Source organism: Eptesicus fuscus, chromosome 17 (assembly GCF_027574615.1).
Source record: "Eptesicus fuscus isolate TK198812 chromosome 17, DD_ASM_mEF_20220401, whole genome shotgun sequence".
Lineage (NCBI taxonomy): Eukaryota > Metazoa > Chordata > Mammalia > Chiroptera > Vespertilionidae > Eptesicus > Eptesicus fuscus.
The window spans coordinates 52,662,493-52,734,581 of record NC_072489.1 but is presented as its reverse complement, the minus strand read 5'-3'; the positions used below and the strand labels follow the sequence as shown (position 1 = coordinate 52,734,581).

At 41.2% G+C, this 72,089-nt stretch overlaps 1 protein-coding gene and 1 long non-coding RNA gene across 4 annotated transcripts; both read right to left on the bottom strand.

The window, feature by feature from the left end:
- Positions 1–20,431: 20,431 nt before the first annotated feature.
- TRUB1 (TruB pseudouridine synthase family member 1) lies at positions 20,432–42,333 on the bottom strand. Of its 3 annotated transcripts, XM_054729062.1 has the most exons (9): positions 42,067–42,127; positions 40,774–40,912; positions 38,953–39,051; positions 36,342–36,397; positions 29,917–29,998; positions 25,199–25,271; positions 24,340–24,479; positions 21,502–21,558; positions 20,432–20,750 (listed from the first exon to the last, which is right to left on the bottom strand). In XM_054729062.1, the coding sequence occupies exons 2-9, from the start codon at positions 40,892–40,894 to the stop codon at positions 20,491–20,493; spliced, it is 888 nt and encodes a 295-aa protein (XP_054585037.1). In that variant the 5' UTR covers positions 40,895–40,912; positions 42,067–42,127; the 3' UTR covers positions 20,432–20,490. The 3 variants fall into 3 exon arrangements, with proteins under 3 accessions (XP_054585037.1, XP_008142559.2, XP_054585036.1); XM_008144337.3 differs by lacking the exon at positions 40,774–40,912 and having other exon boundaries at positions 42,067–42,333; XM_054729061.1 differs by lacking the exons at positions 21,502–21,558; positions 40,774–40,912 and having other exon boundaries at positions 42,067–42,333.
- LOC129152039 (uncharacterized) lies at positions 31,316–35,049 on the bottom strand. The gene is made up of 2 exons (XR_008558768.1): positions 34,994–35,049; positions 31,316–31,593 (listed from the first exon to the last, which is right to left on the bottom strand). It is a non-coding gene; the product is annotated as an uncharacterized LOC129152039 (long non-coding RNA).
- Positions 42,334–72,089: the final 29,756 nt, after the last annotated feature.

Below are 72,089 nucleotides of genomic sequence, written 5' to 3'. Positions count from 1 at the left end.
AAACTGCATCTGTTGGTTCAATAATAATAAAATAAAATAACCATAAAAGCCTTCAAGCAGGTATACTGTAAATGTTGCTTGTTGTTAATAAATGTCAGCATTAACTTCACTTTAACTCTCATCCTCCCCTTCCCCAATGCAAAGAACTACCAATGTCTGGGTCCTTCAGGTGGGTGCGGTTTCGCTTTAATAGAGCCAAAAGCACTGGCCCACTAACTTGTTAAATAAAAGAAGCTCCTACATTGAATGGGAAGATTGAGCTCATCATTTGATAAGCCAAGTCCCATATTAATGCTCCTTCAATGAGTCATTGCAGAATTTGTTACAATTTAAAATTTTAATATAAAAATGCTTTGAAAAATGGAGTCTGTTTTACAGTTCTGCATCTTTATTTGATTAGTGGCATGCTTGGTTCCAGCAGATATTCTTAAAAAAAAACACACACACACACACACGTTTTTCAATGTATTCAGTATGCACAGAAATCTTTTATCCATCTCCAATGTGGATAGTTAAGAAATGAGGTCGGAAATAAGCTTATTTCTTTCCCAATGACTAGCCCATTATCTCGATATCAATTATTGCATGATCAATTTCCCCCACGGGTTCACTCTGCTACCTTTATTTTATATTAAAGTACTTTATGCATTTTAGTCTCTGCCTGGGCTTGACATCTACCTCATTGGTCTGCTGGTTTATTCCTGTAGCTAGTTCAGATTTAATTACTGTCCCTTCATAATACATAATATATTTTCATCTTTTGTGTTTTCCGTTACAGAAATTTGATTTAACATTTCCTGGGGTTGGGGATCCTTTGTTGTACAGCAGTGGGAAGGGTTTAGAATGATGGAAATGGATCAAGAGTACATTTTGAACCTCTTACAGCACCACGCTCCTCTTTAACAGAGTGGCTGGTTGGCTTTTTCATCTAAGACAGAGGTGATTTTGCAGAGTGAGCTGTGAGACATCTGAGTGTTCTGCCAATGAACTGCTTGCCTGCTCTTTCTCTCATTCTGTCGTCATTGTAGCTTAAATACATTAAAGCTGAGCCTTACACTTAGATGGGCCAAACATCATTTGGAGGAAATGGGCGACCATCCCAGGTAGGCTCAGAACCTGCCATGGCTCTACATTTCTTTGAAGCTCCTATTACATTCCGCTCCAGGCTGTTTACGCAGAAAGGATCGGACAAGATGTCCCTATAAATTTTATTCCCTAGAAACACACATGAGTGTAAACAGTATCTATTTTCTCTGATGTTGTTTTTCTAAAAATAGGTCATTTAGGCTATTGTTTTTGCTTCCCTCCCTGTCCGTTTTTAATTAAGAGTTCGGTACCTTTTCATGGTTGTTAGTATGCTGCCTAATGTATACTTTTTTACTCTCCATTTTTAGCTCTTTTACTTCATTCAGTGAAAGACAAGTGGCTTCCATATTTCCCCATTTCCAACAGAGAAGAGGAACAGGCAGATAGCACAGCATGATCAGAATAGGCTCTGAAGATACAGAGCCCAGGAGGAAGGAAGGGAGGAAGGGAGAGGAAGGGAGAGGAGGGAGGGAGGAAAGAAAGTACTCACGCCTTCGCTGTTGGACTGGCTGCCAGGAGGGGTGTCACATCCTCCCAGGCTGTCAGAGAGTCTACCCACTGCAGGAGGATGAACCTCCCATCTGCTCTCTCTCCAGCTCCGCGTCTCACCTTGCAAGGAGACGATGACTTCCCAGCGTGCTGCGCTCCAAACTCTGATTCTAAGGAAGAGAAAAGGAGACTTGGCAAAGATGGAAACGTCCCTGGGCCCCTGGAGTCAGAGGCCTCCTCAGGAAACTGTCAGGAAGGACTGAGTGCTTCCTGAATCCCCCAGTGAACCAGTGTCTGAGTAGGAGATGGCGACAGCCCTTCCTCGAAGCCTGGTTCCATGTCTGTGTGTCTGTGGGACCCCCTGAAGGGGGTCAAGCTCCAATGTCAATGAGTGGATGTGGAAAAAGCAGCCCTGTGGAGCCAGAAGAGCTGGCGTAGAGTTTCCCCTTGAGCTGGCAGCTCAGATGTTGCTTCTTACAGGAAGCCCTCTCTGAGTGCTGGGCTGAATAGGGCAGCTCTGAGTTCCCGCAGCCTGGTTTCCTCCACCCCAGTGTGGATCAAGCTTCATCAGGCCTGTCTCTTCTATCCCTCCTCTGTGCTTGGTGGGCACAGCCTATGTCTGTTTCAGCTCAAGAACTTTCAGAGCCTAGGTCTAGCCACCCTATCGTCCATTGCTCAGGCTGAGAGGGGTCTCTTGCTTTCTAATTTGTCCTATGTCCACGGAGCACACACATTTCATTAATGCACTATACTTGGGCATTACTTTCACAAGACAGAAGTGTTCACTGTGTTCTGTAAAATAGTATAAAGGACCCAAACATTAATAGTTTGTTACTGGCATGCAGTCAAAAGATAGAACATATCAGAAAAAAATATGTTAGAAGCTCTTTATAAGAAGAGCCAACTAGATCCACAAGGCAATGAGAGACCAGTAGCCTGATGACAAGACATGAAAACTAATCAATAAAATTTAGTCAATAAAAATATGCTTTCAATCCTGGGTCAGAGAAATGAATAATTTGAACAAAACAAGGTAGTAGCTATTCTAAATATATTTTCTGCAAGAATAAGAAAGGAGCCAGAGACTATTGCAAAGAATTTCAATTGTTGAAAATCTTATGTAAACACACTACTTCCAAAATGACTAGTAAGACAGAAATGAAAGTTTGAGAATCAAAATATAAGATCTGCGAAACCATAATCAAACACATCTCTGAAGAATCTTCAGCATTGCAGGAAGCTGTTTTCTTTCACACATGGCTAAAAATCTCCCTACATTGGGTTTGGGAGCATTTATATGGAGTATGACTTGGGAGTAGCACTGGATATAGCGGCATAAGTGCAATAGTTGACAAAAAAATTTTTTTTAAAGAAAAGAGCAGATTTATTCTACCAGATTCCTGTAGCAATCATATATAATAAAGAGCTAATATGCTAATTAGACCAAACAGCAGAACAAACGTCCAGACGACCTCCCGGACAAGGCCAGGGCTGTGAGGGCCAAGCCCCTTGCACGAATTTTGTGCACTGGGTCTCTAGTCTATATATATAAAAAGCTAGCGACCAGAACGCCATAACAACCGTAAGGACCATAACTGGTTGCTATGATGCCCACTGCAGCCAGCGAACCAGCTGGATAGGGGGGTGGGTGAAGCCAGCTGGCCAACCTCCTGAGGCCCCTCCCTCTAGCCACCCCACCCCTGATCAGCCTCTCCCACCCTGATCGAGGGCAGGGCAGCAGGCCAACCCCCCGCAGCCCTTCTCCCAGCCAGCCCCACCTCAGATTGGCCCACAGCCCCTCCCCCCAGCTGGCCCTCCCCCTGATCGTCCCCCTACCCAATTGGGGGTGGGGTCTGGCTGGCCAACGCCTACAGCCCCTCACCCCAGCCAGCCCCACCTCTATATGCCCCCACCATCTTCATCAGACTGAAGCCCCTCCCCCCAGCCAGCTTCACCCCTGATCAGCCCCCACACATACCAATCGGGGGTGGGGCTGGCTGGCCAACCTCCCCAGGCCCCTCCCGCAGCCGCTGACCCCTGATTGGCCCCCCTCACTCTATTTGGGGGATGGGGCCAGCCAGCCCACTGTCCACAGCCTCTCCCCACAGCTGGCCCCGCCCCCAATCGGCCCCTCCCTCCGATCAGGGGCAAGACCAGTGGCTACCGCCCACAGCCCCTCCCCCTGGCTGGCCCCACCCGATTGGCCCCCTCACACCAATCAGGGGCAGGGTCCTCTGGCCCCTCCCCCCTGGCGGGCCCAGCCCTGATTGGGACCTGATCGGGGCCGGGCCGGCTGGACCCCACCTGTGCACGAATTTGTGCAATGGGCCTCTAGTCTATAATAATAAAAATGTAATATGCAAATCAACTGAATGGCCGAACAGCAGAACAACCATCCAGAGGTCCTTCCAGATGACCTTCTGGACAACCTTATGAAGCCGGGGCTGCGAGGGGCACGGCAGCCGGGACTGCAAAGGCCTACACTTGCACAAATTTCATGCATAGGGCCTCTAGTAAAAACATAAAGGCCACTGCTTTAGCCATATCCAGGCAGGGGTTCAGATTCTGCAGGAAGAGGCTATCCATTTTTGCAGCTTCCGGATCCACAGTCAGCCCTCCCACCTCTTGGGCAGGTGTGCTGAGGCAGTGCTCAATCCACATCCCCACACCTCTCCAGCCCACCTGTGAAAAGGTGTAACTGACATGACTGGCCTCTGTCCCTTTACCCATTGGGTTAGAACACAAAATGTGTGAATCGTGAGATGTGTTCTATTGTGGTCTCAGGAACTCTGCAGAGTTTCTCTAATTTCCTGTTGGAACCATGGAGCTTGGACCTGGGCTGAGCCTACAATGTTCAACAGGCACCTTGGCTTCCAAAAATTGTGCATGGACGCCCAACGCCTTGCTGGAGCTCCTTTGTCTTTGGGTACCAGGTGATTCCAAAGACTCACTCGCTGTGTGACCCAAAGGAACGTTCCTGGCAGCGGAGGAAAGAAAGTCTAGTGAGCTGAAGTCAGCAGTATTTATTTATTTTTTATTCTTTTTTATCCTCACTTGAGGGTATTTCTCCATTGCTTTTAGATAGAGTAGAACGGGGAGTGGGGAAAGAGAGGGAAACATCGATGTGAGAGAGACACATCGATTGGTTGCCTTCCACACATGCCCCAGGATCGAGCCTGCAATTGAGGTGGGTATGTGCCCTCTCTGGGGAATTGAACCCATGACCCTTCAGTACGCGGGCAGACGCTCTAACCACTGAGTCAATCCAGCCAGGGCTGAAATCAGCAGTATTTAAAGAAGTGAGTGTGCTGAGCAGATACTACCTGGCTGTTGGCACTGCTGTACATCACTCTGTTGAAGCCTATCCTAATTCTGCCTTGTTTCACTCAGTTTGAGATTACTGCCTAAATGACAGTCCTCAGCTCCTGGGCTGTTGGTAAGATCAGATGAGATAATGACCCTGAAGCGCTGACACTAAACCTGGCCCAGAGTAAGCACTCAATGAAGAGGTAAGACTAGAATAACAGGATAAATCGAAACAACCTAGCTGAGTGAGAAAAGGAATCTACATGTTATGTAGATTGATAATACCAGTTTACACAATCTGTAAGAACACATACAAATAAATTAATACACACCCAACATATTAGAACAATTACATATGGGGGAGGGGGAGAGGGGAGTGATCAGTGAGGGAAAAGAAATGGGAAATAAATACATTAAACAAAAGCAGAGACTGAATGCCCAGCCGGCGTGGCTCAGTGGTTGAACATCGACCTATGAACCAGGAGGTCACAGTTCGATTCCTGGTCAGGGCACATGTCTGGGTTTTGGGCTCGATCCCCAGTGTGGGGTGTGCAGGAGACATCCAATCATTCCCTCTCATCATTGATGTTTCTATCTCTCTCCCTCTCCCTTCCTCTCTGAAATTAATAAAACTGTATAATCTATATCTATATCTATATCTATATATATATCTATATCTATATCTGTATAGACATAACATAAAAATGTGCCATTAATTGAGGAATTTACTCAACTCTCTGCATCTGAGGTTAAAAATAAAAAGATAATAATAGTTATTATTAATACTCCTACACCTTCGACACCCTTCCCACTGTAAACACACTGGCATATTCTTCAGATGGCTCCCTCTTGCACTGGCCCAGGCAGGGAGCATTTCCCCCCAGCTTTCTGGGTGATTTAACACATCAGGGAACGAGTCTATAAAAAGGCACGGTGCTTTCCTGTGCAGCCATTCCGAGCTTCAGAGCTAAATTGCTGTCGGTTCTACACATGTGATTTCATCTATGAAATTAGGGCAAGGTTGGAAACTGACAGAGGAAAAAAGTGATTTATTATATTGTTACTATCCCTTACAAGCGCAGGGCCGGCTGCCTCCTTTTGTCTATTCGTTTAAGGCAAGATCAAGTTTAACGTGGCCATGATCACATCCCTTCAAAGGCACCCTCTGGTTCAAGGCTGCAGTTGCTAAGCACATTCCTGGGTAATTGTGGTGTCTTGATGGTGCCATCTCTTGCCCTGAGCTCCATCAGTGCTGGTACAGCAGAAAGGAATGGATGGGAAAATGTTTGGATTTCAAAGGTAACAGGAAGAAATCGGAAAACAACTACTAAGCTAAGCCTGTGAGGTTTGGTGGAGACTGGTACGGAACTGCATTTTTCCACTGACCGCTGAAAATGAGCCTGGCTCCCATGGAGCTTTCTTCCCTCCTTCCTTCCTCGAGGTTACCACCATGCTAATGATCAGTTCTCTCGGGAAAGCAAGAAAAATGGATCTTGGGTTTAGGCTTGTTGTTCTACTATCCATTATAGGACTGAAAATGTGTTCTCCCACCGAGTTTTCTGCTTGTCACTTCTAGAAACTGCTGTGCAGACACTAGTTTTATCACTAAGGCAAGCACGGTCTTCGCAGCCCCTGGAATGAACCCTGTCCTGCCATGTCCGAGCGCCAGCCACTGTCTTCTTGGACGAGACGTCTCACCTCCGGGGCTTTATGACAAGACCTGACCCTGTTCCTCTCGCTCTGTCTCCGGCTGACCCTCTCTTTGCTGGCTCTGTCTGTTCAATGTTCTCCTCCCACCTGGCAAATCAGAGAGTTCCTGTGTGCGTGCGTGTGTGTGTATGTGTGTGTGTGAGTGTGTGTGTGTGTGTTGTGTGTGTGTGTGTGTGTGTGTGTGTGTGTGTGTGTGGTGTTGTGTGTGTGTATGTGTGTGTGTGTGTTGTGTGTGTGTGTGTGTGTGTGTGTGGTTAGTCTGTGTACAGACACAGATCAGACTCTGGGAGTGAGTGAGCGCAGAGTTGGGAAACAAAGCAGCACCTATCCCGTGGCTTTGGGCTCAGTCACAGCACTTGCTACCACGTGGGTGATAAGCAACATTCAGGGAGGAGATGAACTCCCTGTGCTCTTCAAAGGCCATGTGAGTTTTTCAGGACGTCTCAGGAACTTAGCTCTCTCAGTGGGTATTTTTAAGGGTTTAGTTCCCAGTCAGTAATCAGCTCACCATCTCTGCTATTGGTAGGTCTCGCTTTTCCTTACTCTCTCCTTACGGACCTCACCCCCTGTGACAGCTTTAACGTTTGCTTCCATGTAAACGCTCCTAATTCTCTCCTCCACAGGCTTTTGTTGGGTCACAATCTTCTATGAGCATCGGTCTAGAAATTAAAAGCGTAGGATCTAGGGCCCAACTGCCTGGGTTCAAATCCTAGCTCTGCACCAATCATGTGGTGTAACCTTAGGCAAACTACTCACTTCATCTGTGCATCAATGTCATCATCTGTAAGACAGGGATATGGTGCCTACCTTAGAGGGCTGCTGTGAGATTAAATGGGGGTAATATAGCACCAGGCATGCAGTAATTGCTCAATAAGTATTTTTAAAATATATTTTTATTGATTTCAGAGAAGAATGGAGAGGGAAAGAGAGAGAAAAAAAACATCAATGATGAGAGAGAATCATTGACCGGCTGCCTCCTGCATGCTCCACACTGGGGATCGAGCCCAGAACCCAGACATGTGCCCTGACCAGGAATTGAACTGTGACCTCCTGGTTCATAGGTCGACGCTCAACCACTGAGCCTCACTGGCTGGGCTGTTCAATAAGTATTATTGCTGTTCTGCTCTTTAGCCTAGAGTAATGCACATACCCAACAAACCTTGCAAATAATTCCAAGTGGTTTTTGAATCCACTCTTTTTGAGATTTCCAACAAACTCAAGTTCTCCAGGTGCAATGACCACTTCTGTTTCCATCAGACTAGTTCCCTATCAGCACTGACCAGTCTTCCCTGGAAATACTTTATCCTTGGATTCCCAGGATTCCACTCTCCAGGGCTTTCCTCCTACCGCGTTGATCTGCCAGCTATGCAGAGGACAGACTCATGCAGAGAGAGAAGGGAACCCAAGTGGTGACATTTCACATAAGCAAAACTAAACTAGGAGACGGACGTTGGTACGACTGTTTGGATTTCATAGGGAAACCTTTTGCAGAAACAATCTGCTCTTACCACGTGTGTATTGATGGTGATATTAAAGTGACTTGGGGGCAGGGGAGTGGATAAAGCATTTTCTGATCTGGAAAGTTCTAGGGAATGAACCATAGATTCTGGTTATGCTGTATTTCAGGAACCCGAAAAACACAGACTCGGGTGAAGAGGAATATGTTCCGGTACACAGCTGGTACTTAGCCAGGTTATAGTTACCAAGCTTTGAAAACTGAAATATTAGAGGAATAAGACGACCTCTGTCACCTCACCAAGGTGGCCTGTGGCAGGTTAATAAAGCAAACAGATGAAACAGACACCACCACGATCACAACAAAGACGGTAGGGGCAACCTTCCCAGTTAGGGCAACAGTGGCAATCTGGCTTGTCCTGGGTGGTCCTAGTGTATACCTGCTGTAGATCAGTTAATGTCTCTTCATTCTTTTAGCATTTCCCTTTTATTCTCAAAAGCATCTGGATCCAGGTGATAAATTACATAGTCACCCTATTAATCCTCCCCCCTTAAACTTTTTTTTAAACATCTTTTTTTATTGCTTTCAGAGAGGAAGGGAGAGGGAGAGGGATAGAAACATCAATAATGAGAGACAATCATGGATTGCCTGCCTCCTACCCCACACTGGGGATCGAGCCCACAACCTGGGCATGTGCCCTGACTGAGAATCGAACCATGACCGCCTGGTTCATAGGTCGACGCTCTACCACTGAGCCACGCTGGCTGGGCCCTAAACTGTTTTACATCATATGACTGCCTTATGTGGATGAGACTTCCATTTTTTTCACTTGAGCATTGTCCTGACAAATGAATTACATTAGACTCTTTGCTTTGCTATAGGAAGCCACACTAGACATCACAAACAAGTCTTCATTTTTGGCAAGCTTTCTGAGCATAACACAAACTAAACTAAGTTCATTCACCCAGACATTGCCATCACGAACTGTGGTGACAGGACCCAACTGCCTTTCCATGGGGAAAGAGTAGCTCGTCAAAAAACAATAAATTTCACAGTAAAAGTGTTCAACATGTAAAGTCTGGGACTGCACTTACTGAATGTAAGTCAAAACCAGCCAACGAGATTTCAAAAACGCCAACGAAAATCCAGGCTGGCTTTGTATTGTAGACGGGATCTCTCCCTCTGTCTTTTATTTCATCTGCATCAGCTCCCAAAAAGGAAAAGAAAATACATTAGAATAATAATAAGCAGTTATAACTATATTTTCAGCCTAGCAATTTCAGCCCAATTTTCAGCAGTAATGTTGCATTAGAATCAAATATTTCCTAGATGGTTTAAAAACACAATGAAAATCTGGGACTTTGGGAACTCATGTGAATACAGTTTTAACTTCTTGCTTTCAAGGAAAAAATGAGGTTTAACATAAAAAAATTAAAGCAATGTCCCCAAAGGTTCTTTAAGGAAAAAAAAATAAAAAAAAAAAAAAAAGAAAACTCAACTTGCTGTACACATTAAATAATTCAAATCAATGATCCTTTTAAGCCCTTAGCAATGCATGAACCAATTGGGGGAAAGCAATCTAATACTTTATGCATTTAGGGGGTTGCATTAGAAAGACTTTTAGTCTGCTTCTGCTTTTATAAATGCAAATGTATGCAGAGCAGACAGACTGGGATCTGTACAATTTAGCAGTGATCAAAACTTGTAATTTTTAAAAATGGGACAGATGTCCAGACTAGTTATATTAAGATGCTTCTTACTGAAGAAGAAACCAAACAAACAATCCCATTCCACCTCCTCCTTAAAGAGGAAACAAATAAACAATGCAACCACAAATTAGAATAAGTTGTACATCATCTTGTTTCTTTCATATATTCTTCACGCTGACAGGCAGCTCGGGATAGTGGAATAAATAGTTCTAGCATGCATCACCGCTACAAATCCAAAACACAGAAATGAGAGGAAATGTTTCCCCATCAAGGACCAGCTGCAGGTTAAAGGTTAACTTGGAGATGAGCTAAATCTCTGGTTCTGTGTACTATGTTCTCCTTGAACTACAGACGGGAGAGCAGCTGGACAATCTGCTTTAAACAGCCAATACATATATGCTCAATGAATGGCATCTTTATTCACTCAGACTTGAGTGCCCACTTCCTTCCCATACTTGGCACAGCATCGCTCCCAAGGTTTATCTGATGATGTGGAATGCCCAGAATGTGCAAGGCACTGGGGAAATAAAGATGAAAACATAGAAGTTGCTCTCAAAGAGCCCACCGTCTTGTGGGGAAGACACATAAATAGATGATGAAGATGGGGTGCTAAGTATGGCCATGAACATATGGAGGAGGTGCATGGCAACTGAGGGGAGGGTGGATTCATTCTGACCAGGCCATCCAAAAAGATTTCATTCCTATAAACTTCAAGTCTTGAAAAACTGCTGGGTGGACAAGGGAGAAAAGCCACCTTCTGAGCAACGGTTAAGTAAGTACAAAGGCACAGACAAGGCAACGGGGAGAGAGGGAGCAGTGAGATTGCATGCATTCAATCAGGTCTTCGTTGGAGAATGCCTATGTGCCAGGCAAGTCCCCATCACACTTTATCTAGAGGCTAAGAATTTAAACAGAGGAATGTCACCATCAGCTGTGTTTCAGAAGAGCCACTCGGGGGTCAAGGTGGAGGATGATGACACCGGGAAGGGACCGGAGGTACGGAAGCCTAGTATGGTGACTGCGATAACCCAGGTAAGAGGTGATAAGGGCCTGAGCTGAGACAGAGTCCCTGAGCTGGAGAAAGGATGTCTGGTCATGAGATAGACTCATCCAAGCTTATCCACCATTCAGCCTCTGCTTCATTTTCAGACAGCTCCATCCTTATATGGAGCTATTTTTCAGCCTAGCTGTATACTCTGGAGAAATCCTGGGTCTGTATTCTTGCTTGATTGCCAACAGTGATATTCAGATAAAATATTTATATTCCTCAAACAAGCAAGCAGACAAACAAAAAAGCAGGTAGAACATACATTCCAAATGCTCCCTAAATCTCCTGCCCTCGACATTCACCTGCAAGAAGAGAAGATAATGGAGAGAAGGTGGTTTTTTTTTTTTTAAATCTTATCTTTTTAAAACTTGAGCTTCATAGATGTTTGCTAGGTTTTGAAATCTTTCACTTTTCTTTATAAATTAACCCCTCTTCTAGTGGCCTATGGGTTTAAAGATTTTATTACATTCTTACCTACAGTTTTATTTTTATTTTTTTTAAAATATATTTTATTGATTTTTTACAGAGAGGAAGGGAGAGGGCTAGAGAATTAGAAACATTAATCAGCTGCCTCCTGCACATGCCCTATTGGGGATGTGCCCGCAACCAAGGTACATGCCCTTGACTGGATTCAAACCTGGGACCTTTCAGTCCATAGGCCGATGCTCTATCACTGAGCCAAACCAGTTAGGGCCTTACGTACAGTTTTAGAAAAAGAGTCCTTTAGCCCAGTCCAATCGACATCGCCAGAGCAAGATGGTGAACAGAGGCATGTATCCCTACTATCATGGGCCCTGGTCTGGTGTATGGCAGTAATCGGGGAAGCCAGGATTAATACACTCACGAGCTTTGCTCAGGAAAATGTAATTTACATTCTTTATGGTAAACGTTTCCAAACATACATAAAAGGGAAAAGGAAAATGAACTCACATAGGATCTCTTTTCAGATTCGACATGATCAACCTTTTGCCACACTTGCTTCATCTATCCTTTTTTTTTTTCATTCTCTCCCCCTCCCTTTCTTTTTTCCCCATTCTTCCCTCCCTCCCTTTGTTTTCTTCCTTCCTCTCCTTTCCTTGCTGCTGTAGTACTACTAAGCAAATCTCTTACATCATGTTGTTCTAGCCCTACATTTCATAGTATCTCTAAAAAAAAATGGTATGTTCTTTTATAAGCACAATACCATGATCACACCTGACCAAATGAATAACAATTCTCTGACATCATCTAATACCGGGTTCCCAGGGAAGTTTTAGAAATTCTAAGGCTTGGGACTTCTATGGCTTCTCTAGGGAAAGGCTATGCCACAGAAAACCTTAACCAACTATCGGGAAACTTTTCTTTATACTCAGCTTAAATTTTCACCCGATTACTACTTAGTGTACCCCCCATGCATTATGCTAATTAATTAATCTCCTTTTTAAATAGTTACACGTTTCAGATATTTGTGTACATTTACCTTGTTTTTCCCCCAGTCTTTGCTTGGCTGAGTTGTGTGCGTTTAATTCTTTCAAGCTTTCCTTATTAATCAATGCCATCAGCCCCTTAATCATTTTGGAGCTTTTCTTTGAACGTCGTCCAGCTGGTTTCCATAAACCCAGTCATGAGTAGCCAGAAGCAGATGCCGTATTCCAAGAGTGGTCTCCCCATTTCTTCTCTGAATGCTCAATCCCAAACCACGAGAGCCTTCTTTTCTGTCATATTATAACAGAAACAAATGTCTTGTTTTCTGCTTTTATTTCCAGTTATTTTTTGGCATTACAGCAAGTGTTTCATTCCTCCCGCTAAACATCTGTGCTTCCGATCATTTTCTCCAGATGCCATAGACATAGCCTTTGGAGTCAGAGACCCAGCTCTGCCACTCTGGCTATGTGACTCTTGGCAAGTTACCTAGTACTCAAAGCCACTTCAAGTTCTTCACCAAAATAAGATGCAGACCCATCCTTCATACTTCACAGGATAGTTGGCTGGTCAAGTGAGATGATGGAAGTAAAAGGGTTTTACTAACTTCAATGGTATGTACTAGTATGTCTGTGTCTACTAAATATACTGTAGTACACTTAATATACAAAAGGTGAGCATCTACATTCCCTAAAGATTTTTTTTTTTTAATTGGCATCAAAAGCCTGTTGCACCACTTAATTATCTTTGCTGCCAGGTTACTCTTTGTTTCAGCTCAAATCTTCCTACCAAAATAATGTCTTACGAAGCATTTTTTAAACGTATACTTTGAGTCCATAAACCATGAGAATTTTGGGTTTTTTAAAAAATGTTTCAGTATCCTGTTATTTCAGAATATTTGTTTACATTAAATAAACATTAATATCTCAAGAAAAATGATTTTAAATATGATGTTACATGCAATAAACACTAATTATTCAAGAAAAATGATCTTACATATATTACATGCAATAAACATTAATATTTCAAGAATAAAAGGATTTTAAGCATAATATTACCAAAACTGTACTAACATAGTATGATATCACAAAAGTTGTAGAAAATATTAAAAATCTGCAAATAACAGGATTACTCCTATTATATTCTAGTATATTCCCCTCCTCTGGCTCTGTTTTTGTTCATCAGTTTATGTTGTTCATTATATTCCACAAATGAGATCATATGATATTTATCTTTCTCCGACTGGGTTATTTCGCCTAGCATAATGCTTTTAAAGTCTATTTTGTCGGATATGAGTATTGTTACTCCAGCTTCTTTTTCCTTCCCATTTGCATGGAAAATTTTTTTCCATCCCTTCACTTTCATCCTGTGTGTGTCTTTTGTTTTGAGGTGGGTCTCTTGTAGGCAGAATATAGTTGGGTCATGTTTTTGTATCCATTCAGCTACCCTACACCTTTTGATTGGAGCATTTAATCCATTTACATTTAGGGTTATTATTGAGAGGTACTTATTTACAGCCATTTTAATTCTGTATGGCTAGGTTTCTCTCTGTTTCTTCTTCTCAGCAATCCCTTTAGCGTTTCTGGCTTGGTGGTGATGAACTCCTTTAGCCTTCTTTTTTTTTTGTCTGGGAAGCTCTTTATTTGACTGTCTATTTTGAATGATAGCCTTGCTGGATATAGTAATCTTGGTCTCAGATCCTTGCTTTCCATTACCTTGAGTACTTCATGCCATTCTCTTCTGACCTGTAGAGTTTCTGATGAGAAATGAGGTGTCAGCCTTATGGGAACTCCTTTGTAGGTAAGTTTTCTTTTCTCTTGCTGCATTTAAGGTTCTGTCTTTAATTTTTGGCATTTTAATTTTGATGTGTCTGGGTGTGGGTCTGTTTGGGTTCTTCTTGTTTGGGGTTCTCTTTGCCTGGTGAACTTGTGTGACTTTTTCCTTTACCAGGTTAGGGAAGTTTCTACCATTATTTCTTCAAACACCTTCTCTATTCTTTTCTCCCTTTCTGCCTCTTCTGGCACACCAACTATTCTAATATTGTTACGTTTCACATTGTCCCACAGCTCCCTTAAAGCTGTCCTCGTGTTTTTTAATTGCTTTTTCTTTTTGGTTCTCTAATTGAGTAATATTTTCAACTCTGTCTTCTAATTCACTGATTCGATACTCAGCTTCCCCTAATCTGCTGTGTATTCTTTCCAATGTGTTCTTTGTGTTATGTCATTCTTTATCTCAGACTGTTCTTTTTTCAAAGCTACTATATCTTTTTTCATACTGTTGAGCATTTTTAACATCATTACTCTGAACTCTGTTTCAGATACATTTCTTATCTCTGCTTCATTTATCTCTTCTTTTGGAGAATTCGCTAGTTCTTTCATTTGGGGGTTGTTTCCTTATTTTGGTTGTCTGTTTGGTTTTGTGACTATGTTTTAGGTAGATCCTCTATACCTCTCAATCACTAGTGCAGGACAGTGTTAAAGGCTGTTTCTAACTAATTGGATCCGGCAAAGACTCAAAGCTCCATAGATTGCCTCTGTTTACAGACTAAAAGGATTCCAACTCGATTTCCCCCAGGCAATCATCCTCAGGTGTGGTAAGTTTTTTCAACAGGGTGGGGCAGTTGCTTCTGTCTGGAGGCTAATTGTTACTTTTAATCTCTTAAGTGGCCTCAGGGCAAGGTATTATCCAATAGGGTGTGTCAACTGTCTTTCCCCCAGGCAGGGCAGATGTCTATGTGGGAAAGATGTCCTCCACTGTGTGAGGGAATAACTCAGCCTAGGAAACTTGGGGTGTCTGCCCTCTGAGCTCTATCCCCCGAGTCCCCAGTCCTGGGTTCTGCTCTCACAGCTCCAGTCCACTTCACCCTCCCGCTGCCAGAGCACAAGGGGGGGGGGGGTGGCTCCATAGGGAATTTTTGTGCATTGGCCCTTTAAGAGGGTGCCCAAACTTTCAGCTGCCACTCCCTGACAGACAGCACCCCACTGCTTTTCACAACTAGATGTTATGTGGGTACTCTCCTCAGTTTGGTGCTCTCTGCTGGGGAACCCAGCTTTGGGATTAGATCCCAGAGTTTTCAGTGGCACCCCCTCTTCCCCCACCCCCCCCACAGCTGAGATATCTCTCTGGGACTTCAGTTGCTGTCTGTGGATGCTGGGTTAGCCCTTTTGTGCCTCCGCCCCTCCTACCAGTCTCTATGCTGTCTCCATCTTTAGTCCTAGGGTATCAGAGTTCTCTCATGTGAGTTTTCCATTGATTATTCAGGAAGCCTTTCCGTATTTAAGTTGTAATTCCAGCTTGTTCCTGGGAGCATGTCCGTGTGCATCCTCCTCCTCTGCCACATTTTTACTCTCCCTAACCATGAGAATTTTAGATTCATTTTTCTCTTACATATAGATCAGCTATGTGGCATTTGCTTCTGTTCACTATTTGCTAAGTTCTAAGAATCATGCTCAATACTTTACCTGAATGATCTAATTTAGACATTATAATTTTATAAAGTAGTCACTATTAATACCACCACTTTACAAATGAGAAAACTGGGGGTTAGGGTAGTAAATTAACTGACCTAATGTTAACAGCTGATGATCAGAACTTGGAAAAGCTACAACTCCAGAGCCCATGCTTTCAACCACGGATATGATTTAACATTTCAAGTAATAGTTGGGCACCCATAACTATAGATTAAATTCAACAAACCTACTATATCTTAGACTCTTTGGAGAGATGTGAAATAGCACAATCCTTTCTTGGAGGCTCACAGTCCGGTCATGGAGGAACTCAAGGCTGTAAAAAACACATTAGAATACTCATCATGGTTGTCATTATCATAGGCAATTACACCAACTACCCAATGCTCAAGAAAATGCTATTCATACCAAAATTCAAATTTACTCCCCTTAAAAAAAAAACTATTGGGTGGCTATAGCTAATCATTTTTTCCTCCAATTTCCTGGCCCTGAACTATCTAATAAATCACTGAATACCATCAATTTTCCTTTAAACAGTCCATTCAAATGTCCAGTATGTGGCAATAACGCTAGTTTGGAATTTTTTATGACCTCAATCCGATTATTGCCCCAGACTCAGTTCTAACTGGGCTCCCTGCCCTGTATTTCTGCCTCTTCAGTTCTTGCCACACGACTGCCAAATTAATCTCCTAAAAGTAGAGCTTCCATGTGAAGCGTTAGTTAATTCTGGCTTTCAAGGTGCCAAACGATGGGGCGCGAGGCTGCCTTTGTAACCATATGCTGACATGAATGTTCTTCTCCATCCTGACCATTCTCCTCTTTCCTGAATATGCCTTGTATACTGCCATCTTTGCCATCTCTCCTCCGGAACGTCTTTCTTCTCTTAAGTCTTTGAATAGTATCTACTGTTCAAGGCACTCCTCCTCAATGCAGCCATCCTATGTTCTCCCTCCTCTGTTCTTAGGAACTCAACAGAAGTTTGCAGAAATTAGTTACTGTTCCATTAAACAGCACTAGCATTTGGGACAATACCACTCACTGACACTTAGGGAGTCTCTTGCACCACTCCTTAACTTTTTTATAGGTACATTTCTTGAATTCTCATCTGAAGTATGTGAAAGCTTCTTTAAGGCTAGACGATGTCTTCAAGACTTTTGTCTGCTATACATTGTTTCTCATGCAAAGGTGCTCATGAATCTTTGACAACTGACACATTTAAATATGGAATAAAATCGCTTCATTATCACCTTTAGAACATATAGCCAATTGTGTGAGCCAAAAGATTATTGATGACGTAAGATATCTAGCCTCTAAGTTACTCATGCATTAACTTGGAGTTGGGAAAAGTTACTTTCTATGCCCTAATTTTCTCACCTTAGTTGACTTATTTTAAAATAATTAAGTCAACTAATGTCAAAGCACCTTGACTATAGGATTGCTAGTTTATTAAATGTTTTGCCATTACTTAATGGATCAACAGATTATTTTCTAAGGATATAAAATTAGTTGTAATATTATGGTGTCTCATTGTATATAGAGTTGCACTTCTAGCAAAATCAGTGGATAAAATAACCTCAACATCCTGGCAACTATAAATGCTGGGGAAAAATACTAAAGCATTAAGTTTATGCTTGCACTTAGGATGGAAGCTTCAAGAGAATGTCACTAACACCCTAGGAGCGAGAAAAAAATGGAAAACTTCTTGAGCCCATGAGACATGAGGTTGCAAGGAAAAATAAACTCAGAGGAAATATGAATTGTTTCAGTTCTAAATAGCATGGAAGGAAGAGGCAGGCATCCTAAAAGCAGGTAAGATGAAAACAACCATGATTGTAATTAATTCGTAAAGGCCCCAAATGACAGTTTAGAAATTCTGGGAGTCCTAGACACAAAGGAAATCACTTCTTAGTTTCTAGGCCTAGAAATATGTAAGAAACATGTATTTAACAATTTGATTAAAATAAAAACTAAAGTTGGTACTTAAATAATTGACTCTTGGGAGAAAACTAATTTGTTTTCAGACGAGTCTTAAAATGTTAAAATCATCTTGATCAGTTTTAGCTGCTTATAAGAGGTATGAATACTATTTTAAAGTTTAAATAAATTTTAACTATTTATACTCATAAATATGACAACTATAAAATCTGAAGAATTATAAAGCAAAAATTAAAACATGGAAATAAAATTTAAAAACAACACACAGGCCATGAAAATACTTCTACCAAGTATTACCTGCATAAATGACTCATACAAATGTATAAAGAAACTATAAGACATTTATTTATAAAAATGAACAAGGTACACGAAAAGTCACATAAAAGCAAATTAGAGCAATTTTAAACTCTCTCTTATACTTACTAAATTAGCAGCAACAACATATCAAATCCCCACCCAAAAAGCTGTAAACTTTTAGTGAACTGATAATAATGAAAGGGCGACACTAAAATGTTACATCTCTTTGGGAAAGCAATAAGGCAAACATATTAAGAATTATAAAATTGTTCATATTATTCCACTTAATAATCCCACTCCCAGGAATTTATCCTAATAAAATTGAAAATAACTTAAGTGTTCAGTAATAGAAAATAGTTTAAATAAACTGAATATGAAGTCTTGTTTAAAATAATAATGATCAAAACTAATTACATATCCGATAAAATGAAGCAAAAAAACCCAGCCAATTAAAAAGTGATAGGTATTTTAAGATTGTAATTATGCAAACAAAGGGGAAAATACTAATACAAAATTAAAGTTCTGAAGTCACTGCACCAGGAGGGTGAGGATTATGGGGAATTTTCCCATTTGGCACAATTTTCTTCAATGTTTTCAATATAAAAGAAAAAGATCATTACTATTTTAAAGTCACTTGTCTATTCAAATAATCTCTACTCTTCTCCATTAGTAAATCATACATGTCAATTTTTAAGTTGAGATGTAGAACAGAAATGCCGCTGTAAATGTCCTCTATAGGGACCTTATGCCTCTATTGGGACTTCACTGCAGTGCGTGAACACATACCCTAACCTGTACCATTCCAACAGATGAACAGCCACTGTCACTTCCGGCTAACAATCTGCAGGACACTAGATAGGAATAAATAAAACTGTAAACTTTGAATTTACAACTGTGTGTGTTTGGCATTTTAGGTTAATACCTAGAGATATCAAACTCTTTTCCTTATAATGTTCTGTGTCATACTAAGAATTACTTTTAATATTTTCATTTAAAATATGTGGCTAATGTGATGAAAATGCTCTCCTGAAGCATATACATTTTTACATTGAGTTTCTAACAGGTTAGCCATAAAGAAAGTCATGTTAGTTTTCATATTGAAAATTTTCAAGTTAGAGGTTGCAAGTAGGCAACCATCTTAAGAGAAATGCAATCCATAAAAATCAAGATACTCTTATGTTATGAAAATTTTTAATGATTCCTCCTTTTGAAACTATATTTATTGAATAAATGAAGCAGGACTTAAACATTTCTAATTTCTACAGACTGGCTGCATAATATATTGTTTTTCCATAACAAAAATATGAAACTCTCATTACACAGGAAATCTGCTATTTTGTAATGTGACTAGGCTTTCAAAATTGTTAACAAGGGAGAGAAAATTTTCAGTAGGCTACTTGTCTTTTTAAAAAATATATATTTTCATTGATTTCAGAGAGGAAGGGAGAGAGAGATAGAAACATCAATGATGACAGAGAATCATTGATTGGCTGCATCCTGCATGCCCTGCACCGGGGATTGAGCCTGCAACCTGGACTCGTGTCCTGGCGGGGAATTGAACCATGACCTTCTGGTTCATAGACTGATGCTCAACCACTGAGCAACACTGGCCAGGCATCAATAGGCTATTTGAATGAAAATGTTTGAGAATAACTTTTTAAATATTTAGAGCAAAAGAGATTAGCTGGAAATGCATGGGGACTATCTCAAAGGCTATATCATCTGAAAGCAAATTAAAAAACAATGCCCTTCAAAAGGTGTAAATAAATACTAAAGAATAAAAACATTTTTAATGGAAGATACATTCTTTACCTTACTTTAAAAAAACTGTTATTTAGTAACATAGTACAGGGTGGTAAACTGTTAAAAATATCAGAAAAAGATCTCATAGCTCCCAAAATATAAGCCATTGGGCTATCCTGTGTACTAACGGTAGAGGCAAATTTAAACATTTAGTCCTGTATTGACATCCCTTAAGTGGTAGCAGCAATAATTTGGTATAATTATAAACATTTATTTTAAAAGTTTATTAATGTCCAAGACCTAAACAAACATGGCTATTACCAAATAAATGCATCCTTATCAAAGAAATGTTCTTAATAATGGCAAACTCTCCAAAACATAAAAATAGAGTTAAATAACAGCCTTTTCAAACATAGTGAAAGAATTTCAATACAACAGAGCCATCAGAGCCAAAATAAAGTCAAAGTAACATTAATTGACATTAACTTTTGTGATGACAAAGAAACATGTAGCTCATATGTCGTTTTTCTCTGATTAGAAAATGTGTTCAGCTTTTTCACAGGAGAAGACTTTGAAGCAAGTTCAAAGTCAGAAAGCTGATTTTCCTGAATCCAATCTAACCACATAATAATATTCCAGAAGAACATTCCACGGTACGGCAAAGCACTGAACAACTGCAAGGCAGATAAAAGTGTACCTTCTCGAAACTGTAAATGATGGACATTTTTCTTTCATGCCAAAAAAAAAAGGGGGGGGGGGGGGGAGACTTGTCCTTTGCCCGTAGCTTGTCATTGTGTACAGGGGATTCAAATGTCAACCAGGAAATGATGACCCACGCCAATTTTAACACGTCTTAATTTCTCCGTCTTCTCCCTTCGTCTCATTCAGAGTTATATATTCACAGCTCAACCCGTGTTCCTGAGACTCCTCGGGCTTTGGTTTTTTAAGCGCCAGGTCTGCTGGGAGAAGAGATGAGCAATGCTCCAGAGACTGTGCGATGTCATCAATGGTCCATCTGTCTTCGGGAAGGGCGTGCTCTTCCAGCGTGAAGGGCCCCTGTTTGGTCCGGGTCAGCTCCAGCACGTTGGCGCAGGAAGAGAGCTCTGCAGCAACAGCAGGGGAAAGGAAACCCGCAGGATAAATCCCTCACCTATCGCAGGCTGTACTTTCAAGTGAGAGAAGAACTCGACTCACACCTCTCAAAATCACTCCAAATGTAAAGTTGCAATAATCCGACATGAGAACCAAGAACGCTGGGATTCAGAAACAATTCAATAGCAAAATACTATTTAATAACTCCCCTTACAAACGGCTTTCAAGTCCACAAGGAACTTACACACGCTTTTCTCATTTGACCCCCGAGGCATCCCCATGAGCTAACTATTATTCTCACTTGGCAGAAGAAGTGATATGACCTGTCCAGTGTCACAACTGCCAGCAAACACTGGAGCCAGAACCGCAACTTCCTGGCTCTTTGTAAGACCGTGGCTTCCAGTTTTCAAAACACTTGACTTGTACCAATGACAATAACTTCTGGAAGGATACATCTTTTTTTCCTACCCTACTTTGGGTTCAAATATTTTGTACTTGAAAAAAATGCTGGTCCTTCCATTCATCATTCCCATCGTCATTTTCTGTCCCTCTCTCTCCTTTCTCTCGTTACAAATGTTTCGCTGCAGCTGCCGACGCTGATAATCATGTGCCATAAACCCCGAATGCTTCCGAAGCTGGAGGCAGCAAGAGCGCAGTTCGTAAGGCCAGCACTCAAAGATATGACAAATAGGAAATTCCCTCTTCTCATCAAAAAAGGAATATGACTCTCTAGATGATAACTCAGAATACATTTATGCTTACCTTTGCCAATGTCACTGACCAAGCTTCTGATATAAAAACCGCCGCCACACTCAACATCTGGAATGTTAACAGTGACATGGTAAATTGCTAACCTCCTATGAAACCTACTTTACATAGAAAAGATGCCTCTAAACAAATGTAAAAATGCACTATGCAAACAATCGGGTGATAAAATATTTATGTGCTAAAACATAAATTATTCATCCAGCGGCGTATGTGTTTGTGAGATTGAAAAGTCAGAGCGTGGAGAAACCAAACAGCAGAAACTCATGAACACATTTTAAATTAACTGGCAAGTCATACCACCTTAATACTTCAGCCTTGTTCATGTAATAGGTTTTAAGTAGAAATCTCATCTTTGCAAACATGAGCTGAGGATTTAAAAAAAAATATTTTCAGATTTCCATGTCTTGTTCATCTAATAGGTTTGAAATGGTTAGACATCTCAGCTTTGCTATCATCAGCTGCAGATTTTAAAAATAGTGTCAGATTTGTACTCTCAACAATTACAACAAACAAACAAAAATCCTTTTTTGGGACTACGTTTGGGGTAATATACTACACGGAGAGCTCAGCATTCTTAAGTGTTTTCTTGGAAATATTCCTAAAGAAATCATAAAATAACTAAAATTACACAATGTTCTAAAACTAAATGCATATTTAAACATCTTCTTAACACGGCATAACACAAGTTTATTGGTTAAGAGCAGGGCTCTGGATTATCTTTATTCACCCTTAAAACATGCTATATTCCAGCTGCTTCTAGTCATATCATACAAATAAAGCCATTTAAGGGAATTAATCAGAACTTATTACCTGGGGAGTTTAATTCTTTACTTTTTCCCATTAGCTCAAGGGTGGGGGCCAGAGCTGAGATAAAAAATGAGCACTAGATCAAATGTAAATGGGTCAACATTCATGCACTATTTTTGGCTTTGGTGCAAAGACAACGCTTTTGGCCTATCACAACCTCCAGTGGACAAACTGAAGCATTTACAGCGGCAATGCCATCGGAAAAATCGGAGTTTTTCTTACTTTCATGGATAGTACCTCCTGTGCCAACCAGCTGCTGCATTTTCATGGAATGGAACAAAATATCTATGAGCGTGTTTTTCTCATTATTTGTCAAACATTTTAAAATCAGGAAACTAAAGAAAAGAAGTGACTTCTTTTTTTTTCAATTGTACAAAAACCACACTCTGCCAGATAACACGTTAAAGCAACTAAGTTCAGGAAAAACGGTTTGGGGAAATTAAAGGAATCCTATTTGGTATGTGCCATGAAATTAAGAGTAGGCTCGATTCAAGGAAGCCTAAGAATCCAAAACTACAGCCTTTGTATGTTCAGGGCTTTAGCGACTACTTTCTGCAACTAGGAGATCATAAAATTTCCAAACAAGCAAAACAAACTTTTTGGTTTTTAAATTTATTAGATAAATTTAAATTGATATCCTGAATTAAAATGTACCCTGTGTCCAATAATGCATTTCTGCCTCATGCATTATTTCCATGATCTTTAACAGTTACTTGCAGGTAACAAAGAAGGTGAAACAAATTACAACACTCCTAGATATCTTGTCCTAAAACTAAAAATGCTTTAAGAGGACAAATTAGTATGGATTTTATACTGAAGGTCAACTATCAGATACTAGCCAAAATGGGGGAATAAGTATCCATAAAATCAATTTTAAAACATTAAATTTTGAAAATATATACTCACCTACTCTTCTCCATAGAGATCTAAGGTATGTTACTTATAACTTTATAGACAGACTAGAGGCCTGGTGCACGAAATTCATGCACGAAATTCATGCCCAGCCTGCAACCTCTCCAATCTGGGATCCCTTGATGTCCGACTGCCCGTTTAGGCCCGATCCCACTGGGCAGTCGGACATCCCTCTAACAATCCAGGACTGCTGGCTCCCAAGTGCTCGCCTGCCTGCCTTCCTGATTGCCCCTAACCGCTTCTGCCTGCCAGCCTGATCACCCCCTAACTACTCCCCTGCCAGCCTGATTGATGCCTAACTGCTCCCCTGCCAGCCCCATTGCCCCTAACTGCCCTCCCCTGCTGGCCTGATCACTCCTAACTGCCCTCCCCTGCCAACCTGGTCCCTCCAACTGCCCTCCCCTGCAGGCCTGGTCCCCCCATACTGCCCTCCCCTGCCGACCCAGTCACCCCTAACTGCCCTCCCCTGCCAGCCTCGTCACCCCCAACTGCTCTCCCCTGCAGGCCTGGGTCCCCCCCAACTGCCCTTCCCTGCAGGCCCAGTCACCCCCAACTTCCCTCCCCTGCAGGCCCGGTCGCCCCCAACTGCCCTCCTCTACCAGCCTGGTCACCCCTAACTGCCCTCCCCTGCAGGCTTTATCGCCTCCAACTGCCCTCCCTTACAGGCCTGGTCCCTCGCAACTGCCCTTCCCTGCTGGCCTGATCTCCCACAACTGCCCTCCCTTGCAGGCCTGGTCCCCCCCAACTGCCCTCCCCTGCTGGCCATCTTGTGGTAGCCATCTTGTGTCCACATGGGGGCAGGATCTTTGACCACATGGGGGCAGCGATATTGTGTATTGGAGTGATGGTCAATTTGCATATTATTCTTTTATTAGATAGGATAATATAATACAATATATAAAAAAGTCTACTTAGAAAGGTATTTCTGAACCTCCAGCTGTAGGTTTCCTCATTAAATGTGTTATCAAAGTGTATTAACAAATCCTAACCTTCCATAAATTTGAATTTTAAAACTCCCCAATATCCTAGGGTTCCATTATATCACACAAAAGTAGCCAAATACAAAATAAAGGTACACGTACATACAAATGATTTTGAATTTCTCTGTCTTACCTAATGTGAAAAATGGTGGCTGGAATTTTTGAAGGGAGATACTGTATACAGTAACTGGCCTGGCAGGTTTTGCTTCTACTACTTCCCCTCGCTTCATCAAAGTGGAAAGTCTCTGTCCATCTTTCTTTAATGCAGAATAGCTTACAAAGAAGAATTAAGAAAAGAATGACAATGTAATTCCAGATTACAGCATGGAGAGGATGGCTAGCGGCCCTTTAAACTGAAAGTCCTTCTAAGAAAAATGAACTGGTTATTTCTTCTAATCTACTCCACAAGGGGAATAAAGCTCCTAAATATCTCTGAGACAAACAGGACTCAGTCTGGCGCCCAATTAGCAATCTTGTCAATTCTATTCTTTCACCCTCTTCCTGGAGGTGGTCTGGTCACGTCCTCACTAGACCTCATTATGAGTTAAGGGCACAAGGCCTCTGGTCACAAGGATCTCAGCTATATTCCCTTGAAGCAATTTCCATTCCAATAATATTCATTTTCACATAGAAGTTATCAAAATGTTCCTGAAAAACAAATAAGCGAGTAATCTACTCAACAGATCTTAGCCGTGTGAGATACAATTTTATTAGACTATAAAATCCTTGGAACAATCACAGAGAAGAAAACAGTTCTTGTGAATACAAATGTTTAATTTATTTCAACAATAATGATCCAAAACAATGTTTATTCATTGCCTGCTGAAATGTTTAAGTCTTTACCTTGGAGGCAAAATTATCATTTGCTATGCCAAGTTTAAAACCTGTCTCACCATACATTTTTAAAAAAGCAATTTTTTTTTAAATTAAAGTGATGTCAACCATTGAAAAATAAAGCTAAACATTTACTCAAATTTAATAACTGAACTTACAGGGGAGGTACCTGCATTATATTCCCAGTAAATTTCTGTAAAATGCCTTCAATATCTTCTTGTGTTATTTGATCTGCCAAAAGTGAACAACAAGAACAAAAAAAGTGACACTAAGACAACCACAGAAGTACATGTGCTATTTGCACAGCACCGAAAGCTCTGAAAATTCATTACGATTTTTTCCGACAAAAGCATATACTCTGGTGTATGTTTTATCAGCAAATCCTACCTTGTTAAAATGAATAAATTACACATTCATGAGGTAAAAGGGGGAGGAAGTCTTATATTGTCTAATATTAAAACCAAATTTCCTTCGCTTCCATTTATTTTCTCCAATAAAAATGATTCAATTATATAAATGTATTTAGTTGGTTCTTACTATGGCCCTTAGAGGAACTCAGGAAATATTGCATTAGCTACAGAAGTGGTCCTGCAGTGACCAAAAACGAGGGGGTCAGAAAGTAGGAAAAAACCCGTAAGTTATCTTCTACGTTTCTCCAGGCATCAAATATTGTAAGTAACTTAATGCAGAATTGAAGATATCAAATAGCAAACATTTAAAATTGTACTGAATAGATTTCAAAACAGTTCTATGGCATGATATACATTTTATACACTCACACTGAATTCTGTCCCCCAGCAAAGCTGTATTTATCAGTCTCCTTTCCTCCCTTCATTGCTCTTGCAATCTCTGTTCTTTTTTTTATTTTTCTTTATTAATTAAGGTATTACATATGTGTCCTTATCCTCCCATAGCCCCCCACCCCCCCACTCATGCCCCCCCTCTCCTGGTGTCTGTGTCCATTGGTTAGGCTTATATGCATGCATACAAGTCCTTTGGTTGATCTCTCCCCCTTATCCCCACCCTCCCCTACCTTTCCTCTGAGTGAACACTCTCAATCAGGAGTCTAACTTTTGCCTCAAAAATAAGTCAGGGCAAAAAGAAAATATACATACCAAAGACTTTTAGCATGATTACTAAGCATTTTTTAAACAACTATTTTAGAAATTCTGAATGAAGACATAAGTAAAGCTTTCAATATACCAAAGAACTTATGGCATATATGCATAACCCATGGACACGGACAATAGCGTGGTGAAGGCCTGGGGAAGAGGGGGTCAGGATGGAGAGGGTCAATGGGGGGAGGGGGGACAGGACATCTGTGATACTTTCAACAATGGAGATAAATTTAAAAATAAATAAATAACTCTAAATTTTAAAAATAAATATATCACAGTCTTATTTTCAGTTTGTTTGATACTTTCAACCAAAATGATGCACTATTAATGTACATTTCTACAACTGAAAATTATTACACACTGAAATTCAGTATTTGGGATTTTCATTCTTACAGATTTCATAGTCAATAACACACTAAATTATAGACGTATTCTAAAACTTAGGTCATAGATAATGGAAAGAAATTACAGTGCTTTGTTTTCACTTTGTAGGAAATCTAAATTATTTTTCTGGTATAAACTTGTTATTTATTTTATTTTATTTAAACAATATTAACAAAAAATAATTAATCCACTTTGAATTACTGTTCTAACACCAGAATAAAAATGAAAGGAGAGCAAGATTCAATACCAACACAGCAAGACAGTCTTAACCTCACTGTGACCTTGATCCTTCCAAGCTCAAAAGGAACAAAGGACCAGAATCTACTATAGACTCAAACAGAGACGAGCGACAGAACTGAAAAGAATTTCTCCAACACCTGGCTGCTCCAAAAAGGCAGACCTCATAAGGCTATTCCGTTCATCCTGTTTTTCAAACAGACGTAGCTCATGATACGAATGAGGATTCTTCCATTAAAATTTTACTCTACTGCAACATTAAAACGTAATTACTGGTGGCACCTTAGTTTTGCAAAACGTCCAACTCTAGACACCAGGCTGGCAACAGCAGAAAGAAATGCCATTGTTGATAAAATTGCAATAGTTCATACCTGAGCAACACATTAAAAAAAATCAGACCAAACAGCTTTCTCTGCGGGGCTGGTCTCTTCACTGACATTCCTGCTCATGTGTCCTCCTCTGTCCTGTGTGGATGGCTCTTTCACTGGCCTTCCCCACACAGGACGACAACATGTGCTCTTTCTCATTCTACTTCTGCCCCGTGTCTTTCTCTGACTTAACATCCCAGGCATTTTTATGGGTTGTGTTGTTTATTCTGCAATTAATCATACACGATTTTAAACTGTTATGTTTAAAATCATACACACACACACACACACACACACACACACACACACACACACAACACAGGTATGAACTCAACAATGAAATTCTAAGCTCCCAAAGACAGCCTTTCTTCTCTATATAATGTACACAACTGCAATGGCACTCAAGATAGTCTTGCTGCATTTAAGTTGCTGTGAAATAGTAGATTCCAAGGTCTAAAGGGAATTAAAAGTGACTAGGCCAATCATTCACCTAATGTTTGAATCACCAGACAGAAAGCCTATGCAAGTTATTTTGCAGTAAAAGTGAGTATAATATTTTAGTATAAAAGTGAATATAATAAATATTATAAATGAAAATTATATTCTCTACTAAATGAATATGTAGTAAGTGTGCTGGCTATATCTAAAACAAAGCACTGTTTCTGTTCGGTAATAGAAATCAGACCTTGGGAAGCAGAAGCAGCTGGAATCCAAATAATAATAATTGTCCCCATGATATAAAAATAAAGACTCTACTTCCATAGGATTTAAGAAGGAATGGAGAATAAAATCTCCAGAGCAAGTACATCCAATAAGTAGCCCAGAGAAGTCCATTTGGCAGAAGAGATGGGTATGATACAAGTGCCGCAGGGTGTGGGCAATTATTCTTTGTCTAGCAAATTAATAAATCATCAACGTGACAGTATTAATTTGAAGTTAATTTTTAAAGCTCACTCGCATAAAATTAATTTATGCAAGATCACGTTACATGTTATTATTTGCTTAAAATGTAGCGCCTCTTTCCGTGAACTTACAAGATGATTGTGCTTAATTGAACTATGAAATAAGAAACAACACGATAAGAGTTCAAAACGATACTCGACCACGATAGAGCGCTGCCACCATAAGCAGCTGTTAAACTGGAAGAAAATACAATAAACAGCTGCTTTGCAACATCAGACTCCGGGCAGCAAGCACTGCCATCCCTGAGAGAGGGGAAGGAAGCAAGGCCAGGCCCACCATCACTTGCTCCAGCTTGGAGGAGCTGTGGTGCGGGGAGGGAACTGGGGTGCGGGGAGGGAACTGGGGTGCGGGGAGGGAACTCCCAAACAAAGCACTGTGATCTCGCGACCAGAAATCAGACCCTGGGAAGCGGCGGCAGCTGGAGTTGGAGAGAACTACACAGATGTCTACAGGGCGCCAGCTGAGACTTGGCTCAATTCCAAGCTGCACATATAGACAGCATGAGCTGCCACAAAATTAACCAAAGAACTGGTACCAAAGCTCCCACAAGGCTGAAAGACGTGTGCATTCCAACCATCCGGAATGAAGAAACTCTGATGAATACCCAAGGCACTCAATCGAGACCCTAGAAAAGCCTGTCTCAGGAGGAAGGCTAATCTAGACCTGAAAAACGGTCTACTTTACACCCACCCTAATAGCAAATCTACACAAAGGCGACCAGAATTAATAAGCGAGTTTAGCAAGGTTGAAAGATAAACTCCATTTTCATATTCTAGCAATGAACTGTCAGAAATTTAAAACTTTAAAAATCCAATTTTAACAGCATCAAAATAATGCTATTAAGAAGTAAAAGATCTGTATGCTGAAAACTACAAAAATATGGCTCTATCTTTGCAACTTTTCTTTAAGTTTGATATTATTTCCAAATTAAAAAATCATGAAAAACATAAACAACTTTATACCAGTAAATTTGAAAATTTAGGTAAAATGAATGAGGAAGAGGTTGGTCTCAGTACTGGGGTAATAGGAAATATATAGCGAGGACACGCAACACAAAAGTACAGAGAAGCCAGGTGCTGGACTGCCTTTAGGTAAATTAAGGAGTGATAACATTAAACACACCCCAGGCAGCCTACATATAACTCACAATTGGTGACATAATAACGTAGGTGAACTGACTGTACAAAACTACTGCATTATAAATAGCATGAGAACTGGGACAGTTGCTAGGAAACCATTTCATTTATCTATCCTTTCTTAAAGTAGTAAAAAAAAAAGGAATAGTAGAAAAATTAAGCTGGGCTCAGTGAGTTATGCTTTATTTCCAGAGAAACAGCTTTTCCTTTGTCGTATCTTTTTATGTACTCCAAAAGCAGAGAGACATGACTAGTTTTAAAGCAATAAACATGGTGCATTTATCTCAACAGCTAAGAAGTAACTGTAAAATAGATAAACAAATAAAACAAACAACTGCAAGACACAGGTAGCACCTAACAGGACAGCCTCTCTGCTTTGTTTCTCATTTATTAGGAAAAATGTCCTAAATCCTGTCAACGAGTGTTTTTCAGAAAGGAAATTATCTGGAAGAATTCTGAACATTATAAAAATTGACTACAGAAAAAGAGGCAATTATAATAAATCTTTATTAACAAACTCATACCAAATAAACAATCATTTCAAATCATTTTTTTAAAAAATGTACTGGAAACTAAAATCACTAGCAGTATCAAGTTAGAGAATTCAGAATTCACACACAAAAAAATTTCTAGATGTTAAAAAAAAGAGTACTTTAGATGAATGCCATACCGTAAGGCTTTTCTTCTGTCACTTTCCCTGTAGAATCCAGCGTGTCGGTAGCTTTCCCCAGCTCTCCAATGGCAATATACCTCTGGAGGAAGAGAAACAGGGAGAAACAGGCCATAACGGTAAAGAAAACTGTCATGCATGTCCCGAAAGTCATACAGAATTTTACTAATATGACCAGCTTGATACAAAATAAAGGCAAAAATAATAGACTGCAAGTGTTTTGTTAGTTTTTGATATGTGGGAAGTACATGTGTAAGTTGGAGAACATTAGCAAACTTCCCACACCAGCCGACATGACAAAGAAAAACCTGATTTTATCAATAACTGTGGCTTATAAATGGCCTATTTTTTTTTAATTTAAATTCTTTATTGTTTAAAGTATTACATATGTCTCCCTTTTCCCCCCATTGACCTCTCCCCAGCCGCTAAATGGCCTATTATTGCACCAAGATTTCTAAAACTAGTTTTGGTTGGGAAGGAAAATTTTCATATATACTTAAGAGAATGATATGCACTCGTACATGGCCATCACAAGTCAACAATTTTACCACACATACAATTACAGTTAATTTTAAAATAAATCAATTTACTACTTCTTATATGAAATACTAAGACTAATCTTTGTAACTTGATTTTGCATTTAAAGAAAAGCTAATTATGTAGCTCCCTTAAAGGAAAAAAAAAAAAAGTCACTTCTAAGAAATGGTCATTATTCACAAGGAAAGAATTAGATCATTCTTAGTGAACTGAGGACTGTTTTACTACTCGTTTCAGGGCACACTCGCTGGACTACATAGTCTTTATACTTTTCTCATTTGGTCAAATTAAAATGTTAATTGGAGCATCACATAGAATAGAGAGAAAAATGCAAGGTAGGAAATTCCCACTAAGCAAAATCTGTAGCTATGTGAGCAATTTTTTTTTAATCCTCATCCTAGGGCATGCTTATTGATTTGAGAGAGAGGGAAAGGGAGGAAGGAGGGAGGGAGGATGAGAGGAAGAAGAAGAGAGAGGAAGAGTGAAAGGGGGAGAGAGAGAGAGAGAGAGAGAGAGAGAGAGAGAGAGAGAGAGAAGCATCAATGTGAGAGGGAAACATCAGTCAGTTACCTCCCAGCAACCTTTCAGTGTACAGGCCGATGCTCCAACCAACTGAGCGACACCGGCCAGGGCTATGTGAGCGATTTTTAAAAGAGGAAGCTCAAATGTAGTTTATTAACAAGCTTATTGTGCTAGTAAAGGGACCAGACACAAATGAAAAAAATATTAAACTCCAAACCCTCATAAGCAAGCAGACAGTTTATAACAGCCTCGTGCCCCTCTTTGAAATAACCTTCTATTATTCAGTTCAGATTTATGTTTACAAATACAACACGGAAGGAATGTTCTAATGCATCTGAACTGACTTTTAAATTTTTTATTCATATTGACAAAAATGAGTTTCTTGTAACTAAACCTTCAGTCTCGTCAGCTGAAATGCCCCACTTCTGCTTCTCCATTTTGGAACAATCCCTTGGTGAAGCATAAAACAGGGAGAAGTACAGTAGGGTGGAGTGGAAAGAGCACAGCGTCAAAGGTTCGAACCCTCACTCCACCACAATCCGTAACGTAAGCTAAAGTAGTCTCTCCTAGTACAGCCTCGTTTCCATTATCTTAAAATGGGGATAACAACAGCACCTCCTGAAAAGAAGCAGAGTTTAGAACAACAGTACCTGGCCCTGGTAAGCAATAAAAAAAATAAAAAATAAACAATACTATTATTGTTACTATATTTTTTTAAAAAAGAAAAGATAAAATGATTCACAATAACAGTGGTTAGAGTGACTCATCTGGTTACAGTGAGTTCCCATAAGAAGCCGCAAAGCAACACAATGCTTTCTGATCTTGTCTTAATAATCTGTCTAGTTGAATAAGAAAAACACAATGCAATCAGGAAGCATATTTCATATTTGTGCTATTCTCTTATGTAACCAGTTTTAACCAGGAGCCTTTCCAAGTATTCACTGCCCGTCAGTTTCTGGACTAGGAGCGTCCTAGGGCTTGGCACATGGTACTTCCCTGGCCCCGACCTCCCCCTCTTCTCTAAGGCTCAAACCTCCTTCAGAGTTGCCCTGTTAATCCATTCCAACTCCCAATCATCCAACCCCACAGCCCAGTTAAGAGTAGGGGCTCAATACAAGTTTCTTACAAAAAAGAATGAAGGTCTGTATCCAACCCACATCATATATTCACCCATTTACTAATATGTTCCTTCAATCATGTTTCTTAAGGGCTATAAATATACAAAATAGTCTCCTATGTGCTTTGGTGAGATACAAAGATATATACTAAAGAGGCCCCTGCCTCTTAAGGTCACAGTGTAACGGGGTAAGACATGGATAAAGGGAACCCCCAGAGGGAACAGTGTGACGGTGATGACGGGGGGCAATGCATGCTCCCAGAGGCTTATCTTACTGAGCTCTCATGCCATATTGCTGGGCACATGATTATCTGCAGATGTTCATTATTTTCCAAGTACACTTTATATATGGATCCTTATCCTCCTAAATTGTAAACTCCATTATCCTGGATTTTGCATTGTTGTTCTACCGTGTTTCTTACGAGATGGAAAAGCCCCACCTACATGCTGGACAAGTTCCTATGTGTGCAATTCTTCCCATTTCCCCATGGTTTTGGACATCCCGATTGCACCTGCCAAGTTTCAAATCATTCCAGGTTCTGCAGTTATACCGAATATGGCTACGTTACTGGCCTTGTTAGGGAAAATAATACCTAAACCAGCAGCTGGCAAACATCGTGGTTTCTGAACCCTGTCTACACTCAAAAGTTATTGAGAAACGCTGGACTAATTTTTTTTTTCATATCATTATTTACTGCATTAGGAATTAAAACTGAAAAATGTTAAAACACCAATACACATGCACATATTCCTTTAGCCATCGGAGCCATGATATCATTGATCATCAGATGACCTCCGAAAAACTCCACTGAGTCCTTAGGAGATTGCAAGTAAAACAGGCAAAGCTATGGAAATAGCTTTGACTTTTAAAGAATCCCTAAAAAGGCCTCCAGAATCCCTGGACCGTGCTTTGTGACCTATTGATCAAGTTACAGCTGATTTCTAGCTTTCCCTTGTCTTGGCAATGAGCAATAATTACCTTCCAATTCTGCTCAATAATTTACAAACTACTTAGAAAAACCCACCCAGTTACGCTTTCAGCTGAAACAAAACCAAGATGTTATGGGGTAGGAGAAAAACTATCTGGGAATGTATATACACAACCCCTTTCTGTGCTATGGGGTCTAAAGTATTTTTCACTGGCCTAAATTCTACACGGAGACAGGGTTTTAGAGCTGTTTATGCTCTATGATGTATATCTGGAAAGTGTGAATTCTGTGAATGAATTCACTACAGCCTAATTCCACCACAATAAAACAAATGGAGGGCCTGTAGAATTTTTAAAGTTTCCACTGAACCGTGTGCTCTCTGGGATTCATGGCTCCTTGCTGATACTAATATTACTCTAGTCTCTACTTCACTCATCCTCCAGCTCCCTGAACCCCACTAGACAACTTGAAAAGCAAGTCAGCTTCTGAACTCATCAGAAGAAAGGAATATGTTTGTATTACAGAGAGTGTACATAATTATTTCCATCTCAACGAGGCACTGCTTTTTCTGAAGTTAGATTTTGAAAGCCTGTGATTCAAAGTTTCACAAACAAAGGGATATTATTTAGAGTGAGAAAGAACACTTAAAAACACGCACACACACTACCAAACCAAAAACATGTGGCTTTGAATGCCTTCATTAAAAAAGGAGTGCTTTTGTACAGTTCACAAGTGTAAGCCCTTCAAAACTTTCAGTATAGTACCAATGAAATGCATGAATATTAACAAGAGGGTGAAGGAAAGGTACAAACTGGACCAAGTTGATTAAGTGGGTAGCCATGCTTAGATCTTAGAGAGCCGGCTACGCCTCACAGGAGCATTATTCGAGTCACATTCAGAGTTGACACTGACTGGTTACCCTAAAAATGCTACTGTATACTTGGGGTACACTGCTGTCCTTGAGCACATCCAGGGTGGGAAAGTGTGTATACCCCAACAATCACACTTGTTCAGCTGTTGGAGGAAATAAAGGCTCCCTCCTGAGGAAATGCTGGCTTTGCCCCCATAGATATGGGAGCAGCCTGATGTCCGGTTAAAGTTGTTTAATAAAATTTTTTATACATGTATATGTATATAGGGTCAGGATGTCAAATGAACTTCTTACTCTGGGTCTTGGTCAAAAATGTTTTGAAAGCCCCTGAATATGAGGATCTCTAAGATTCCTTCCGAAATCTATTTTTAAAAATGCATTAACAGTTTTTAACTGCTTTTGAGAAAACTATAATCTTCAACAAAGTTAAAGATAAAATTCAAATGACTTAATAGTTCAACACATACACAATCTAAAATTCAAAGTATAAAAAATAAAAATAGCTAATGAGATAATAATCCTACTTTTGAAATGCGAAGCACCCAAGAACCAGGTTTCTGTGAGGAGAGGCACCTGGGATTTTTCCATTTAAATCACTGAGGACTAGTGATGTCACTCGATGACATTCAGCTTTCCTAGTTCAATACCAAAATGGTTTGTGACAAATAAAGCTTAAGCCAGAGCCAACAATGTATTTACATTTCCAGTCAGCATATTTCTGGAAATATGCCTGGAATTTACATGTAAAACCTTTCCATAACATATAATGTGTTTTGCATACTTGTGGTTGAGGGTGGATAATAAATATTCCAATGAACTCAAAATATTTTATCTGGGGAAAACCCAAACAAATTCCTTAATGTAAATACATCTTTTTTTGTTATTATAAAAGTCACTTGTTTATTGTAAAGATTTTGGAAAATACCAAATCATAACAAAAAAGAAAATAAAAGTCATCCATTATTCTATATCAAAATTACTATTGCTTATAGTTTAGTTAACAAACAAATATTAAGCAACTGGCAAAACACACACACACATTTATCAGAAACAGATTCTAAGCTGTGTGTGTCACTATTTAAGCACAGTGTACATATTTACTGTAAAACAGTCGAAGTCCTGCATTCTGAAACAATGTTTGCATTCTGTGCCTTTTCCACACCGACATTCTGAAGATTGCAGAGCAAGCAACACTGAATTCTTCCGATCGTCTAAGGCGTTAAGATCCATTTCAACGGAAAGAGACAGGTTTTATGAGAGTTGGTAACTAAAATGTAATGTCAAAGGCATTACACTCTCCAGGGCTTTTTATTTTAAGAAAAGCTAACTTAGATCATTGCCACTCAAAGCGTGGTCCAAGATCCAATGTCCATGACAAGAGTAATTTCAGAAAACGAAGGCGTTTAGAAATTTATTCAGCAATGTGACAATGCTGTAACATTTTAATTACATTTTACAAAAGCCATCAATCGGTCTGCAATGAATTGAAAAACAATTTTAAACAGTCTTTTACCACCTTTTTTTTTTTTTTTAACAAATTAGACAAAACAATTTAGACAAAAAATCACTTTACCAACTATTTATATCCCACTCAGAGCGAGGGTTTTAAAACAAAAAGCTTAGTCCAGGAACTTGCTGAAATTCTTCTCTACCTAAGGGCATATTAACGGTCCTCCCATAGGCATTTTCACTGGACCCCAGCCCCAACTGTCATAACCTAGTGACTAATCCAACACAGAGGTTATTATCTCTTAGAACTGGAGGAGACCCTAGAGAGGATCAAACCATTCTTCCTGAGGAAAACCTGAGCGGCCCAGAAAGGTTAACCACTTTGACGTCTCGTTTCACTCCCCTTCACCCCGCTGTTTCCTCCTGAGGGCTCCTCACTGAAGGCCTGAAGCAGTCCACTCCCTCAATACTGCACAGTCCCTCTTCTCCCTCCTTTCAAGAGCCTCAAAAAAGTCAAGGCTACTCTAACAGGTGAGTGATGTAACTTAGCATCTTAAAGAAGCCAAATTCTTTTCTTCAGCAAACATTTGCCACCACTGAACAAAGCATGTGTTTGTTGAAAAGTGCACCTTTTATAAAATGGTATTGTTTCTATAAAAATTCCAAGGTTTATTAAATCTGCCAACAGAATTTATGATAAGTTCCCTTGCATCTAATAAATATAATTATATAAAAAATAGATATGATTTTTTTAAAAATATGGGCACAGCAGAGTTTTTGCTTTTATCAATCAAATTTGTTTTTCAATCCTGGATTTCCAATTTATAGTCTTGATAGTTTTAATTCTCAGGTATGATTGTAGACACTGAGGAATACTCAGGATCGACACCCACTCATGCAATTTGTACAGTTTATTTTTTACTCGATAAAATCCAACACATGGTCATTGAGGAAAATATTCAAGGTAAAAAGAAAACCAGAACTATTTCAGTGTTCTCACCTTGGAGCCTGACAACATGCTGGTCAACATTTTTGTTCCCCTTCCAATTCCAATCACTACAAATCAAAGAAAGAAATATTAGGACACTCTATTATGAAAAGTAGGTTTTTAAAATATCTACATCTTCTGGTCACAATTTCCTGGCATACATAATGTAAAGTTGGGAAGAACATATATTTAGCATAAACTGAGGACTTCCAATACTCCAACCCATTGAACTTGTCATGCAGCTAAGAAATTCTGAGGAGGGAATGGAAGAGGGATAGAGGGAGAGAGGGAAGGAGAGAGAGAGAGGAAGGAGGAGAGAGAGAGAGAGAGAGAGAGAGGGGGTTTTTTTTTCTTTCTCAAAGTGTAAAATATGGTAGAAACCTCAACCAGGTCATTTACATAATAACAAGTCTTAGAAAAATCTTAAAGGATTCACTGGAATTTTATACGGGCATCGGTGAAAAATACATGGTACAATTAGCCATGGTACCACAGTCTTTTGACAGAGTTCATTATTAAACAAAGCAAAAGCTATCATCATAGCTAATGAACCATTTAAAGACGATTACTGCCCAGCTTTATACAATCAAGAAAACAGAATCACTAACAAATCAACCCAGCGCAAAGGAGAACACGTGGTAAACGAGAGCCTGGAGAATGTATGCTCACATGGACCATAGATAAAGTCCAACAACGGCCCACCTGTCTCTCACTGGCAAACATTATTTAACCACATGATAACACAGTTCACTAGTCGAGCATAACAGGATATAATCATTTCTTCACTAAACAGTGAGCAAATGTTCGTAAAAATTGAAATATTTCTCATCAATGGATACAATTTTGTATAAGAACACCATATAACCACCACAATTCAGAATAACAAGAAGTAAAAAGGAGAAATGATTGGCAAGCTGAGTTATCATGAATATTTATAGCATACCACTCATTGAGTTTACCATTTATCAAATTCCACTTTAAATGTTTTCCATTCATTCGCTCACTTAATCCTTATAACAAACCTAAAAGGCAATGCGATTATCCCTATTTTTTGGATAAGAAAGTTGAAATATAGACTGAGAACTTTGCCCCGCATCTCACAACTAGTTAAAATTCAAGTCAGACTGGCTGTTCCTTTTCATCCTCCTCCCCACCTTCCTCATCCAGGCTTTCTTCCCACTGCCTGCCACCAGCCTAAATCTGCCTAAACCACTGCACACCTGACTCCTACATCCTACCCATTCCTCTACCAATTCCTACCATTTCTGAAAACCTATGTTGTACACTACAAAGCCTCCCCCCACCCCAACAATCCTCAATAGGGTCCCAAGGCTTACAGTACCAACTCCTAAGCAGAGTATTCAAAGTCCACCCTTGGGAACCCAGCTCAAATCCCAACTCCTTCATCAAGTCTATCTCAACCCCCTTTAAGCATCCATGATAAGAGTAATATGAGTTTCAGGACTAAGATAACAACTGTCTGCCTCCGACATGCTCTGTGGAGCATACTACTCTTCAGATGGTAGCTGCTATTGCTGAGGCAAAAAACTTCGTATAATAATAATAACAAAGACTCAGTGCAATTTGTTCCATTCAAGAATCTCCAAAAGTATTTCTTAAGCAGCTACTATGAGCACGGTCCCAAGAAGAAGACTTCGAATGGAATAGCACATTTTCGGACTCTGAAAAAGCTTATAATCGTATTGGGAAAGTAAAATGCAGACAAGGGAAATCACAAGTGCTCCCCCCAAAAGAGTTGCCTGAATCAATGAGTGAATAACACTAAATAACAGTATGACAGACTATGATTGAATGTCAAAATGAACAGAGAGAACAGCTGCTGTAAGGAGGTAAAGGAAGTTGCACTGTAAACGGCTGACAGGGCGAGAGAACACTTCATTCAAGCATTTCAAACAGGGATGTCCAGGATGTGAACACAGAGGAGAGAGGGGCATGTTCTAGAGATGCAAGGGCGGGCACAGTGGGCTTATCAATCAGAGTGCAGGGGGTCTTGGGAGCGGAATGCCGAACTGATTTCTCTGCTGGGTCCGTCATCCAGAACAATAAAACGCGAACCAAGAAGGCATCTTAGAGTCACCCAGCTTAACCCTCTCATTTTGTACCCAAGTAAACCAAGGCCCGTAGAAGTCCGGTGGTCAGGGAAAGTAGAATTTTAGGAAGATCAATCCGGAAGTGGTACATTTGAAAGTTACCTGGAGTTGAAACCCAGCCAACCAAGCAGCTTTCATTCAAGGGACAGTTTGCTGGACAAAAATTGTACTCGACTTTCCCCCATTCAATCGATCAAAAAAATCATATTCCCATTTCTGTTGTGTCTGTTGTGTAGGCACAGAAATAAAAAGACCTGTTTTCAGCCCGGTGAGTTAACAGAAACAAAGGCCAGCATGAAGTTTTACGTCGGCTGCACAGAAAAGCAAGTGGGCAGGCTTCACATGTGGGAGACAGCCTGTCGGCTGAATCTGGGAAGGCCAGTCGCTCTGAAATATGCCAAAGTGGACTGAAAATGGCCCGGCTCTGTCTTATCTTTATCTTATCTGTTCTCAATCCATATTTACTTCTTATTTAGTGACAGTGATATTGAACTTCCATCCACATCTCTTACCCAGAACTCCTCGGGCTGCACTGTCTAGCGTCCCGCCATGCCCAATTTTCAAAGTCTGCTTTTTCCTCTTGGCCCATTCTGGAGAAGGCATTCCCGCTTCTGTGAGAGTAAATGGGGTGAAAAAGGTAATTACCAAGACCGAAGCAAATGAAGTAGCATCTTCACAAATATAGGAGGATGAGGGTAGAGGGAGTATTTAAAACAAATAAAAAGTGTTATATAAACTTAACATATTTAGATTATGACAACATTACTAGCAAAAAAACAGATTTAAAAATGTATAGATACTCCCTAAATTACAAAAAGTATAGTATTCCCAATTCAGTGATCTAGAAACTAGGATTCATATTCTCATCAGGAAAAGATTATATTTTTTCAAAGTGGGTAGTCCTGGCAGGTGTAGTTCAGTTGGTTGGGCGTTGTGCCATGTATCAAAAGGTAGCCAGTTCCCCGGGGTTCAATCCCAGTTGGGGGGTATACAGGAGGCAGCCTACCAATGTTTCTCTCTCTCTCTCTCCCCCTCCCCATCTTCCTTCCTCTCTCTCTAAAAAATCAATAAAAGTATTTTTTTTTAAAAGAAGATTCCAAAATAAAAATAAAAAGAGCAACAAAAAAAGAGGATACCCAGCTGGTCTATCTCATATTCTACTGTAAAGATAAAGTGAAATAATGTTATCTGAAAGTGCTTTGGAAATGGCAAAACACTCTACCTGTAGGTAGTTGTTGTTATTATCATGGCGTATAAGAATGTATTGAAAGAATACTGGCTCCTGGACTTCAAATAAGAAAGGAGAGGAGCAGGAACAGCTGTATTGATCCACACCACCCAAGCCGGCCAAGCCTTCCTTATCGCCACTGACACCAAGAAGATAGAAGACACAGCAAAAGAAAATGAAAAGAGAGGACACACACACACAAAAAAAAAATGGAAAAGGTGACCCTGCTAGCGGTTCTCAACCTGTGGGTCGCAACCATCAGAAAACACAGATATTTACATTATGATTCATTAACAGTAGCAAAATTAGTTATGAAGTAGCAACAAAAATAATTTTATGGTTAGGGGTCACCACAACATGAGGAACTGTATTAAAGGGTCGCGGCATTAGAAAGGTTGAGAACCACTGGTTTATAGAAACCTTTTGGGGAACTCTTTCCCTTTTCAGCTTGACATTCCTTGGAGTAGAAAGGCCTATAAATTTACTGTCTTCCTCCTGTGTCCAAATTTACCCCTTTCAAGTTTGAAGACATACCACTCTACTCTATTGGAGTCTGGTTCACCCCACTGGTACCATTCATGGATGACTATTTAGTAAGGTCTTTTCTAGCCATAAAATTCTGATGTTCGGGCCTTGAAAGATTCAAACAGACAAAGAAGAGCAGGGATTTTAGTGTGACATGAATCAATGTAAGGAAAGGCAAGGAATGTTAATACATAGAGGTCATGACCACTGATTGGGGTTGTCAAACCGGCTGGCATTAGATTATGGTGCCCTGGAATCTGTCTCTTTAAGAACCGTCCCAGGTAATTACAACAGCCAGTCAGAAATGTTTTTGGGAAGGCTTGGTGTAGCTAATATAAATCCAGAAGAGGCCAATCACCAGCAATACAGAAATGGAGCGTAGCAATGAGAATGTCTGTATCTGAGTGAGCAGCTTCCAGCAGAAGCCACGGACACGTCCAGCAATGAATGCCCTGACACATCAGTTCTAACCAAGTTTCAAGAAGAAACTCCAGTTCGTGGAGGCGGATTAACCAGAAAGCCAGGATATGGCTTTGATCCTATCAGAAATCTGTCAAAGAAAAAGAACGGTATTCATTACCTTGAGGGTCAAGAAAAGCCTTCAGTTTAGCTAACAAGTCGGGCCAAATGAATGCAGCAATTCTGCTGAAAGGAAACAACTCCACAAAGCTTGCCCTTGATGCAATTCCTTCTTTCAACATCTCCTTTGTCACCCAGCCCTACAGGTAACAAAAGTATAAGGACAGTTTAACAAAAGAAGGAGTAGATATAAGACTGGAATGAAACACCTGCAAGAGGGTACCTATTGCCAATAAACATTTAAATCTGTATGTGTATGTTTCAACGAACAAAGTCTTAGCAGGATAATTTGTTTTTTGCATTTAAACAAAAGTGTCAAGTTTGCCAGGGGATACTAGACGATGTGGGACAGTTAGTTCCTGCACTGGCTGAATGAAAAGACAGGCCAGGACCAAAGTCTGGAGGGCCTTACATATCTAGCTAAATCGTTTTACCACCAAAGGCTGCAGAAATTCCGAGGCTACCAGCTCAGTTAAGGGATGAGACAGTTACCTTTCACCTCCACATCCCTACAGGCTAACACAGATCGGGTTTACTGTGGGTGTCCAATAAATAGCTAAGGTTCCTTGATGCCACCGTCTGAAATGATCTACGAGGCAGATGAACTAAGAGAACCTTCAGGCTTTTCGAATGTTCTACCGGTGTATATGGCAAAGCAAACAAACAGAATGTTCCTAGAGAAGTGACCAAGTTATAGTTAGTGTTCCCAAAATGTGGCCCCCAGACTACTGACACCAGAATTACCTGGAGCAATCGTTTAAAAAGACAGTTTCCTAAAAATACCCCAGTCCTCAGAATTACAAACTCGGGGAGGGCAAGGATTAGGAATCCGTACTTGCACAAGGGACTCTGAAGTACTTCTTATGCCCCGCTATGTGAAAACCTCTGCATTAAACCTTGGTTAATAAAAGTAACACGTGTCTGCATTTCCAACATTATCTTCCATGCAACCTGGGAGGCACAGAGTCAGTGCTTCCTTTGGGTGGCGTTCCCCGACGTGAGCTAAACCCTGACTCCTCCAGGGTCAGATTACAGCAAATGGGTCTGCACGGCCAAGTGCCGGGGTGTCCGCGTGGGCTTTGTTGTGTTTTGTTCCCTTGAGAGAGGCAACTGCCAACTAGGCTACAGGAGCTCGAGTGCAAGCCCGAGATGCCCCCAGATGACTGTCCAGATCTAACGCAGCGGCCGTTCTCCCTTTCCTTTCCTTTCATCTCTGGAGCCTGGAACGCGCCAGAAGCCAGGGTGCTCTCCGCGGCTCCCGCTCTCCGCCTGGCCCCCACCCGGGCTGCCGTACCTGCCAGCAGCTTCTCCTTCAGCCGATTCAGCAGCTCGGCTGAGGTGGGCCCTTTGGGCTTGTGCACGGCGAACACGCCGCTCAGGGACAGCAGCTTCGTAGCCAAAGCGGCCTTGGAGACCCTGGCTCCGGGTCCCATCCTGGCCGCGGCCGCAGCGGTTCCTGCAGTTTCAGGGACTGGGGCTGAGTCTGCTTCCAAAGACGACGACGATGACAACGCCGCCGCCTCAGCAGAGGCCATGCTTTTGTAACCCCGGTCTGTTTTGTATCTGCAGTCGCCCCCCTGATGACGCAACAAGGATGCGCCCGACTCCAAAGCTGTGCTGCCGAGTGGGTGGGTCGCAAGGGCTTCTGGGAGTTGTAGTCCATGGACTCCCTGCGCTGGCTGAGAGGCGGCTGTGCCTTCTGAGGGCTGTGATGGAGTAAGTGGTTTTTCTCCTATAATTTCGTTTGCTTCTTAGAGAATGTCGGTGCGGTGCCGTGGGTGTCATTTAGAATTGCAAGAACTAAGCTGTCGAACCCAAACACCAAGTCTGTGTATGTTTTCGGCGGGAAATCTCTTCACATCCCACCTGCTTGCTCGCCGCCCTTAACAGAACTAAGACCCAGCATCCAAGGATAGAAAACTTAAAATTCTGACTTTTGCTGCGGCTTTGAAGAACCGTGGCTCCCTTGGTTCCCTGCTTCATTAAGTTTATTGTGCTCTTGGATTCACGGTTTTAGAATTAAAATACACCTGAACCTCCTCACCTGTTCCCTGTTGTATGGTTCGTCAGGGCCTCCCACACAGCGGGCACTTAAGGAGTTATTTGGAAATGAATAAATGGATATAGAGCCTTCCAGTCTCCCAAAGAAACGTCTAAGCCCAGCCAGAGCTAAATCACGTGGGCTATTTTGACACCCCTCAGGCACTCTCTGCCCCGCCCCCTCCCAACCCTTACAAGTCAGTAAGTGTAATTCTGAATAATCCCAAGATTTTAAATTCTAACCCTTCTGTGGATTGCATCCCTTTGTAACACGCTGCTTAGGTATCAAACGGCATTATTGTAATTCATAAAATGAAACTTTACTTTCCGTCTGAGGCCTCTCTGGGAGATATGCGCTCCCCAACACAGTTCAGGGACATGGTTCTGGTCCTGGCCCAAGGCAGAGCGGAGAGCAATTCTTCATTTTACTTCTGCTCCAGATGCAGTAAGTCATATTATGAGTGTTGTCAGGCAGATAAGGTTTTCCTTCCTTGTTTCCCCAAGTTTCCTTATGGCCGCCCTTCCTCCTCCTCCTCCTCTTGCACATTATTAATATCTAGCATCCTAATGGTGCCTCTTAGCTTCTCAGATTCACCTCTTAGGGGACACCATTTGAAGTGCCACAAATACATGAAAGAATAATATTTTTAAAAACTGTTTGTTTCTCCCTCTGTTGTCACCATCCCCCATTTCAATCAGATCTCCCATTAAACCTTTGGGGTGCACAACAATGCAAATGTGCTTAAAGCCACAAAACCGTACACTAAAATGGGACAATTTTATGTTATGCTTATCAGACCACAAAAAAGAAAGGCCGAAAAAATATTTGGGGAGTTTTTGCTGGGTGGAGAGAAGCCGAAATTCCTAAAAGGGAGTCACTTAGTCTTGTGGTCTATTATAAAAGCCTAAGCTAAGTGAAAACCTTATGCCTGGGCCAAGGGGGAGTGGGGTAGAGGCCAGAAGAGAAGGGAAGAGAATTATTTCAAGAATAAGGACAGAGAAAGTGAAAGATGGTCAGGACCCAGGATTAGTGGATACCTGAGCCAGCTTCAGGAGTTTCCAAGGAAGGTGGTGTAACTTCAGATGGATGGCTGCACCCTGGGGAGCAAAGCACCCTCTAGCTTCAGCAAAGATTTCTGTGCTCTGCCCTGGGCTTAGAAGCAGAGAGCCAGGGGCTGCGCGAGAGAATTTAAAGCAGGCTTGAGCAATGATGACTTGGAGATTACATAGCCTTTACCCCGTGTCTAGACATCAGTAAGCTCTCCTAATGCAGTGGTGACTCTGGGGTGTGGGGAGTGAAGGGAGGGGAGAAGTAGGGGTGAAGAAATAATATTTCCATTTGAATGTTCCACGAGTCCAATGTAGAACCAGAGTTAATTTGATTAAAAGGAAAAAAAAGAAATGGATATTTCTTGCACATTTTATTTCTGGGATGCTAGAACAGCAAAATTTATTTCTGAACAGCAAAATTAATTCTACTCTCTGCTGTCAGGTCTGTATTCTTGGCATCAAAAGCACCGGGTTCTAATTTTCTGAAGTAACCAATATCTACATTGGGCAAGCCTTGAATTTATAGGTTATCTTACTTAATATATGTATAAATTAGAATTCTTTGTTTGGGAGTAACAGAAATTGATTCATACCAGCTTAGGGTTTTATCAGAAGGATATGTTTAAAAGGATTTATCAGAAGTATATTGGAATATCATGCAGACTCTGGGAAGTTCTCTCTCCGTTCACATCCTCCTTTTATGCTACCCTCTTATATCTTCTTCATTCTTCTCTTTTGATTCTAACAGGCTTCGCCCCCCCTACTCCTCATTCCACATTCTTGGTTTAAACCATCCTGTTTGTTTGTTTTTTAATATATTTTTATTGATTTCAGAGAGGAAGGGAGAGGGAGAGATAGAAACATCAATGATGAGAGAGAATCATTGATTGGCTGCCTCCTGCACGCCTCCTACTGGGGATCGAGCCTGCAACCCCGGGCATGTGCCCTTGACTGGAATCGAACCTGGGACTCTCTGGTCTGCAGGCTGATGCTCTATCCACTGAGCCAAACCAGCTAGGGCTAAAGCATCCTGTTTTGATCCAGTTCCAAACATATTCAAGATGAAGACACTCCTGGCCACCTACAAAGCATTGTGCTTCATTCATTTTATCCCTCAACCACTGTACTTTCCTCACTCCCTTTCCTGCTTGTTTTTTTTCCCCATAGCACATGTCATCTGACAGACCAAATATTTACTTATCTTGTCTAATGTATTATTTCCTTCATCAGATTGGAAGCTCCATGAGGAATTTGTGTATTTTTTTCCATTGCTATAGCTCCAGGGCCTGGAATAGGGTCGGATATAGCACTCAATAAATAGCTGTTGTGTAAATGAGTGAATAAACATGGCAGCTCCAGCAGAAACCATGTGGATAGAAAAGTAGAGTGCTGGACACATGAAATAGTAGATGTATATTCCAAGTGTAACTTCCCTCATGTGGCTTCCAATGCTTATAGCTCCTTTTATCTGTTTGCAACTTGAGGTCAAGAGAGAAGATTACCAAGTAAGACCCCAACTTTCTAGACCAACTTTCATGCTGCCCTCAATTACCCATGTATGTGCCTCCAAGTGTTGTTAACTAACAAGACTCAAAAATGATGAGAATTTCCGGTTTTATTACAAATTTGCCGCTGGCTCCTCCACAGTTGCATTCCTGGGGCACTTACCTGATCCTTGCCATAGGCGTGTATGCGCGGGAAAGCGATGCTTCACAAGTTCTCCAGTTGTTGCTCATCTGTGCGATTTCCTATAGATAGTAGAGTCATAGAAAATAGTGCTTTATGAGAACTTGTGGGCCATGTAGTCTTAAGTCCCTCATTTTAAAACTAAAGCACAAAAATAAAGGTGTTTCTTATAAGCAAGAAGAGACTGTTGGGGATGCTCAAATCTATACCATGGACTTGAGAAAGGCATATATATATATATATATATATATATATATATATATATATACACATTTTTTTTAAGTTCAGGAAAAGATGGGCATGTTTCATTGTGTGAAAATTGAGAGATTTTTTGGGGAAAAAACTGCTGCCTACGCTACTATGAAATAATAGGGAAGATAATTAAAGAAACCAGTGGTTGGTTGAATTTTTACAGAGATTAACATGAAATCCTAGACTATAGATGCTAAAAACATTTTTTTTCAAAGGCAAGTCATAGAAAACATGGTTCAGAATTAACCTAAGTGAGAAAGTTTGGGGGGGGGGGGGGGTTCGTCTGCATTGAGCCTTACATGAGTGCAATATAAAATGGCCACCAGAACAGTGGAATGTAATCTTGGGAGCAATAACAGAATTACTGTGTCTGAAGCAGTGATTTTCAACCATTTTCATCTCATGATGAAAACGTAAACTAATTACTAAAATTCTGCAGCACACCAAAAAATATACTTTTTGCCGATCTGACAACAAATATATAATATTGATTCATTCACACCGGACAGCTATTGTTGTGTTGCCTGTTGTCATTTTTTTTAATTGCACAATCTAAGGGAAAAAAGGTCATTGCCCCTGACTAAATGGTCTGGCATTGCATGTTTTAAAAATTCATATAGCACACTGGTTGAAAATCCCTGGCCCAGAGTGAGGGAGGTGTTATCAGGCCCTGATAACATGGCTGACTCGAGGCAATACTTCATACTCCAGATCTTCTGCTGTCTCAATGATTTCTTGTCCTCTCTCTCCCCTCGGTTCCATAACAAGCTATCTGATGAGCTATCCCTAATAATATATGGTGTTAAATCAAAGAAAACTACCACTTTTGTAGCTCAAAAGGTTTGAATATCAGCAATTTCAATCTAATACTAACACCTGATCATAGTTGAAGGCACGCTTCACTAAGAGTATTTGCGTTTTAGCAGAGGAATCCAGGAGAGAGCGGTCTACATTAGGAAGCGGCGATCTCGTGAACAAGAAAACATTCTGATGCTTGCCAGATCACACCAGGCCCAACCTCTGTTTTCTTGGCAGCTGTTCCATTAAGCTATACCCATACCTCTTTATGGTATTGTCAACTCCTATCCATTCAAATAAATTAGTGTTCCCATCTGAGCTGACTCATTTGGCAGGGAAAGCTAGTTCACCTGCTAATGCATTAGCTGGCTCACATGACCACTCTCTCTATAAAAAAAAGCACAGTTTCCTATTAATAAGCAAAAAAGAAGTAGTATGCCCTCCTTCCCCCAAAGTAGGAGTTCAGGTTAAATAAATGTGAAAACTTTATAGGGCAAAGAAGTAGAAAAGAGGGGACATGATACAGAAAGACCTGAGATGATAGAGATATTTTACAATCCTATATAATAAAGAGGGAAAATGCAAATTGACCATACTCCTGCCACAAAGATGGCAGCGCCCACAGTGGAGGCTGAGTTCCCTTAATGAGCAATCACCAGGGACCTGAGGCTGCGCCCCCCCACCCCACCCCCTGTGGAGCTTGACAAGAGACCTCAGGCCACGCCCCCTGCCCCGGCACCAGGCCAGGGGACCTGAGGCTGCACCCCCTGCCAAGTGGGGCTTGACAAGGGTGGGGACCGGCCGGGTCTGGATCTAGCCCAGTGAGGGGGGCTGGCCGGGTCTGGGTTTCACGAGATTTTGAGGCGCACATGGGTGGGTGGGGACTTGACTCTGGGTCCCGTGGTGCACCCCAGATTCTGACAGGAGGAAGATTTTCATATACATTTTACTAATTTTCTTTCATCTCTGATACTTCTATTATAGAGAAAGGGCAAATAGCAATATTAAAATATTTCCTCTAATTAATCCCTTTTTAATGTGCATGAATTTCATGCACCGGGCCACTAGTGTATAAAATAAGAGTACTTGACATTTTTTCTTTTTGTTTTTTTTTTTCTTTTAGATCCATAGAGATCCCTGTAATTACTCCTGAGCTCTCATAAGGTTTATTCAAAGGGCATGTTGATTCCCTACAATGTACACAATGTTATCAAGGTATATTAACCTTTTGCACTCGGATGTCAAGTGTGACTCGACACGGTTAGCATTAGAATACAGGAATCGAGGAAAAAGCAAGCGAGTGCAAAGGGTTAAGGACATTTAATAAATTTTCAAAGTAAACCAGCATTATAAATATTGGATTTTTTATTAAATGGCATTAATAATATAAATATTTATATTTTAATATAAACTAAGTATATGTGATCTTCCATATTTGATAAATTGCAAATACAATGAAACAAACTACTCTGGGATTGGTCAAATGTTGTCCAAAGTAACACAGTATGTCTGATTGTCTTTATGGTATTTATTGTTTTTATGTTATTTTATGTACCAGCATTCATTGGTACAACATGTTTATTATGCACTTGTTCTGGGATAGGCGTGTGAACTAACTTTTATGTTGAACACTACTGCGAATAAAGCAACTTGTCAGCCAAAACCGGTTTGGCTCAGTGGATAGAGCCTCGGCCTGTGGACTGAAAGGTCCCAGGTTCGATTCTCGGTCAAGGGCATGTACCTTGGTTGCGGGCACATCCCCAGTAGGGGGTGTGCAAGAGGCAGCTGATCGATGTTTCTCTCTCATCAATGTTTCTGGCTCTCTGTCCCTCTCCCTTCCTCTCTGTAAAAAATCAATAAAATATATTATTTTTTAAAAAAGCAACTTGTCAATATCTGTTTTTAAGTAGACTCTGAGGATTTGAAATATTTAAAATATTCCCATGCCTGTACACATTGTCTTCATTGATTAATCCGTGCTATCTCAAGCTGGGGAAATGTCATTCTGTGGCTTCAGTTTTCTTTAAACATTTAATAATGTTCTCCACTTGAGGAAGGGTTGAAGGCTGGACCGGGAGGCAGAGGTGATGGATGTTCCCTATTACCAGGTTGAATGAAAAGCCCTTTTTAAAGCATAGGCTATGCCTGGAGGCCAGCAGAGGAGGACGGCTTTACCCCCTGTCATTTGATATCTCAAAAGTCCTGAAGGCCTCAATCTTTCCTATTACTACTTAATTGAATTTGGCAAATCATGATCTTTTAAATATTTTACAGGTTTTTAAATGTAAGATTGATTTTTTTTTTTTTTTTTTTGCCTGGAGAAGGTTTGGATACATTCCTCCTAATCTGTGATTTAGTATCTATTTCATAATCTAAAAAAGACAACACAAATATCTGAATGTTTTGGCCAAAGTAGAGATTAAAAATACGTTCTTATTTTTGGAGCCAAAGCATACCTGCCTAAGCTTCTTGATTATGCTGTTATGCTTGCCTCCAAATCTTCTTGATTCATGTGGTTAGCCTTAAGTTGGAAAAAACGGTTCAGAAAAAGCAAAGCTTGAGTATGAAATACTAAAATTACTTTTTACTATTTAACATTGAATAGCATATATTATACTTTTATTACTCTGTTGACTTTATAATAATAGGAATCTCAAAAGTTCTGACCTGCACCCACAATATTCTTTGTTTCTTTGCTGTTTTTCCCCTATTTTACTCTCCTACTTTGAACAAGTACTAATTAACTGCAAATGCCCTGGTCATTCTCCCCCAAAATAAAAATTACTTCTACTTCAGAGAGTTTCTGAAAGGAAAGAAAATAATTCACTCTTAGTTCAGTTAAGATCATACTCAAACTCAGTGTTGCTGGGCCTCGATCTATGTCTTAAACTGAACAGTGGGAACTCCAGGTTCACATCTGGTTTGTGAATTGACCAGGATGCCTCAGATCAGTGGTCGGCAAACTCATTAGTCAACAGAGCCAAATATCAACAGGACAACTATTGAAATTTCTTTTGAGAGCCAAATTTTTTCAACTTAAACTTCTTCTAACGCCACTTCTTCAAAATAGACTCGCCCAGGCCGTGGTATTTTGTGGAAGAGCCACACTCAAGGGGCCAAAGAGCCGCATGTGGCTCGCGAGCCGCAGTTTGCCGACCACGGCCTCAGATAATGGCTGAACTGACTTATTTTATTTTACCCTGCTAAAGGTTATATCCCGCCTGTAGGGGAGGAAGATGTTTTTCTTAACCCTCTTGCAGTCCCTGGCTGGGTCTGAAAATTAAACCAGCAAAGACAAATTAACAGGAGAAAAGCTTACAAATTTTATGGATTTATTTACATGTACATGGGACCCTTCACAAAAGAATGAAGACCCAAAGTGGTGACCAGAGCAGGAAGCTTTTATACCTTTTAGACAAAAAACAAACAAACAATAAATTTGTGAAGAATTGATAAGACAAAGAGATTTGGGTTGGGGTATGAATGGTGAAGGAGTAGCTGGGGTGGGGCCAGCTTGGCTCAGTAGTTGAGCATCGACCTATGAACCACGAGGTCACCTTTCGATTCCTGGGTTGCAGGCACAATCTCCAGTGTGGGGTGTGCAAGAGGCAGCCAGTCAATGATTCTCTTTCATCATTGATGTTTCTATCTCTCTCTTACTCTCTGAAATTAATTAAAAATATACATATATATATTTTTTAAAAGAGGTAGCAGGGAAGATAAAGGTTCATTTAACAAGGGTGGTTTATGTAGATTTCTCAGTCCCAAATTTCCCTGTCTGGTGATAAGAAGTCTTTTTTCTCCCTGGTGCAGGGAGAGTACCTTTCACCTGGGAGATGTACCTCTTGCTTTCAGGGAGAAGGGGGTGGGGTCTGAATGACCTTCCTTCTGCCATTCTCATATGTCAAGGTGCCATATTTGGGGATAGCATGTCCTGAACCCCATCACACCAACAAATTTATCTTTGATAGTAACTATTCCAGGGGGAAGATCTCCTTGTCTGTCGCTCTCTAATATATATAGTTTTTAGAATAATATTGAGATCCTGCTATCTATATTACAAAATAAATATCCCATTTTTTATCAGAAAGCTGGGGTATATATACTATTAATAAAGTTACCAGTCTATGTAATTCATCAAATAGACAAGCAAACCCATATATGTGAAATTTTAGCCTTGATTTTAGTTCAGTGTTTAAAACAAGCCGACTTGTTTTATTAAATATACATACCTAGTATTTACCAGTACATATTTCTTGCACGTAACTCTATTTTCTGATGACTGTGAAGGCACATTTATTTCACACCCCAGCATGTAACAGATAGGGATGCCAGGCAAGGCTTTTTAGATATGGTGTCCTTTTATTGAGAGCTATTTTCTTGTCTGATAAATGGCTTTGAAAGCAGGAGTACAGCCTTCCCCTTTCTTCATCTCCCCCACCTCGCAGAATCGGTCAGTGCACCTTTGTGGCCTGCCTGAAGAGAATGGTAATCTGCCGGTGACTTTGCCAGCCAGCCATTCATCTTCCTCCCGTCGATGGGGCTGAAGGAAGAAATCCCCCGGCCTCTGAGTCATCCTGTTGGCTTCTCCAGTCACAGATAGAAGAGCAGTCCTGTGCCCTCACCGCTGGTCTCCGGGGGCAGGGCCAGCCTGGCGGCACGATGCCTCAGATTCCTCCGTGAGCGATTCACGCGTGTCACCACCCAGCAGAAAATCAACCCCAGCCACTTCAGGTAGGGTGTCCTTAGAAGCAGAAGATATGTCCCTCTAAGCCAGGACGCAGCTCTGAAAATAAGAAAACATACTTCAGGACAAAGTGCGATTGAAACCTTAAATGTATTATCATTCACAGTGTGGGGAACGAGTTCCCCTGAAAGCTTTCATAAAACAACATTTTCTGCCAGCAGCAGCGTTTTAGCACCAGTTGTAATAACCAAGTCCTTAAATGCATGGCTTCCCTTAGAAGTCATGCACGAGCCACTTCTGATTCCTGAGTTCATAAATTGTCCAGGCTATCTTCCCCTTGTGCCCCATAAAGAGCCCTGAGAGCGGCGTATAGCCTTGTATGACTTCCTGAACGCACGCCGAGGTAGGGGAAAGGGCACCACTCCCACTCCGCACACTGTGTGAATGGCACCACTTGAACGTATCTTCCACGTTTGTCCCACGGTCAGAATTCCTGGGAGGTTTACCGATATGTCCACACTTAATTCTTTTTCATTACCAAGAACGATAGATTAAAACTCATAAGAGACGGTTGTCTCATGGGCCACTGGTCACTAATTGTTTCGTTCAGTGTTCACCAAGCACCTCCTGAAAACGGCCCTTGTCCCAGGCAGGTGCTGAGGAGCTCTGGGGTGCATGCTCCCATGAGTGGCCCGTGCTCTCAGACCCCACAGTGACAGGCCCAGTAGTCAGTGAGCACTTTAATCAGAGCAGGAAAGAGAAAAGATCTAGTCTGGGTATCCTAGTAGTATTCCTGGGAAAGTCATATTGATAGCTTGCTAACATGATTTTAAGTTTTACATATTTATATTCAGAATGACCTAAACCAATGCTTCTAAAACTATGTAAAGGACCAGTTTGTTAAAATACCCAGTCTATGGGGACTGATAGTTCTGTAGAATATAATAAAAAGGAACTACTAGAAAAATTTAAAAAATTATTATTACAATACTAGTGGCCCGGTGTATGAAATTTGTGCAGGGGTGGGGGGAACGGGTCCCTCAGCCCAGCCTGCACCCTCTCCAATCTGGGACCCCTCAGGGGATGTCCGACTGCCAGTTTTGGCCTGATTCCACAGGAAACTGGCAGTCGGACATCCCTCTCGTAATCCGGAACCACTGGCTCCTAACCGCTCACCTGCCTGCCTACCTGATCTCCCCTAACCACTCTGCCTGCCAGCCTGCTTGCCCCCAACTGCCCCCCCTGCCAACCTGCTTGCCCCCATCTGCCCTGCCTGCCCGTCCCCCCCCCCCCCCCGCCAGCCTGATCGCCCCCAACCGCCGGCCTGATCACCCCTAACTGCCTCTGCCTTAGCCCCGCCACCATGACTTTGTCCTGAAGTATGTCTGGTCTAATTAGCATATTACCCTTTTATTAGTATAGATGTTATCATATATTGTTATATATTATTATTACTCTGTCAAATGGCTATAAAAGTGTCTGAGTGCTTACTCTTGATTTCTGTATCTCACCACAGATTTATAACACACAAGAGGCCCGGTGCATGAAATTCATGCATGGGTAGGGTCCCTTCCCCAGCTGCCAGCTGCTGTCTGGGGCCTTGCTTCTTTCCATGCTGCTCCCTGGTAGTCAGCACACATCATAGCGAGCGATCAAACTCCCGGTCTTCTGGTCAAACTCCTGAGGGAACACTTTGCATATTAAGCTTTTATATATATATATATATATAGACTAGCATTCCAGTTGCAGGAAAAATCCTGCAATAGGGTTTCCTGCTGCACTCTACCCCGCCCCGCCTCCGCTCCTCCCTTGTCCCACGGCCCGCCTTCTCCGCCAGCCCGCCCCGCTCTCCTTCCTTCCTTCCTTCCTTCTCCCCCGGCCCTGCCTCCGCTCCTCCCTTCTCCTCCCCCCCCCCCCCCCCCCCCGGGCTTGCTTGCTTCTCCGCAGCTTTGCTCCCTTCAGCATCTCTTGGCTTCTTTCTATGCTGTCTTGATATGCAAATTAGCCGCCATCTTTGTTGCATACTTGTAATTTGCATACTTGTCCTGATTGGTTGGTGGGTGTGGCTTGGTTGGTGGGCATGGCTTGGGCGTAGCGAAGGTGCGGTCAATTTGCATATTTGTCTATTATAAGGTAGGATAGTTTACCTGCTGGCACTAGTCTGTAGATCGGGCGTAAAGAAACGCTGATCTAACCCATAGCCTTTTGGACTTGGTATATGTCCTATGTGTTTTGTGTTGCCTGAGTTGCAATAAAAGCAAGGCACACATTTTCAGAAGAGTAAAGATCCCTTGTTATTGCATTAGTAAATATTACACAACCCAGAGCTCATCTTTCCTTTCTTGGAACAGAGTATTATTATGGAATAAGCGTTGGCTTTGGATCCAAACAAATCCAGGTTTGAATCCCAGATCTGACTTACTAGCTAGCTGTGTGACCTTTAGCAAGTTAACCACTCTGAGCTTTTTTTTTTTCCCCTCTCTCTCTGTAAAAATGGGATGGTCAAATGACTTCGTCTCAAGATTGCTATGAATATTAAACACAATGTATAAAATGCATCTGATTGAGGTAATTGTGCAATACACAGAGCTCTCATTATTATAGCAGGTAGCTCACTAAAGTGGGAGCTCCTTTGAGGAAGGGGGAGAACCATCTCTTGCATATGCCCCCAGCTCCTCGCTCAGTACCCCCAATAAATGCTTACAGTGTAAAATAGAAAGGGAAGGGGAAGGGAGGCGAGGACACAAGAAGGAAGAAGAAAAAAGAACGCAAAGGCGGAAGGCAATGCCAGCAGCGTGAAATCAAGGTTATTCTCTCTTTAATGAGTTTCAGAAAGTGTTTCATTATAACTTGCAGAAATTGGAATGGATGCGACCTAAATTCCTTGGTTAGCTGCCAGTGAGGGTTCAAAGTAGGGTCACTATCTTTCATTTGGCATTGGACACCTCCTCTGACTAATCCACACTGCAGTCGTGGAACAATCCATCCCTCCGCGGTCCTTATTGAGCAATAGACCCAGCATTACACTCAGCATGCAGAGCAGGAGGCAGGAGTAGCATGGCTTTGGGAATCACCTATTTAATGGCGGGGCGGGGAGAGGGGAGAGCAGGAGGTAAAAAAGATGACATAACATGATGGCATCATGAAAACTAGAACTTATCCATAGCTTTGGAAAGAGACATACTTAGCAGTTGTTTTTTTATGAATAATTTTTTTTTTAAAAAGCTGTCAGTGCTTCCTAATGTGTAACCAAAGTTGGGTATCATTCTTCAGAAGGTCGATGGAGTGCAGCAGAGCTTGCTTTGCAGACAGAAGTGGCCGTGAGGGCTACGGGAGGGTATTTATAACCCGCCACCGCTCAGGATTGCTGACGGGGACTGCAGGGCACTCCTTTGCTCTGCAGGTGACGTCATTTATGTGGGGGCACGTTCTTGGAAGGTGGTCTCTTCTAAAAGGTTGTTAACTGGCCGCAGCTCTGACAGGACACGGTATTGGTCTTTGGCCTTTTGCGATTGCAGTAATAAAACCTGTAAGTGGATATTAGTGTTCAGTGATTCATTTTAAAAACGGCAACATTTTCTTCGCTCTTCTCTGGTAGGGAAGGATTGCCGTTGAAAGAACGACATGTTGTTCTTCCCAAAGAATCATCATCATGTTGAGCATTTCCTAGAAGTAGATAACACAAAGTTCTTTTTCTTGCACTTACAAAAAAAAAAAAAAAAGCTCTTCTGTGATTCTATAAAGTACTTGGCACTTCCAGTAGCAGAAAGACTAGTCTTTACTGAAGCTAATATAAAATATTCACCTATCAGCAATACTACAACGCTCTATGCCTTGAGAATACTTAAAATGGTAATTACTTCCCTGGATAGAATTGATAATGGCCGCTTTTTTCTTAATTAATTCTCTTTTATTTCTAGGCATGAGAAAAAGAAAATATGTAGGCTTACCAGGGCACTAAGGAATCGATCTCCATTCCTACCAGGAATTCTAATTTTCTTCATGTTGAATTTAGGAAGTTCTTTCGTTTCCGTTAACTTTGATATTTTAAAAATTAATTTTTCAATTGGATAAATCTTTCCAAATTAAATTCAAGAGGATAAGTCCCAGAAGCTGATAAATGTAAAGCTATTTAATAAAGGCCTTTTCCCCCTCTGATGCATTAAACATTTGTAAGCATCAGAATTCTGTGTGTATAATTACTAATTTACAATGTAATATCTCATCTTGAATATCTGCATAGTTCAGCCCATTATGACGAGGTAACAGGCAGAGCCTGACATGAGAAGAATCACACCGTCCAGGCGAAAATGAATGGAATATATTTTACAGTCCTTGGATTTCCTCCTAACTCAGTGGGCTTTGATTCCTGCTTTAAATTTATAAGATTAATTATCAGCCTAGTTGCAATAAAAATATGCTCATTTTCCAAGTAGTGATACTCTAATTAAGAATTGAGAAAGAAATTACTGTAGCACAGTGGAACGTGGAGCTTTAAGAGCTTTCAAAAACTTACCAGTATAAACAGTTGGTCATTTAGGGCCGATGATGGATCTCCTTTTGTTCTGGCAAGATATGAGAGAGAACAATCACTCCTATAGCTATCTTCCTTTGTCAGTGACACACAGAGATGGAGATTAGGACCTATCTTGGCATGTATACACACCATTCATGGTGAGTCATTTATGAAAACCTTGGAGCAGAATTTGGCTCTATCTTGAAACTGTGATGAGTCCCAGCTGGGTCCCTTAAATCACCTAAGCAAGCAGTGTCCTATGTTTAACACCACCTCCCAATTTTTTAATAATATCTGGAGACTTAGATCACACCCTCTGGATATGTCTCCAGTGACCCTCTCATGACCTTTGGTCCTGATTTAAGCCTTCAAAAATGAGACACAGTCAAGATGATTTCACATTGTTAATCACGAGATCCAAACTAATTTCTCTCTGTCTCTCCGTTGCATTCTACCTCTCCGAGACATGCGTGGCTCTTTCATTATCCTAATAAGGTGAAATACCACAAAAGGTATATTATCATGCTTTTGTTCCTTTATAATCTCTGCATGCAAGTCCCTGGGAGAATGAAGTTGCAGGCTTTTGTGCTTTTCTCCAATGCTGACTGCCCCACAGCCCTTCAGTTTTAGGTGCTACTGCCCTTTTATGGCCCCTCATTCGCTATCAAAGTTTTCTTTGGATCCTCATTCATACTAAGGTTCAGATAACTGATAACAATCTAAAGCAATGGTTCTCACCCCAGGGTGCGCATCCGAATCTCCTGGGGAGTGAAGATTTACATCATTGAATTCTATTTCACACTTCATGAATCAAAATCACTGAGCATAGGAACCAGGAATTTTTATTTCTTAAAAGCCCATACGCATTCCCGATTAAGAATTACTGACCTTCCATTGAATCTGCATTTTAATAGGTTCAAAATCTGCAACTAAAGCCACTAAGATCAACTGAAGAATGTTAAGCAGCTATGAAAGAGACCTGCAGAAAGCCAAGAATTCCCAGCACAGTGTGGGTGGAGGGCTTTGGCTCCAAGTCCCTTGCCTGTAGCAACTACATTTTTTTTTAAACAATATTAAAAATCTCATAAAGTATTTTCTGTCTGAAAACCACATGTTCTTTACAAAAAATATGAAGAAAATTAAACTATAAGAACTGTTAACATTTTGGCCTATTTTCTTCCATTTTTGGCAATTATTATTTTCAATTACAGTTTACACCTGATAGTACTTTGTGTTAGTTTTAGGTGTACACTTAGTGGTTAGACTTTACAAAGGGATCATACAATACTTCAGGTACCCACCTGGCACCATGCATAGTTATACCTATGTATACATAGTTATACAAAGCAATTATTTTTGTTTTATATTTATTTATTTTTATAAAATTGGCCTTATCTTTTTATGTATTTTTTCCTACCAGTAAACATTCATTTTGTTCTGTGAATGTAAGGTCTATATCTCATTCTCTCTCACACACACGCACACACATAGGCGTGCACACACACACACACACACACACACACACAGTGCCTCTAATGTTTGATGTGCTCAGTAAACATGTACAGACTGAGTGAATTTGGTGACCCAGTTTTGGACTCCTTTCTGGGCATTTGCAGAAACACAGTAACAAGGATTATAATGATTTATATTCCTTGCTTTTTCAACTAGCTTCAAGAGATTATATTTTTAGGATAATTATGTAAAAAACATAAAATAGAATTATTAAATACAATTTGAGTAGCTCTCTGCTCTTTCAAAGTAACTCAATTGCGATTTTTAAATTAAACAAAAATCTGTCTTCTAAGAAATAAGGCTTCTGCTTTTACCTTATTTCTTCCAAACAGCATAACTTCCAATGCCCTTCAGCAGCTACAACACTCAGGATTAAGTTTGGTTGCATACATCAGAAATCCCAAAGGAGAGTGGCTTAAACAAGAAGAAGCCCAGAGATAGAGTCTAGAGCCAGCATAGTGGTTCCATGGTCAGTCAGAAACTGGGCTCCTTCTTTCTCTCTGCGCTACCATCTTTTGTGTATAGCATCTCTCCTTAATGTCTACTCATCATCCAATATGACTGTTGGAGTACCACCTTTTACATCCATATTCCAGTCAAGAAAGCAAAAGGAAAGAGGAACGGGGACAAGACAGAGCATCTTGGCTGAATTAGTGTTCTTTAGCCAGCAGTCCCAGAAGACACCCACCCCTACCCCCAATTTCTGTTACATCTCACTTGAGCCCTAGCTTTAAGGGAAGCTGGGCAGTGTGGTCACGTGCAATTAGGAATGTAACCAGGGTTTTGTTAATAAGGAAAAAAATGAACAACAGATATTTCCCACACAGCCAGCAGGCTCTTCTTCCACAGCAAAGTCATTTATGTCAGTTAACAGTTAAGATGCTTTTGGCTACAAATAACAAAATACCTAACACTAAGTGGCTTAAACAGTAAATTTCCTCTTACACACTAAGTCAGGGTGGTTCAGAGTTGGTTCAGAAGCTCAAGGATGTTATCAAGGCCCGGGCACCTTTTATCTTTCCGCTATGCCATTCTTCAGATATTAACAGTACCTTTGTTTATGGACAAAAGATGACTGCCTCATGCCTCACATTACAACATCCACACATTGGAAGGGACAAATTCTCATTCGTACCCTCCAGGGAAGAAACCTTATAGTTGGTTCATTGGGCATCATTGCCCATGTTTAAGTCAATCATTAGTAAGAGTAATGGAATTAAAATAATTGGTTTAGAGTGATAAGTCAGAGATTTCCTCCTGGGGCTGAATATGTTGGGAGGTACATTCTTGGACAAAATTAGGGCTCTGCCACCAAGGAAGAATGGAGGTACAGTCAGCAGGGTGGTGGGAAGAATGGCTGTGGAGGGATCACGTGTGTGTCTGTCACACTGATTCTGTTTTATAGAACACAGTGATTTACAGCTGTTCTCCTGAGTAAAACATCCTTAGGAAATTCCATGATACCTCACTCATTACTTAAGCAGCATTTTCTTTCAAAAGGGCAAAATACAAGCCTGAGATCAGACAATGAATCATTAAACATTAACACACAGCCATAGACTTCTGTTTCTGTGATGGTAGAAAAATAAGAGGAAAGTTACCTTTTGATGAATGGTATCAGTAGTACTCATTATGTGTTAGATTTTTAACATTACAATGGCATTGGGGAAAAGTAGATTTTAAAGAAGTTCCAATTATTCTAAAATTCAAATAGTATAAAATAATTTGCAATTCTCCCACATAAATGAAAATACATTTTCATTGGTGGTTCCACTTAAACTGCTAAGGACATTATCTGATCAATATAAAGTTATCCTTTATCCCTCCACGCCCCCCTGCCCCTCAATAATAACATTGTTTCTGTGCCTCATCCTTTGACCCAAATAAACCAATCCAGCCTTGGATGTAGAAGATTTGAATTTTCTTAGCTCTAATAAAAAAATATTTGACCTGAATTCTCAAAATCTAGGTCCATAGGGGATTATCCTAGATTATGGAAGGGGGTGAACCCACATGGAAGAGTTAAGATCCTTGAGACTGAGTAGGGTGGGAGGGCATGGTGGCAAGTTCTACAAGGTATTCGATCCATTTCCACCTAGCCCTCTGCAAGTGTCTGGCCATCTGATGGAATAGCAGCATGCATGCCTCTATGGAGACTTAACCTCTAGCACTGTGGCTTGTAGAACATGCTCTGGCCAGTAGATTTCTGTGGTGGCATTCTTGGAGCACACCCCAAACACTGGTGCTTGGCGGTAGATCACATAGTTGAAGAAACATCACAAAAGATGGCAAATATCATGAAGTCAGGGCCCTCCTTACTTTTCTAGAATCAAGTAAGTTCTTGGATTCTCATGATACAGTGGGAACAGGGAGGGGGGTCTCTACATAACAAAGACTGGTGGTGGTTATCCTATATTCATTCCTTGTTACTAACACAACTGCTATAATATCGAAGATACTGTACCTGCCTTAAAAACATCATTTCTCAGTCTTTCTCATATGTGTGACCAATGAGTATAAAAGGAAGTCAGGAAGCACTTTAGAAAAAGTTTCTTTGCTCTCTAGACTTTCCCTTCTTCCTGCTGGATATAAAGAAATTAATGTTGGAGATCCAGCCACCATCTTTTAACCTGGAGGATGGAAATTGCTCATTCAAGATTGCAGAGTAAAAATATAGGAAGTGCCTTGGTTCCTGGTGACTTCCTAGAGCATCCGTACCAGCTTAGGGCTGCCTCTCTCAGAATTCTATGTGAGAAATGAATCTTTATCTATTTTAGCTTTGTAGTTAGTTGGGTCTCATTGGCAGAAACATTAACCTCCTAACCATATAACTGTCACAACAACCTTGGAGCTATTATTATGACTGATCCCATTTGTTTTACATGATTGGAGACTGATAAATCATAGAGTTAGAATTCAAATACTGTTTTGTCTAGCTCTAAAGCACATATTTTAATTATCAAGCTATCTAGTAAATCGGGCTGGTACAGACAAGGTTAGACAGGTGGAGGGGTGGGAGGGAAGCAGTACAGAGATCAGAGCAAGAACCAGGTAACCAGAAACCAGTGGGAAGGACCCTTGGAGATGTGTGTGTGTGTGTGTGTGTGTGTGTGTGTGTGTGTGTGTGTGTGTGTGTGTGAGAGAGAGAGAGAGTGAGTGAGTGAGAGAGAGAGAGAGAGAGAGAGAAAGAGAGTGTGTGCGTGCTTTGTTACACTCACAGTAACAAAGGCCCAAGAAATATAATCACTCTGATGAGTGATGCTCCATCTGCTTTTTAGCCTCGATCATTGCACTTGAAGTATTTCTGAGCTTGAAACCTGAAGCCAAAATTAGAAGTATGCCTAGGAGTTAGCCAACTAATTGAGTTCATGTAGATGCCAATCCTGATAAGTCAAATCCCAGAGAAGAAATTTTGATTCGAATTAACTAGCTTAATTGTCTGTGAAATCCAAATTGACCAAATAATTGCAAGTTAATCCTTTCATTTAATGCTGAGCAGATCCCCCTACGCCCACCCTGATTGGAAATGTGCGATTTGTATCCTTGGCGTTCTTGCCTCTGGGTAACAGGTACGACTTCTTCCACCCAGTGTGGAGTACAAATGTCCGGGGACATTTGGCAATGTTTGGGACATTTTGGATTGTCACAACGGGGTGATGTTACCAGTATCTAATGGGTAGAGGCTGTGGGTGCTGCTAAATATTCTGCAATGCACAGGACACTGCCCTACAACAAAGAATTAGGCCATAACATGAAGAGTGTTGGTTCTGAGAAACCATGCTCTAATCAAACAGTTCCTAGTGAGAGGAGAATTAGGCACTTTAACCTGTTCATGACAGTCCAATTGGTTATTTCAGGCTCCAAAGTACTAATGTTCATCAAATTAAGCATGTAATTGATCATACTTCATTTCACTTTTTCCATTGTAGTTGCAGCCAAAAAGTTAGCCGATAGGCATCTAAAATCCTTCATCCTTTCTGTTGCAAGTCTCTGTGTTTACTGGAAGGTCATTAAGCTGCTTTGCTTTTGAAGTCCATTTATTACTTCTAAATCCAGTGCAGTCTATTTAGTCTTTCTTAATGCTGTCTGGTGAAACATTAATGAGGAGCTCACGCATAGTCATAGAATTTGTCTGATTACCTCATTAATTTTTAATGAGTTTGCTGCTTACACTTCAGGATAACATAACAGGAATTGGGTAATGTAATTCTTTCAGGGTGGAGTGCCCCTAAATTTGGTTCTACATTATTAATCATGTAGGCTGAGGACATTAAAGAGGCTTTTGCCCATAAATTTGCCTAAATCTTTAACTGCATAATTTCATCTGTATATTGTTCCCAGAAATTTCTTTTAATCAATTATTGTGGCTGACAACATCCAATTTTCTTCAGAGTGAAGTCTTCGGAATTCAAAAATCTGAGAAATTAAGCTTCATCATAAGATTGAAACTTGAGAAGCATTATAATCTGTTAAGAAGCATTATAATCACATCAGTTTCTTAAGAAGAAAAGCCCACCGTTATTTCAAAGATAAATGTGTGGCTTCTAGAACCCAGAAAATATCTTTAATTCAATCTATTTCCGTACCTAGATCATCGAAGTTTATTACGCATTGTTTCAAAATGCTCATCTTATGGATTTGGAGCATAAAATGTCATTAACATGCTCCTAGTGTTGCAGCTATTGAATAATCGAAGTCCCAGGGTAGCAGTGATTATAAGATTACTCAGCCAGTAAAAGTTTATTTTACAATTGGAAACATCTCGGTACAATAAAGGTTAAATTAGTTGTTCTAGTCAATAAACCTAGAACTTCTGCGTCCCAGCCCTTTTCCGAGAGGGCTGGCAGCAAGCCTTTCCAACAGAGCAAGAATAATAATGAAGTTCAGACTGTAAAGATCACGAAGACTCCCATGCAATCCTGACTCTACCCGTCCCAACTACCCGTGCCAAAAGACAACCACAAGCTAATTTCTGCCCATGCATGGGAGCTATAAATCAATTCAGGCTGTGTTCGTGTGTTTAGCATCGAAGCAGCACAGGGGTATGATGAGGGTGTCCCCCTTATGACTGCCTCTGTGAATCCAGCCATCATTTCTCTCAGCCAAAACCAACTGGTCCGACTGGAAGCTGGAGGAATAAAGGTGCAGTGGGTGCTTCGTGCACCACTCTGCTGGGTGGCTTTAGTAGAATCGCAACAAATAAGGCCGTCGAGCTGGTCGTGCAGATCAACGGGTGCCAGGGGCCTAACTAGTCATACCCTTTTGCTGCATCCATTGCAAAATAGACCCAGAAGTCGAGTGGAGATCTAAATATGGAACTTATTGCTCGTAAAGCTGGACTAGAATCTGGAAAAGTCAGGCTTCCTGCTCTTCTTTCCTGATGCACCCCGAGGGAGGGCCCTCTGCAGAGAAGGGCTTGCCCTGGTGCTCGTCACCTGAGGTGAGGAATGCGAGTGTCCTGTGGGCAGGCTGGTTGAGAAAAGATGGATGCCAACAGCTTAACACACTTCTAGAAATCTCACCATGGGAAGAAGCCAGCAAAAGAGTAGGGGCAGCCCTAACCGGTTTGGCTCAGCGGATAGAGCGTCGGCCTACGGACTGAAAGGTCCCAGGTTCAATTCTGGTCAAGGGCATGTACCTTGGTTGCGGGCACATCCCCAGTAGGCGGTGTGCAGGAGGCCGCTGATCGATGTTTCTCTCTCATCAATGTTTCTAACTTTCTATCCCTCTCCCTTCCTCTCTGTAAAAAATCAATAAAATATATTAAAAAAAAACAAACACCAACAACACAGACAGCTTTAAAAAAAAAAAAAAAAAAAAAGAGTAGGGGCAGAAGCTTCCATCAATGCCTCCAAGATCCTGGAAGTAAGTTTCCACGTTATGAGTCAAGGCTGGGAAGCCAGGAGAAGGAGAGCATGATCCCTACCTACCTACACATCTCATTGCTTTGCAACAGGGACTTCATTTTCCAGTTTTTAGTAGTCAGGCTTAAGTATAGAAACAGAAATAGTCTTTATCCTCAAAACAGACTTGGCTTTTAAGATCACTTGAAATACACTATTGAATCGATGGTTCAGACAGTATTGGAAAAAATATTCAACACCATCAACCTGTGCTTTTTTTTAGAGATGGCTTGATTATGTTAACTTGAATTATTGGGTAAATCTGCTGTCTCTTGCCTTTGGTGACAAGGTTAAGATTAGACCCTGAAATAATCACGTGGTAAAGGAAGCTTGGAAATCATTTTGAACAGGGGTTCTCCACTCTGGCTGCACAGGAGACTCACCTGATGAGCTTTGAAGAAAACATGACTAGCAGTCCCCATCCCCAGAGGCTCTGATCTAATGGATCTAAAGTGCGGCGCAGACGTCGGTATTTGCAGAGTCCCCGGCAGGGCCTCCAAACGTGTAAAAGGGTCTCTCCTTCTGACAGATGCAGCCCCAAGCCGAGGGCTGTGCTCAGGCTGTGCTCTGCTCCCCACTCCTCAGCAGGGCCTTTTGATCAGTATAAATGGCACAAGTGTGCACACAGGCCCTGCTCCTGGGGCCCTATCCGTCGGTGTGGAAAGTAAAGCCCTGAGCTGGTAAGTCTGGAAATAGAAGGGCAACTGAATTGAGTAGAGCCACAAAAAGACTGAATTAGAGGCAACAAGCCAGGGTTTGGGAAGGTGGGTGTTTGACCTCAGAGACTTCGCTGGCTGGGTCTCCGCGTCCTGCTTCCTAAAAAGTACCGTGTAACGGGAGTGTTGAGTCTCTGTTCCAGCTCTCGGGAACTCGAGAGCTGGTTTTGTTCCATCTAACCCAAGTACTACTGTGAGGAGGGTATTCGGTGAAGAACTAGCTTTCTAGTTCCAGCAGAGGTGGTAAAAGCGGCATTTCCTCCCTGAATATGTGTGGCCTTATATCCAGAGACCTAGATTCACAAAGCAAAGGTAAAGCAAAGCAAGCTTTGTTATTAACTCGCATCCTCCCAAGACCCAGTGGGGAAGAAAGGAGAGGATCCCTGACCCAAGGCGGGGAGGGGCTGTGGGAGATGGGGTGTGGGTTAAGGAGTACAGACTCTCACGACTCCTGGCAGGATTTGGGGGCTTGCTCACATGGGGCTGTTCTACTTCTTCAGGGTTCATGGGGAAACTGGCTCCTTCTTTGGCTCAAGGAGACTGTAAACAGAACTTCATTCCTTTGGCAGATCTTAGCGTAAAACTGCAAATTGGACTGTGGCTTAATCAGTGGTTCTCAAATTTTAGCATGCAGAAGCATGACTTAAAGGGAGTGTTAAAACCCAGATTGCTGACCTTCCACCCCCAGAGTTTCTGATTATGTGGTCTAAGATGGAGCCTGAGAATTTGCTATTTATACTGGCCTGAGGACCACACTTTGAGAACTGCTGCTTTAGGCAACCTGGGATCCACTCCGGTCTCCCTCTTATAAGGCAGTTGCAACATCCTGGGGCTACTAATGTCCTTCTGAAGACTTTGGAATCCACTTGTATTTTTTGTGAAAGATATGTCTGCACTTTAGATTTCATCAGAATTAATACACAGTGTTGTTAGCCAAAGATAAATCTGCCATTCCATTAAGCTACAAATACAAAAGGGGAAAAAAAAAAAATCTCACAAATGTTGACCTTTAATTTGACCGATTAATATCACAGATAAAGATCACATTGAGATTTGTGCCTGCATATCTTCCTTGATAGTTTGAAACATTCCATATGGTGACTATTAGTATACTAGTAGATGCCCTTTTTCTGCACGTGTAGTCAGGAGACATTTTAACTTTTTGCATCATGAATAATGCCTCAACGAACATATTGAAGTATAATTATTTCCCCCCCAGCATTTTGGATTGCAAACACAGCTACTGTCATACTGAGTGAAATTGTACTTAACCTGGGTTCTCCGGAGAAACAGAACCAATGGGATGGAAAAGGAGGTTTATTATCAGGAATTGGCTTTTGCAATAGCGGAGACTGAGAATTCCCACAGTCTGCCATCTGAAAGTTGAAGACCTGGGAAAGTCCATGGCGTAATCCAATCAGCATATGAAGGCTTGAGAACCAGGAGAGCTGATGATGTGACTCCCAGGCTGCGAGCACGGGAAGGTGAATGAGATATCCCTGCTCAAGCAATGACTCGGGGGAAAGAGGGACACATTCCTCCTTCTTCTGACCTTTGTTCTGTTGGGACCTCAACAGGTTGGATGATGCCCAGCCACGCTGGGAGGGCCAGCTACTTTACTCAGTCCACCGATTCAAATGCTCATCTTATCCAACATCACCTTCATAGACATAGCCAGGAATAGTGGTTAACCAGATCTCTGGGCATCTCCTGATTCAGGCAGAAGACACAAAATTAACAATCACATGCACATTTAAAAAAAAAAAAATTCTCTTCTAAGCAAATGGTTCTCACCATCCTCCAGCATCCAGTCCTGGAGCCTTGTTTGATTATGACTACACTACATAGTTATTCATTCAAATAGTATTTATTGAGCATCTACTGTACTTCAGTGCTAGATGCTGGGGATAAAGCGGTGTCCAAGACAATAATGTCCCCTAATTTTGTGGAACTTAGTGAAGATAAGAGAAAGCCAGAGAGAGAGAGAGAGAGAGAGAGAGAGAGAGAGAGAGAGAGATATTGGGATCAAGTAATTGCAAACCATAATACCTGCTGTGAAGGAACAAATGAAGTGCTGAGTGGTCACCGAGGAAGGTCTCTCCAAGGAGTCATTTAAGCTGAAACTGTGACTAGAGAGTACCCAGCCATGCTGCTATAGATAGAACATAAAGGAACTGCATGTGCAAAGGCCCTGTGGTGAGCAACAGTTGCAGGCAGAGAATCTGAAGGAAGAACAGTGTAGCTAGAACCAAGGAACAGTGGAGAGAGAGAGAGGCAGGATTTAATAGTAAAATGCTCTGTAAGCCATTATAAAAATTAAAAAATGGGCTGTTATTTTCAGTGAAATTGATGGGTTGTAAGCAGGGGAGATATGTAATCAAATTTTTGTTTTAAGATCACTTTTGCTGAGTGCAGAATGGATTAGAGGAGAAAGTGTGGAAGTGGGGAGACCAATTAGAAGATCATTGTGATGTCCAGGCAAATGACGGTGAAAATTGGACTAAGGGAGTGTATGGAGATGGTGAGTAAGGGACAGATGATGAGTAAAGGAAATGTATTTGGAGTTAAACTCGAAATTTCCTGATATGTGGGGATGAGTGAGTGAAGGAAAGGGAGTAATCGTGGATGACTCAGATTTCTGGCTTGAAAAATGGAGGGAGTAGTTATATAAGTTACAGGCATGGGTGAGACTTGGAAAGTGAGGAAAAGACTGTCCATGAGGCAAATGAAGTGGCTATTCCAGAGTGGTTTTCCAGGCACCCCCTCTAAGGAAGCCTGCCAGGGGGGAGATGTGGGAACAACACCCAGTGTTCTCCTCCTACCTCCATGATCTCTTTCCTTTGGAATTCTCCCCCAAACCAGGATACAGGCTACAATAGTCTCCCCAGTTACCTCTCACGACCATACATTACCTGCCCCCCCACCCCGCCATCTACTTTTTCTTGTTACTTCTGTAGCTCTTAGGGATTTTCCTGTTAAGTACAAAGGGAAAACAGACAGATATTAAGAACTGTAAAGTTCCAACTCCTGGTCCCCTTCCTACATTCAGTCATGGTAAGTGGAAGTCCAGATGAGTCCCGTACTTTGAGATTTTACTTCTAAGAGGAGACTTCACTAACTTCTCCATCTTAAACCCTCTTGTCTTTGAACTTCCCCTTGGACGTCAGCCCTAGGTCTGATAGACTGTTTCTTCTCTCTCTCTCTCTCTCTCTCTCTCTCTCTCTCTCTCTCTCTCCCCTACCTAATAAAAGAGTAATATGCAAATTGACCATCACTCCAACACACAAGATGGCTACCCCCATGTGGACACAAGATGGGAGGGATCAGGCCAGCAAGAGAGGGCAGTTAGGGGCAATCAGGCTGGCAGGGGAGCAATTAGGCATCAATCAGGCTGGCAGGGGAGTGGTTAGGGGGTGATCAGGCTGGCAGGCAGAAGCGGTTAGGGGCAATCAGGAAGGCAGGCAGGTGAGCAGTTGGGAGCCAGCAGTCCTGGATTGTGAGAGGGATCCCAGATTGGAGAAGGTGCAGGCTGGGCTGAGGAACACCCCCCTCACCCCCCGCGTGCACCGGGCCTCTAGTGTGTGTGTGTGTGTGTGTGTGTGTGTGTGTGTGTGTATGTCCATTTTTTAATGTATATAAAATTTTAATTGATTTCAGAGGAAGGAAGAGGGAGAGAGAGAGAGAGGAACATCAATGATGAGAGAGAATCATTAATCATTGATTGGCTGCCTCCTGCATGCCTCTACTGGGGCAGGACCAGTCCTTACCTCTTCCAGCTCCTGAGAGCCCCAGGTGTTCATTGACTAGTGACAGCATCACTCCATTCTAGCCTCCATCTTCACTTGGTGGTCTTCCCTCTGTGTCCAAATTTCTTTCCCTCTTATACCATAAAGCACCAGTTACATTGGATTAAGGACCTGCCCTATTCCAACATGGCCTCATTTTAACTTACCTACTTATATCCGCAGTGATCCTATTTCTAAATGAGATCCCATTTTGAGGGACTGGAAGGCCAGAGCTTCAATATGTCTTTTTGGGAGGGACACAATTCAACCCATAACAACTGTGCAATTTGCATTTCTTTTCATTACAGACCATGTGACATCTATCTTTAGAATTTTTCTACCTGCCACCCATAGCAGACGGTGGTGGAGTGGTGCCATCCTAGCCTGGTGGCCTCAGAAACTTCCTGGGGTTCCAGAGGTGACACACCTGTATAGCTTACCTCACCGTGTCATATATAATTAGTGTACCTGCTTATAATTTTAAAAATAGTTTTATTGATTTCAGAGAGGAAGGGAGAGGGAGAAGGATAGAAACATCAGTGATGAGAGAGAATCATTGATCGGCTGCCTTCTACACGCCCCACACTGGGGATTGAGCCCACAACCCGGGCATATGCCCTGGTTCATAGGTGGACACTTAACCACTGAGCCATGCCGTCTGGGCCATGCTCATAATTTTTAATGTGAAAAATAATAATTGGACATGCTGAATGTTTGTGTCGGTCTGATCAGTGAATGTTTTCCATGTAGGCAGACTACATGAGACATCAAGTCATCAGACACTTGTTTGGAAGGAATAGAAAAAGCTGGAGGTGTGGGGGTGGGAGACAGATTTATAATTTGGTGGCTTCCACCCAGGACTACATTAAGAAGGCGATTAGAAGGGCCCCTTCTGTGATCAGTGCTTAGATGGCACTGCTAGTCTTGTCTCTGACAAGTGATTTCTACATCCTTGGCTGACCAAACCTTCCCCTGTCCCAATTATTTAGATACACATTAATATTTTCAATCTGATTAATGCCTATTCTTACCGCCTTGGGAACCATTTGGTCCTGTTAGGTACTTACTAATCTCTGCTCTGATCCATTAGGAATCCACTCATAGTTTAACGCTGAGGAGGCAACTTCATTTCCGTGATTTGGAGGGAAGCAGTGACAGCCACGCTAAAGAGATTTCGTTTTTCTTCAGTTCCCTGGCCTTCAAAAGAGCAAAGAGAGGGGTATTCTGATGGATCAGAGGGAAAGGAAGTAGAGGCTCCAGGAAGGGGGCTACCTTGTTGAGACAGTACACTACAAACTCTCAGGAATGTGGGGAGATGATAGAAAAACCCCAAGGAAGCCCTAACTGGTTTGGCTCAGTGGATAGAGTGTTGGCCTATGGACTGAAGGGTCCCAGGTTCGATTCCAGTCAAGGGCATGTACCTTGGTTGTGGGCACATCCCCAGTAGGCAGTGTGCAGGAGGCAGCTGATCGATGTTTCTCTCTCATCGATGTTTCTAACTCTCTATCCCTCTCCCTTCCTCTCTGTAAAAAAAATCAATAAAATAGATTTTTTAAAAAGAAAGAAAAACCCTAAGGAAATGAGAGACAAATGAGAATGAAATCCAACCTCGACTTGTAATTTTCTCCTAGAGCCAGTATCCTCTGCCTCTTCACAAAGAACAGCTAGTGAAAACTGAGATGACAATGATTTTTTTTCCTTGTAAATCTGGGCTCAGTTTGAGACAGAATATTAATGGCAAAAGGCTCAATATCTCATTACCAATCCCCCTGGGCATGTAGTCCCCAGAAAAGATAAATATTTGAATAGATGATGATAATATGTATGATAATTTGTGGTCATCATTCCACATGCATTTTAATTGAGTCTTTTATTTTAAACTACTGCTTCTGAGTGAGAATTGCAGTAATTATATACATGTATATATATTTTGAATTCTGGACTCAGGATTTGAGGATCATTAAGCCCAAACACGCCTTTGAAAAAGACAGCCTCCTTATTGATTTACCCAGGAGAGGCAAAAAAACAATGTCTAGATTCTTTCCCTTTTTTCTTTCAGTTCATTGAGTAAATATAGATTGAGGCTTATACCAGTTTTTCCTCAAAATTTTGCTTGAAGGTGAACTTGAGGTCACCTTAATAGCTATCAAACACTTATTGTCTTGGAAAACTTTCCCCAGTTTCCTGTTTGAAATTCTGTCTTTGGGGGAGCCTTGACCTCCTTCTGACTTCTAATTAGCTTTACTTCAAAAACAAGGGTTCAGTGGGAAGTGAAGAGTCAGAGAGGTTGCCTGAGGCACGCAGGTTACAGAAATAATGGTTCTATTCCTCTGAAGCAATTCCAGGGATTAATATTGTTGTCTTGAAAATATTTTGGGCCCTGGCCAGTTTGCTCAGTGGTTAGAGTGTTGGCCAGGGTCATGGGTTTGATTCCTGATCTAGGACACACACTTGGGTTGCAGGTTCCTCGGCCCTGGTAGGGGCGTGTGCGGGAGGCAACCAATTGATGTATCTCTCTCACATTGATGCTTCTCTCTCTCTCCTTCCTCATCCCTCCTTTTCACTCTTGAGAAAATCCATGGGGAAAATACCCTGAGGTGTGGATTAAAAGGGAACCAAACCTCCCAAAGAAGGTGTTGATATATAGGAGCAGACGCAATTCCTCGGTGGGTCATTGGTGGCTTTCTGGGGAGCCATGCACCTGCAGGCTCACGGATTTGTCTTTAAAGACAATTCTCACAAGATGAGTCATTCTTACATGGACTCTCATAGACAGGCTGTTAGAGACTTCTCCAGATCGCTGCCGTCAGTGCATCCTGGAGCCACGTACTTTTCCATTAGTTGGGGAAATGTTCCTCAAGTGGAAAGGGAACCTTCCACTCATTCAGACCCGGGGTAAGGGTGACTGGCAGAAGATGCTCTGTCTCAAAAGTCTCCCTTCCAAAAGGAGTTCTTTGCTCCATTTCACATTGTTCAAAAACCCAGGCAAGTAGCTTTGAAAAAAATACTCGGTCTGTTCTCAAAGGTAAATTTATTTGTTGATTCATTCAACAGATATTTACATGGGATCCGTGTGTATGTGCCAAGAAAAGATACTAGGTTTAAAGTATAACTATAATTCTCATAGAGCTCATATTCTAGCGACTAAGGTGAATGACAAGCAAAGACAGACACAGGGAAACTCAATAGTTTCCAATAATGATGGGTTTTTAAAAAGAGGGAGAGAGAGGAATAGGATAACTAGAGGGAAACTGGGGAAGAAAACTTTATATATGTAGGGCTTCCCTGAGGAGGTGATGTTTTATGCTGTAACTGGAAAGATGAGAAGGAGATGGTTGTAAGTGAAGGAAGAGTTTTGATAGGAGCTATTAAGAGCAAAGATCTTGAAGGCAGAAATGGAATTTTTAGAACATAGAAAAAAAACCCGGCATGTCTGACCGAATGTCAGATGAGAATAGAGAAGTCGGTGGGAGCTTTACTGTGGGAGACCTGAAGACTGCGGCCCAGAGTTTGGATTTTTCTAAGGCAATTGGGGGATTTCAATCATGTGAGTCACATGGTCTGACTGAAAGGCGGTCTGTTCAATAAATTTATTCAGTGACCAAAACCTTGTTTTTTTAAAGTCATTTATAATGTTGAGAACAACACATCATGGATTTTACCAGCCTATTTTTGCAGCATCTCAAATTGAGTACACTAGTTATAACAGCTTGTGAAGATTACTGTGATGTTTTTTATTACTGGTTCTGTGGTTTTTATATTTTTATTTGTTTATAAGAGAACGTTTGTTTAGAGCATCACAGAGGTTAAAAAAAAAAAAAAAGGTGAGCCAGTTGGGTCGTGTGGGCTCAAGAAATAAGTTACAGAGGCAAAAGAAGGACTCTTGGGGATTAGGAGAGAGAAAGGCAAAAGTAACTGTGCTTGAAGGGCGAGGACGGGAGGAAAGGCACAAATGGGTGTGCTCCAGAGGGGGAAAGTGTGCTGACTGATCTGTTTTGTCTCCATAGCATCATGTTAAGGAATGGTCAGATAGCTGGCCACTCTGGATTATCGAGTGGCTTACTCTCCTATGAATACATTTAATATCAAAAATCAACTCTAAACAACACGTTAACATTTCAATTAGGAATTTTTATGTTTTTACTGTTTTCTAGTTCTTTTTAATGTCATTTTTTAAGCATAATTTTCTGTTTTAATATTTTAGCACTTTTAAGATACCGTCTCCATATTTTCAAGTAACAAATCAATGTTTGTTGTTTTTAGCTATTCATAACTCTAATTTATGATGGGATGGGATTGTTCTTGTTGCTTTCTAGTTTATCCTTTAATTTAGCCTATTTAAAAAATTTTAACCCTTTTAAAAATTCTTTCT

Bases quoted from the DNA above. Each gene is read 5' to 3' on its own strand.
- TRUB1 (XM_008144337.3), bottom strand. From the start codon at position 42,307: ATGGCCTCTGCTGAGGCGGCGGCGTTGTCATCGTCGTCGTCTTTGGAA. The intron at 39,052-42,066 runs GTACGGCAGCCC...TTACTCTCACAG, and splicing joins GAAGGAGAAGCTGCTGGCAG to AAGCGGGAATGCCTTCTCCA. The intron at 36,398-38,952 runs GTAAGAGATGTG...TTTGATTTGTAG, and splicing joins TGCAGCCCGAGGAGTTCTGG to TGATTGGAATTGGAAGGGGA.